Here is a 72,089-nt window from a genome sequence, read left to right on the forward strand (position 1 = left end):
ATGTGACTTCAGCTTACTTTGACCTTTTTCATTCAAACTTAAACAACAAATTAAAAATGCTGATGAAGCAGCTGAGAACCAATAAAGTGAAAATCTCTGTTGTTAACTATGTGGTCGATCATAGTTTCACACGAAAGAGAAATACCCAGTTACTGAGTTGCTGACATAGATAAAACTATTCCAGCTGATTGCGTTATTCTTTAAAGATGTTCCGCTGAAAGTAGCTTTGAAGGCTCCTAAAATTATTACTGGAATTTTATTAGCATTAAGAATTGTGATTGATACTGGAAGTAAATCATTTTTCCTAAACCAGGATCTTGAAAGTCTTTTCATCCCCAACAGTTTGACCGTGCACCAGTATCAGCTAATACACTTACCACAATAAACTTATTTGTGCCTATTTAGAAATTTTAATTGATGCACGTGTATGGTCTAAGGATTTGGCTTTGAGCAATTACTTTCTTTTAAGTATAATGTTGTTCAACATTATCTGCTTATTAGGTGTAATTTCTTAGACATACATTTAAACCTCCTAACTGATGATTATTGCCCATATGTAAAGCCAAACGCAAAGACCATCTATATTGACAAGGATTCTAACCATCCTAGAACAATTAAGAAAAATATACCAAAAATGATCAAAAATAGAATTTCAAAACTAACAAAAAGCAAAGAATCATTTGATAACGCAAAACAAATCTACCAAAACGCTTTAAGCAAAAGCAACTTCCATCATAAGCTCGAATATAATCCAACAATTAATAACAACAAAGCAAAAAACAGAAAAAGAAAATGTATATTTTACAACCCACCTTTCTGTGAATCAGTGAAAACCAAATTCGGAAACCTCTTTTTAAAACTGCTTGACAAGCACTTCCCACAATCTACAGAATTACACAAAATCTTCAATAGAAATTCCACCAAAATATCATACTGTTGTTCCCCAAACATTAAAGCACTAATAAGTGGACATAATAAGAAACTCCTAGAAAAACCACAAATAGAACCGGAGCTATGCAACTGCAGAAACAGAGAGCAATGTCCAGTAATGAATAAATGTAAATTAGAAAATGTAATATACGAAGCAATCGTCTCATCTGAGAAAAATAAGAGAATGTCTTATATTGGATCCACCCGAAGAGCATTCAAAAATAGATTGTACGAACATAGAGTATCATTCCCAAAACCCAACAAGAAGAAACCCGCCAACTGCACACAACTCGCCAACTATATGTGGAAATTATATGAAAAAGGCGAGAAACCCACTATTGAATGGAAAATTCTCCGACAGACAAAAAGCAGATTTAAACCAAACTTCATGTGCTCGATATGTAACCTTGAAAGACTGTTTATAGCAAATGCTAACCAGAGAAAAATCCTTAATAAAAGAAATGAACTAGTCACCCAATGCCCTCATTACCCTAAGGAATACTTTTAGTTTATTTTTTATCGCATTAACTTAGTTTATTTAGTTTATTTCATCCTATTTAATTATATTGTTACATTGTATTTATGTTTGTATTGTGTAAAGATTTTGTTTTAAAGTTACAACATTCCCGTAAAAAGACCATTTCTGTTCTCTAAAAATCCCCTACAAATCTTAGTATTTACATTTTTTCAAAATCCTAATATATTAAATGCTTAGTAAATAAACTTTCAAAATATATAAAATCTATAGTTAATAAATTATTTAAACCAAACTTACCTATATTGCATTTTAATTTAACTTAGCTTTAAAATTTAACTTTTGTAAACTACATATTATTTAAAACTCATATTTCAAATGTAAATATTATTTTCATTTATGTGTGTATTTTTATTTTCCAATTCATCGCCCTGTATACTTTTGTTTTCAGCTTTTTTTAGCGTCTGATGAACTGCTCTGCAGGGAAACGGCGTAACGCAATAAAAGTTTAACAATAAGTTTATATATTAGGTGTAATGACATAATCTGGGATATCCTGTTGCACAAAAAAGGAATCCTTATCTTGCATTTGAACAGATTTTACTTTCCTTTGAAAGTTTGCGCCAACAAGACAAACAGTATCTGAAAGGTTTTACATTACGAGTTGCTTTTTCTTTAAAAGGATAAAACATCATTTTACAATGCTTGCAAGGGACATAATGGGGCTTATTTCCTACATTGAAACTTTTCTTTCTCTGAAGTTGAAAGGAATGATACAGTACTTAGAAAGTAGAGATTCTCCATTGCATTCCTACCCATTTCCTTGCTTTCAATAAAGGAAATTGTATTAAACAATGACCTAGATAAGATATCTTCAGTGCTTAGTACTTCTCTTATAATACATCGTCACCTATGCCTGCAAGAATCACGTCTTTCATTGCTTCTTCCGTATAGCTTGTCGTATTCTTCTTACCACATTTAAACTCACTGACTGTTGTGAAATTACAACTTTCTGCTTTGCTGAAAATGTTCTAAATGGTTCATTGTGCTCTTGATGCAAGCTCATTGGTTCTGCCTATTTGACTTCAATTACAACTTTTATGACTGCTACTGACTCTATCAGTTTACCATCATATTCTTCTGACTTAGCCATCAGCTTAGGGTCATTAGCCAATATAAGATTGCCAAGTTTGTCATAAGCGCGTTGAAAAAGCTGTATGCTCGCTATTTGGCTGCTTATGTTTGACTCAGTTTTTAACGCCTCCCACCTGCAAATGAAGGCAAACTATGTTGCTTGGCTGATCCCCTGGTCAACTCTTGGCCGAACCAGTTGAGGTGCATTTTGCACTGTAACAGCTTTTGATGACCCAGACTTCTTCTCATGTTCCACTTGATTTTATTATAGATATTATAGATTGTATAGATTGATTATTACAGTGAAAAATCTACAATAATAAATATGAATATAAACACGCACATATAATATTGAAACTGCTATATAGTAAAATGAGCTATTCAACTATTCACCAGTTTATACCTCTCTAATCTTTAAACTATTTTAGAAATATGTTTATGTGATTGAAATTCCTCATCTTTTTTTCATTTTGTTTGAACAATAGTATAAGTTTCCTTTGTTTTCAATAGTCCTTTCTTCTTATTTTACACAGAAGTTTCACAACGTTGAAGCTGTAGTTAAATTTTAAATCTACAAAAAATGCAAAACACAAAGGTTTTTATCAACAAGTTACAAATATCTACAAGCTACATAAACGTTTTTGCCATTGCTCTTCATATAGACCTCATTTAAAGTTGCATGGGCTAAAATTAAAACAAAATTTTTTATGATGTTTCAACCATATAGTTTTTTATTTAGTTGGAGACCCTTTAGGTACAATATTTCTATGGATCCTGTTACAGTTTTCTTTGCCAAATATTTTATTTTCTATAAGTGTGCTTTTAAATTATAAAAATCTTGTAATACTTGAAAAGACTTAGAAATTATAGTATGCAAATATAAAACCATGAAAAAGTTTGTCTTAAACCAAAGAAAAACGATTACTGGATACTGTTAAAATTGTAAGTAAACACAAAAACGAATTCCAACTAGTTAATCACAGTAAAACAATACATTAGTAATTGTTTTTCAATTGAAAATTATCAAAATTATCTATTTTTACTTTTTGCAGAGATAAATACTTGTATCACATGTAAGAACAACTATTTTTAAATTTGCTTACAAGTTGTTTTAACGTTTAAAGGGCCTCTTATCATATCAAAAATGTTTATTGGCAAAATTTTATAAATGTTTATTAAGATAGGTATTAATCTAATAAATTAGGTAAGTCTTTTATAAAAATACTTTTGTAAAACTAAAGTAATTTTTGTTTTGTAACTTTACATTTACAGAAGTGGCTACTTACCAAATGTAGTTAATATTTCATAATTTGTGTTATTGTAAAATTTTATAAAATTTTGTCAATAAAGCTTTATTTGCCTTGATAAGACGCCTATAAACGTAGTTTTTTAAACATAATATAAGTTAAACAAAGTATAGATCTATATGTTGTTGTTTTTTTTTGGAAATTAATCAAAACAAAGTTTGGTAGAAAATATTTAAAGAAAAAAATAAAAACAGTTTATAAACCTGACTTGGCGAAATCTCTGGTCTGCTACATTAATTTGCTTAATGATTTATATTTTATAATTTGTTTTCGATTAAATTAAACAATTTTGTTTATAAAATAATGTTTAAAATAAATTGTCAAGTTTTTGAATTTTTTTTTTAATCAATAAACTTTGTTTCAGTAAAAAGTAATTAAACACCTTTGCTCTAAATAGAGCGACATCCAATTACCAAGCAGATATCTTCAGCAAGTAAGACATTTTTCACCTCGAAAGAAATTGTTACAATTCAAGCAAAATCAGGATTATTTGTAGTAAATGTTTATTCTTGTGCTTATTAGTAACAGTAATGCTTATTTTATGGTCATTTACTACACTTTGCAGTTAAATTATTATATATACAATTTTTTGTACAATCAAATAATAGATACGACAATGACAAATTGTCTAAAAATAATTTACACTTAAGTATAATAGTGGCTTTGGACTTCTGTCATAAATAAAACCAAGCAAAATTACTTTTAAAAACAGCTTGAAAAAAGTACTTCGTTTCGTTTGCAACTAGTGCTAAAAACTAAAGTTTAGAATTTAAAAATTTGATATTGAAATATTTAAAAAAATTAGTTTAATTATTGTGGAAAATTGATGGTTTCACAAAGGTTTTGTTTATTATTTTTTAGTTTGAAAATTTTTTAAGTTGAAAAAAAGTTTTTTTGGTAATTAATTTGAAAAATTTAACGAATTTACAACAGTAAAAAAATTTGGCCGACTTTGAATAAACACAAAGTTTGCGAATCAACTTTGCTATTTATGCTCAAGTTGGTTTGATGTATTTGTGTTATATATATCTTTACGATTATATATATATTTCATGTGCTTAGAGTTCAATATCTAACTAATATCATACTAATCTAACTAAAATCTAGCTGATATTTTTTGGTTGAAAAGTTATTTTTTCGACTTAAGTAAAAAATTATTATAAAAGCTAAGTGAAAAAAATTAGCCAAGTTATTTAGAAAATATTAGAATTATTAAATAGTTGAACGGGATAAATGATTACTGAATAGCTGAATTTTAATATCTTATTTATTCATAAAAAATATGTTTAGTTTTTATTCATACACAAGGTAAAGTTAGAAAAGTTATTATATTAACGAACAGGTTATTAAGAAAAATAAAGTGAAATGACTGTACGGACTATACAATCTTATTTTATAAAATAAGCAATATGGTTAAAAGTATATTTTATAAAATAATTGTATTTATTGTTTTACATATAATAATTAATGTAAAAAAAAACTTGAAAAAAACATACAAGTAAGGAAATATTTTAGTGTTTATAGTTCAAAGTATTAACAGTTCTCATTTCAATATAGAAAAACAGAAAAGCTTTCATAAAATCCTTGGTTTTGAGAATTCAGTTGAATCGAATTGTCCCTGGTAAAACACTTTCTTGTTTCATGCGCTAAAAAAGCCATTTTGGTTGGGTCTATTGCGACACCTAGTGTCATCAAAAAACTGACTGACCACCATCCACAACCCTTGATCCCTCTATTTGCAAGGAGTCGATCTGTGGAAAACAACATGGTGGTCAGTTGGTGAGTCCGGTCTTACTGAATAAAATGATGGAATAATTGTAAACTAAAACCTCTTTATAGTTAATTAAATATTCTAATTTGCATTGTACCCTCAAAAGTAAATTAGGTTGTATTACTGTTAAAATCAACCCATAATTTCTATTTTGTCTAATAATGCTGGTTAAATGGTTAGTCTGGTCTTATTGAGTAAAATGATGGGTTAATTGTAAACTGGAACTTATTTACAAGTAAATAAATGTAGATTTTAATTTTGTTCTATCTTAAGTATGTTTAATCCTATTTTGTTCAAAAACACCTGTAAATTATTTTTGTCATGAAATGCTTGTCATGTAGTTTGTTTGGTCCAATTTATTATAATGAGAGGTTAATTGTTGACTGAAACCTCATTTAATTTATAAATTTATTTGTTTTTATTGTACCCTTTTAGATACATTTTAATCTTAGTGTAATTAAATTATACCTTTATATAATTATTTTAGTATAAAGCTAATTTTTATGTCCTTTCCCTATGTTAGGGTTGCCAAAAAACCTGGGTTTTGGGAAATTAAAAAAAAAACCTGAAGTTGAGAAGTTTTGAAAAAAAAAACCTAAATTTTGAAGAAAAATCACTAAAAAACCTAAAATTTTAAACAAAATCACCTTAAAACCTGAAAAGACCTGGAATTTTAACAGATTTTTAAGTCTGTTGTAAAATTTTAACTTCACATGAAAAATCTACCATATAAAAGATTTTCTTTAAAAAAGCACATTTAAAGTAGCTTTACATTATCTTTTCAATTTTGTTTATACTACTTAGCAAAGTTTTTAACCTTAAACTTAAATTTAAACTAAAAATAAACCTAAAAACGCGTACTTTAAAAACCTGGAAGAAATTAAGAAAACCTGATAGAAGTTTCTCAAAAAAACTTGGCAACTCTGCTATGTATACAAGTTAGTTTCACAATATAATAGTGGTACAAATAGTTATTATCATCTATAAAGTTTTAGTGGTATTTTATAGCTAGCTAGTGAGTCGGGTTCTAATTATCAATTTGATGGGTTAATCTAACTGCAACCTACATATACACAATTAACTGAAATTTTGTTACTGTACCTTTTTAATAAATTTGAATTTTATTTAACAACTTAATAACTATAATTCATTTTTGTCAAGGCATACTGGTCAGCTGGTTAGTCTGTTCCTAAAAATTTTAATGAGGGGATTGTTGACTGTGTCATTTGTTATAATGCATCCTAAAAAAATTATTATTTGAATTAAGTTTATTATATCTGTAATTTTTTTTTGTCAAATAATTGTCAAGTGGTGAGCCTGGTCTTGCTGAAAAAAATCCGGGGTAAATTGATATCTGAACTCTATGTAGTTAATCTGTAGTGTTATATTACTACACCTCCTCAAGTAAATAGGAATAAAATAAAATTGTATTTAGTTTACATTTTGTACACTGTCTGTAATATTTTGACCTATACACTTTTAAATTTATCTTCACCATAAAATAATGCAAATAGTCCATTTTCCTCTTTTGAAATTAAATTAATGTGTCAGATTTTTGGCTCTTTAAGGAGGGCTTAATTTTTAATTAAAATATGTTCAAAGTTAGTTAGCTACATTTTTTGAATTATTGCACCTACACTTTACATTAAATAGTGTATATGAGTTAATTTTTTAATAAAAAGTGGTATAAGTAATTGTTTTTTTGACTATAAAACTTCAGTGGTATTTTATGGTCAGTTAGTGAGTCAAGTCTTACAATTTAAATGAAGGGTTCTTTGTTAATTGAAACCTTTATGTAAGTGACAAAGTATAATCACCTTTTATTGCACTATCTTAAGTAAATTGTAATCTTAGTGTAATTAAATAAGTTTCATATTGTGTAGTTCTTGAAGCTTATTAAGCTTATTTTGTTGTTGTAAAGAATGTAGTATGTTTTAATTTAGCTCATAACTTTGAAGCTTCATAAAAAACCAGGCTTGTTGAAATTTCAGTAAAGTACCTGATTAAGTTGGCTGTGTAACTATTTATGATCTGAAAGAGCAATTTGAAAGTCATTTAATAGTTTAAAAAAATGTTAATTATTGTAATTTGATGCCAAATGTAATGATCAAAAATTGAAACCTCTCTTGTAAGCACTACATTTTGCCTCAATTAGACACTAAGAATTCAATAAGAATAGCTGATTTCAAAACTAAGAGCTTAATTTTCTGGAATTAAATTAAAAAGTCTACATTATAATTTATTTTAAATCATTAAATATTAAGTCATTGCTTAGTTGCTTAAGAGTATAAATATTTTCTAGCCAGTAATCCAGTCACTAATAACTGTTTTTAAGAGAACTACTTTTAATACACAAACTTATATTCACCACATTTCAGTTTTTTAAATATTCTTCCTAGACACATCATAGAAATTTATAAGTTGTTGGTATAAATTGTGGGAAAAATAGCTATACTTTACTTTTAAGTAAAGTTGCAGTAACCACCTAATAATAAGACTATATAAGATTAAGCCATTTTAGTTGAAATTATACTGAATTCAAATATATACTAAGTAAGATGCACTTTTGCTAAGAATAATGTAAACAATAAGTAAAACCCTTAATTGTTTATAATGTTATAAGTTGCTGTAGTATACCTAAACATATGAATTCATTATATAATAAGTGTTTATGTTGACAAAATAATAGTATATTACTAACTACAATTAAGTTTTCACATCAGCTAGTTTAATAGTAAAATGTAAGTCTTTGCTTACTGTTAATTATTCATAAAAAAATAAAGTTATAAGGACTTGTATTTCATGCTATATTGTATTATTGAAATTTAATTACATTAAATAGTTTAACTTATTTATGGACACTTTAAGTAATTGACTAATGTATAAGTGTATCTTAGACTACTGAATTACTATTTAAAGTTTTTTTTATTTTGTATAACTTGCTGGTGTAAATACTTATTGGTATTTTTAAATAAATTATTTTTAAATATTTAACTATATGTACTACTGGTATTCTATTTTCTTTAAAAAATATAGTTTACTTTTGGATTTTGAAACAAAAGGTTATATATAAGTATTCTTGTTGGAAAAGTTGAAAAAAAATTGAATACCCCTTTTTTTGAAAAGTACTTGAATTATTCTTGGATTGCAAAACATGTTTTAAAATATAATAGGATAAGTTGTCCTAAAACCATTAAATGTTTGGAAAGTTTCATTTTTATAATGTAATAAAATATATATTTTCCTGAAAAATATAAGCAAAATAATATTTAAAATTCTTTACTTTCCAAAGTTTTACAGGGCTTTCACATTTTAATTTTTTCATATGGTTAGTTATAATAAAACTCAATTAAAAACTGGTATAAAATGAATTTTTACAGGTAAAATTTAAATCTCTACATAAGGTTGTAGTTTTAGGAACAAACAAAAGCAAATAAGTTCTCTTTTCAAAACACTTGAGTATAAATTAGTATTAAATTAAAAACAGTTTGGCAATTGGTATATTGTTTGCCTAATGTGTTTTGAATACTGTGTATCTCAGAATGTTTTCAGGGCCAGTTGAATATTATTTAATTTTATCTCAAATATATTGGAAAACATAACAAAAACGCTTTACTAAAGACGGAATAAAACAATATTTTATAGTTGTTATATTTAGGAAAATTCTTTGAAATGTGTTAAAATCCAGGTAACATGCTAGTAGTTTTAAAAACTGAAAATTTGTGTAACTTTGAGTTAACAATATATAATTTATCACATTATTTAAATAATTAGTTTTAAGGTATGAATTATTGCCCTACACTTATACTGTATATACTTTAAGAATTTTAGATTTTCTTAAGGTAAAAAAATTAGTTTTCAACTAATCAAATATCCTTGTTGGGAAAATTAGGAAAAGTCCTTTTTGAATATTTAGAATTTTTTGTAAAAAACTCAAATTATTTACATATAAAAAATTTAGAAAGTTAAAAAAATAAATATTTGTCAATGTTTAGTTTTCATTACAATTTTTTAAACTCATAAATATAAAGATTTTCTTTTACTTTGTGTAAACTTTTAGTTTATATTTTTATATAATTATATTTTTACAAATTGAATATTAGTGCTGTTTCTGAAAGGCACATAAAAAACAAAAGTCTTAACTAAAGCTCTATAATTTCAATATAGTTTTAATTCATTATACATTTTTATTCCTATGCTTAGTTTTAATAAAAAAAGTTAGTGAGAACAAACAAAATAAATCAGTCTAGAAGTTCTTTCAAAATCCTTGAGTAAGTGTAAAAGCCCTGGTAATTAAAAGCAAAATACTCTGTAAATTGTTTTATTTTCTTTTATTTCTTGATTACCCATGCATTAAAAAAAATTGTAATTTATTTTGATATGCTGGTTGATAAATAAAATAAATATACTTATTAAATTTCCTAACTTTTTTTTTTGTAAAGTTGCTTTAACAATTTTTGATCCAAAGAATTAGTTCATTTAGTTAAACTTCATGCCCTTGCTATAAGTAAATTACTACTTCAATATCCTAGTTTTAGTACAAAAAATCTTTTTTTTTTAATTAATAAAAATTACAAATGAAAAATCTTCAATGATTTTTAGATAAATTCAAGTTTAATTCATTTTATGTTCAATTTATTGAATATAAACATTTTAAAATACAGTTGCAAATTTCCAAAGACCAACAAATAAAAACTTCACTAAAATGTTGAACTGAATATTTTTTGAAGTTCCTTTTTTTCAAAGGTTTAAACATTTTCTACATATTATTTAAGTAATTTAGAAAAATTACTCATAATAAACATTTATCTTAAGATAAACATGTTTTTGTAGGTTCCAGTTCTTTTAATTTTAAGTATAATTAGAAAAAGCAGAACAAAGTTTAAATAAGTATTCATATTTTTGTATTTCTTAACAAAATGTGAGTTGAAGCCGATTATTGTTTACCTAAAATGTTTATACAGAATTGTTATTCAGAATTGACTCTGAATTTTTAAGATCCACCCGCAATTCTGCTTATAACTAATGTCATTTTAAAATATTTTTAAACAATTTTTTTTGGGAATTTTCTAAGTTCATTGTTGTAGTTAAACAAAGAATAAAAGTATATAACAAACTAATTTTTGACAGAACACAAAAAAATTGTTCTCACTGATATAGATATCTCTTACTTAATGAAAATAAATCAGTTTCAGGCAAGTAACTTCAAAAATACAAATTGAGAGTCTAAAGTTTTTAATATGTTATGAGAATACCAAATAATTATACATATAATATAACTCAGGTAAAAAGTGGGTAGTTGAAAAAGCATAAAATTGTGTGTTTTTTTAAAGTTATTTGTATAAAATTTCAATTTGTATCTGAAAAAAAGTAAAACTAAGGTAAAAACTATTAATATTGACATTATTTTAAATTTTTGAATATACTTGCTGGAAAAAAAATTCTTAGTTATCTATAATATCCTTAATAATAAATTCTTCATTATCTTTATCTTAAGTAAAATATTGAATAGTCATAAAAAAAGTTTGAACTTGTAAAACGCAAATCATTGAAAAACTTATATTATCAATTTAAATATTTTTAATGACAATTTATTTGATTGTTAGTGTTAAGACCTTTTATTCTTTTTTAAAGTTCTATTTGTAAGCTAAATATTACGTTTATTGAAAATATGCATATTAAGATTTCATATTTATTATTCCTATTTATTTATCATAAAGTTTATTTAAACCTTATTTGTAGCTGTTTAGTTAATTCATTTAAGAAAAATAATCATGGTTAATTCAATTGAATTGATAAATGTTAAGTGAATTAGTTTTATGAATAATGACTAGGTTGTAATAAATTTTTTATGCAAATAAATATTAAAATTTTAAATAAAAGTTATCCACATTAAGTCACTTGCAGTAACTTTTAGCACAAAGACAAGTTTCTTGGTTACAAGAAAAAATTGCTTTGTTTATGTAAATCAAAAGATTTTCTTATACTATTGTTTAAATATATAAGGAATAGAAAATAATACTGAATAATATTTTGAATTTATTTAATATTGTTTTGTCTTTTGAATAATAAAAAATAAAAGAATTTTTTAGTTTAAATTTTTTCTCATTGTATGAACTTTTAGCTAACTCTGTAGCAGTAACTTGTTTTAAAAATGTAGTCCAACTAGTCTATCAGCAAAAGTGTTTACACAAAATTTTTATGAATTTATTTTTAAGAAATGTCCATAGCTAGAAGAAAGAATCCAAAAATTTACACGCTATAAAGTAAATAAAACCATTTCAATACCTACCTAAAACTTATTTGTGATAAATTGAAAATGCTTAACATGAAATTTCTGATTAAAGAAATTTTTTAATATTATTTTTATACTAATTTTAAAAGTAGATTAAAAACTAAATCTCACAAAAGCGCTTTTTTATTTTACAAAGCCTTGTAACTTGTTTTTTTAGTTGATGTTTTTAATCACTCACCAACAAATGAATAACACTTTTTGTTAGGCTTAGTTTTTTTATTATTAAGAAAAAATAAATTAGTTTCTGAATACTTTAATAAGATGAGAATGTTCTAGTATTTTACCTTGGTTCATTTCAAAATTTAATGAAATTTATTATTAATGCTATATTTGGTCCAATTCCTGATAGTTTTATAACCGATTTTTGGAATTATTAAGCAATTGGATTTTTTACGTATTCAGTTTTACCACAAAGCAAACAACTTACTAGTTTTTTTGTGTGACATTTTCATTAATTTAGTTTATAATCTAACTAGTAGTTGTTTTTGAATAAAGCAATTATTTGCATTTTTTTTACATGTTTTGCCTTTTTTAAGAAGTTTTCAGGTAGTGCAAAAAATACAAAATGAAAATAGCTCGAACTTTAAACACACGTTTTTACCTGATACAATATATTTTGTTTAAATTTAGCATACAACTAAGTTTTTAATCAATGTTTTGCTGTAAGTTATAGTTATTAATTATTTTATTCAATATTTACCACCTAGACTAACTATGGCTAAATCAAAAAAGCTCAGGCTTACTCAGAAAAAATTCAACTTATTTTACCTTACTGAAATACTTTAATCACACTTTAGCACAGTTATGAAAATCCTTTAAGTATTTTTAGTAGAGTTTTCTAGGTTTAGTTCACTTTACAGTATTAAAGTTTTGACTTAATCTTAGTACTCCAAAAGTTGGGTGCACAACAACTCACAAATTCTTGTAAATATCTACAAACTAGTTTAATCTTATTGGAAATTTTTAAATATATTTTTAGAAATGGCAAAAACCAAATTAAGATAAACTTATTATTATTATATTTCAAATATCAATTTATTTTGAAAAATGTTTATTTAAGCACTGAAAATCTTTGACCAAAACTTAATTTGTAAAATATAGTCTTGAAAGAATAAATTCATATTTTTAATATCTCAAAAAAAAAATTTAAAATTTTACAAAAAAAAAGACTTTTACAAGACCTTCTAATTTAATTTATATATATATATTTTCAAACATATACTCCTTATTGAGTAGTGGTTCCTTTGAATCTTTTTAAGAATTTGAATTGTCTTGTAACCCAAAAAATTATTTATCTAGTATTTTTAGCCGTAAACCAAAAAGACCCAAATAGATTTGTATAATTCTGTAGTTACCCAGACCAGTTTTTTGATTGTTATGTTGTTTTTTATCCATCAAAAATCTTCTGTTAATTAATGTTTTAGTAAGGTAAGGAAGCGGTTTAGATATAACAATTAGGAAAATTAACCCACAAAAGTATGTATTAGTATTAGCTATCAGGTTTATTACATTTATAAAATTTTATAAGTATTTTTGACATACAAATGTTCAAAATGATAAATTTTTCAATATGAGGGACCTTGAAATTTACGCTTCAAAATAATTTACGCTTCATATTCTTTTAATAAATTAAAAGATATGGGTTTTAGTAAAACAGTATTTGAGATAATAAAAGTTTGACCAAAAAGCCATTTTTGTCTAAAAAAAAAAAATTAGAAATAATAACAATTTTTAAAAGAAAAACTAAAACTTTAAAAAATCTATTTTCTCATATGTATTTTTAAGTTTTTAATCTTAGTGCTGTTGAATTTGGATAATTGTTGTACTTAGTTAAAAAGTATAAATTGAATATCCTCAACAAGAAACTAACAGAAGGTCCTGATAAAATACAAAAAGCTTACTTAAATACTTGTTTTTAAACTTTTTTATCCAATAAGTAAAATATTCTACCACCAAAAAAATTTTTATAAAATTATTTAAGCAAAATAAGTTAACACAACAAAATAACATAAAAAAGATTAAACTTGAATTACACTTGAACATATTACACCTGAACACAGTTAATTACAGTTTTTGGTTTTATTAAGTTAAATAGATTGCCACACTTATATTATGGTTAACTCAGGCTAGTTTTAAATTTGAATAAAAATATGTCTAGGTTTTTTTTGTTTAATTTGTTTCTTATATTCTTGTCTGGCCTAGGCTAGTTTGATTTTTTTTTCTCAACAATTAATTTCAAAGTATTAAAATAAAATACAGTAGTCTTTTTTTTTGTGATATCTTACTGAGACAAATTACTTACAAAATTACAAATTACTTAAACTAATTTTATTACTTAAGTAGCTTTTTATAATTAGTTCAAAATAAATTTGAAAATTTAAATAGAAGCCCAGTCTTAAATACATAATTTTATTACAAATAAACATTGTTTAGTTTATTACGCACAATACTATTTACGGTATGCACAAAGTTTTAAACTTGAAACAGTAAAAGTTTTTTTATGTAATATACATACATTTTCAAATATAGTTAACCAATTTAAACATTTGTTACAGCTTTTTTATATTTTTATTTTTTTGCACTCTATATTATGGACGAATTCAATCTTTACAACGGCAACAATTCGTCCAACAACCTTTTCATCAATGGTGAGTCTGAAAATATTTTATAAATTTGATATATAATGATGTAATATGCCAAATAATCATTTAAAGTTTAATTATATTTGGTATGTAATAAGTTTTTGATAAGCATGGATTTCTTAGAACTACCTACTAATAGTTTTTGTGTGTTTGAATCAAAGTCCACAAACTAAAACCAATTTGCTTTGTATCTGTTTTCGTAGGAACTTTGAATAAGTATTTTCACATGAAATTGATGTGTTTTAAATTGTTTTCACAGGGTATTAGGTAGCTTATAATTACTTTCACAGGAACTTAAAGTTGTTTGAAAGTATTTACACTCAAACTTTATGTTCAGATATTTTCACAGGAACAGTAAGTGTTTAAAAATTGTTATACTGGAACTTTTTACTAGCAAATTTGTATTAGCTTTTAATTTTTAAATTCAAAACAAATTGGTTGGGGGTAAATGTTGAAATATTATTTTAGTAGATTGGTTTAATTTAATTTTCAATTTTACTTTTCTGATAGTAGTAAAACCTTATCTTTGATAAATTTTTCCTCAGAAGTTCCCTTGAAAATAATAAGTATACTCATAAAAGTTCCTTTGAAAATAATAACAGGACACATTAAAGTTCCTATGAAAATAAATATGGTTTCATATCAGTTTGTATGCATCTTTTGTAAAAACACCATTACTTTTATTCTAAATCAAACTAAAAAACATATTCAAATTCATTATAATATGTTATACCAGAAGATTCAGTATGTTTTTATTTTAAAATATGCCTGAAGATATTTAAAATCTTATTACTCAAGCAATGCTTACCTATCATGTTGCCACCTTCATTTCAAAATTTAGAGAATGTAGCTTAAAATCAAAAATTCATATAAAAATCATAAATTAATAATAAAAAAAAATCATCAAGTTTGTACTGTTTTAGGCTAAACTATTAGAAAATTTATACACATGTAAAACAACTATACCCCTAAATTTCAATTTTATTTCTAAGATTTAAATAAAACAGAGAATAAAAACTTAGCTATATCCTGTCCATAAGGTGGAAACACATTTTACTTTCTTTTTATCTACAATTTGAAGCATTCTTACATCAAAATGTTTCTTCAAACATTACTCTAAACACCTGAAATAATTGATAATATTTGTGAGGGATTTTATTTACTCTATACCTCCTTCTGTGGTCAGTTATAATAATTGCCATTTGTGGTGGGTTATAATAAGTTTATATAAAGCAAATTTGTGTTCAGTTTTAATGTAAAATGTTTGTTTACAATATTGTCAAAAAATGTATAAACTCATACTAAGTAAAAATTACAAGTATATAAAAGTTTCAGGTCCATGTTGTAAAATCTATTAAATGAGCAATTTATAGTAACAATAAATAGACAAACCTGGTTGATAAGTGCTGAACACTGTTTAAAAAAAAGAGATTTTGTAAAAACAGTTTTTCAAAATTAAAAAAAACCTATTATTATTTTTTAAGCCATATTATTTGATTTAAAAGCAGATTCTTATTGGTTTTGACGCGCATTAATATTCTATTGACCTAAACATTTCGTCATGCATCAGTAGTTTTTGCAAACAACACAATTTCACATTCACATGATGCTTTGTTGCTAATGTTCACAAGTACTTTAGAATATTTGTAAAAAATAAAAGCAATGTTTAGTAAGTGATTAGTCTAATGCTGTACAAAATACAGTTAAGTTAAGGAACAAAAACAAAAAAAAAAAAATTTCTGTGAAACAGTTTTCCCAATTTTGATAATGGTGAATAAAAAAGGTTAGAATTTTACAAGTTTTTAGAAAGTTTTTATTTTTTGAGTTCAAAAAGTCCATGTTTAAATATAATTATTTTAACATAACTACAAGGAAATAAGTTAAATGTAAATAATGAGTTTAAATTACTATTTTAAATTAAAATTAGAACACACTTAGCAAATGACTCAAATATATTTAGCTAGCTTAACATAATGAAATGCTGTTTGTTGTAACTAATCTCATAATAAATTATAAATGATTAAATGAGTTGTATAAAAAAAAGTTTTCAAAGTTTGTTATTTGCCTTCAATGAAAAAGTAAAAAATAATAATTAGCTTTATATTCTTCAAAGCTTTTATAAATTCTGGTCTTGGTAAATTTATTTTTCTAAAACTTTCCATAATCTTGTAAAGTTTTAACTAAACTACAAGTTGCTTTTTACAATATATTTAACATTTAAACTAATTTATGAGATGTAGCCACTTAAAGCCATTTTCTTAAAGTACTTTGATAGGTTCGTATTGGAAAATAAATCATAACATTTTTATAAATTTAAACAAATAAAAATATTTCTCCTCCACAAAATTTTGAAATAAGTACTTCAAACTTTCAAAAAATCTTCCTTGCAATGTTTTTAAAGATCGGTCAAAATATTCTCAAAAAAAAAAAAAAAAAACAAAAAAAAGTTCCTGTGACATAGAAGTACAAACTTTTGTCTGCCTTTTCATAAAATTTTTTAAAAATTAACAGCAGTAGATTTACATAATGATATTTACTTTATTCTTTTCCACAGGAGTATACATAATGGTGTTATAATACAACCTTATTTATTTTATTATTACTTATTATATTGTAGTTTATAATTATTATATTTTATATTTATTATCATTTTATTCCGCAGGAGTGAACAGCAGTGCAGAGGTTGCCAATTCATCTCACCAGGTTTCGTTCAACTCTCAGGACAGCAACGTGTCAGGGTTGGAAATCAGCATGGATGACGTCATAATGAGCGGTGATAGCATGCAAGACGTCAGTGACGTCAACGGTGATGACGTCATAATGGTCGATGAGGTTTCCGTCTCAGGTATGTTTAAGATGAAATATGTTTTCTTTTTTTATTTAGTTTGTTTTAAATACCTTATATCTTAAAATTAAATTTGAAAGTGGTTAAAATTTTTTGATAGCTGTAATTAAACTCAGCGATATACAGGGATGCCAAAAAACCTGAAATCCTGGAAAAACCTGAAATTTGACAAGTTAGGCTAAAACACCTGGAAAAACCTAGAGATTGAGAAACTTTGAAAAAAAACCTGGAATTTAAAACAATTTTTACATGTAAAGTATTTAAATTTCGATTTGAAACAAAAATCTATCTTATAGATAAAATTTTTTTGTCATTATCAAAAAATTTTTTTATTAAAAAACGCATTTAAAGTAGTTTTATAGTATCTTATCAATGTTTTTATACTGTTTTAAAACGTTTTTTACCTTAATTTTACTTTAAACTAAAAATATACCCAAATATATGTACTTTTAAAAACCTGGAGAAAATTTGCCAAAAACTTTTGGCTACCCTGTGTGATAAAACTCAAAAGAATAAGATCAGTTCGTAAAAAAATAAAGACAGACCCATCTTGATTAAATTGTTTAGCTCATTTAGCCCATATGTCGATAATACAATTTGGATTCGAAGGTTCGAGTGCCGAAGAAGATTCTCAGGAGGAAGAATCGGAAGAATCCGAAGAAGACTTGGAGGGTGACGTAGGAGAAAGGCTGGTGAGGAGAATTTCCGATGACGACGATGAACCGTTCATCGGTCCGCTGAACGAGCTGGACCAGAAGGTCAAGGAGCTGATGGGTTGGTTTTATATTTTATTAATTTATTTTAGTTTTTTTAGTATATTTGTTTGCAACATTAATTGATCAAAATTTTTTTTATTTAAACTCAGTTTCACCCTTTAAGGGATCTTCGGTTACAATTTAAATCTGAAAAATAAAAATAAAACTAAACATGGAAGATGCTAAAAAGTAAAACAAACACAAGTAAATTAGAATTTGTAACTTATGATGTTTAGAAAGTCGATTATTTGTTTTAAAAATTTTCATTTGGCCACTCAATGAACTGGTAACAAAAAAATCAAACACCTTATGGGTTTTTTTGTTTCTGTTATTAGATTGTCAGAATAAAATGTTTGAATCTGCAACTTTTAGTTTTTGCAAAAACATAAACTTTATTTTTTCTCAACATCATCTCAAAAGCACGCTATAAAGATTTACTTTCACTAACTCATGGTTGTTAAAATTTCTGCCACGTAATAACTACTTTCTGCCACGCACAAACTTTTTAATCTGGTGAGGCATGTATTGAGAATTTAATTTCACAACTGTTTTGCAGACAACGTCTTCCAGGACAGTTACGGCAACGCGGAAATCGGGATTGGCAAAGATTTTCAAGCTGACATCCCAGACATGGTCGGACCCACAGGTAATTATTTGTACGCGAATTTTATGTAAGTGTTTTAAAAAAAATATACATACTAACATGAAAATTGGTGATGTTCTTGTGAAAATGTATTTCAACGTAGATACTGTTTTGTGTCACAAGCTAAAATTTTGAGCATAAAAAACATTACCAAAAATTACAATTTGGTAATAAATTATTAAAAAAAAAGAATATTTAATGAAAAAAAGTAAAAGTGTTTAAATAGAAAAAAGTTGAAAAATAAACAGTTATTTATGTGAGAATGTATAACTGTAGTGTTTTGTGTGCAAAACTGAAAAATTAAGGATTTTTAATATTAAATTGCAATCTTGAACCAATTAAAAGTAAAACAACTAAATAAAATGTGAATGCATATTTACAAAAACATTAAAAAGTATTTTAAAATCAAACAATATAGAGTTTTTTTAGACTTGGTTTTTAGTTAAAAACTATATCAATTTAATTAGTGAATAAAAGTTTGACGTTTAACAGGGTTTCCACTTTACCTGGAAAAACCTGGAATTTGAGAAATTTTGAAAAAAAAAAAACAGAAATTTTGAAGAAAATAATAAAAAAAACCTGAAATTTTAATAATTTCCACATGTTCAGTAGTAAATTTCGATTTGCCTCAAAATTCTATCATATAAATAAAAAAATTTTGTCATAATCAAAATTTTTTTTATTAAAAAACTTAAATGATTAAAATAAATTTATTATTTTACTAATTTTATTTTTATTTTTTCAACGTTTTTATACTATTTAACACATTTTGTTACCTTAGACTTAACTTTAATCTAAAAATAGACCTAAAAATGTGCACTTTTTAAAACCTAATGAAATTTGGAAAACCTGGAAAAATTTTTGGAAAAAACAAGTGGCAACCCTGGTTTAAGCAAAATAATAAAATTTAAATAATGAAATTAAATTCACAGGAATATCTTGAAACAAACAGTATAGAGTTTTTTAGATTTAATTTTTAGTTGAAAACTTAATTAATTTGTTAACAGCAAAAAGTTCGACATGTAAGCAAAGTAATAGAATTAAAATAATGAAATTAAATTCACAGGACCACCAGCATCAGCGGTTCCCGACAGAGACCGGTTGATCTGGAAAGCGCCCAACGATCCAAAACTGAAGAACGATGAAAACTACTGGAAGCAGAGTTAGTTGTTAAAATAAGATAGAATTATTAAAATTAATGAATATAAAATCAGTTAATAAAATTTGATGAGAACTACTGGAAGCAGAATTATTTATTATTTAAAAAAGATTAAAGTATTGTCATGTTTGAATTGCATAATAACGTAATAAAAAATATTATTTCACCTCTAGAAGTTGAAATCTTTTTATTTGTTTTCAAAAAATCAAAACATATAGTAATAAAATATTGAATTAATTATAAATTGAATTTTATTTGTATATGAACCATCATAGGTGTCTACTGATATTTGTAGTAAATTCAAAGAAAGTAATTCTTTTCAAGTAATAAACCTTGAGTTGATTTATTTTAAGTGGTCTAAAACTTTTTCATAGTGAAGGCAAAATTGGAAAAATATATTTTATCCCCACAGTCAGACAATTCAGTTTTGAGTAGATTTTTTTAATGGCCTAATTTTTTTTCAAAATAACTATAACTTGAACAAATTATTCATCAAACCTTATTCTGATAGTCAGACAGTTCTGCTTGGACTCCAAGATGGATCACCAGTTTGACCCGTTTAACTCTTAAATAACAGTTTGAGTTGATTTAGTTTTTGTTTACTTTTTTTTAATGGTCTAAAACGTTTAAAAAGTAATAGAAAAATCAAGCCTAATTACTAAATCTTACTCTCACAGTCAGACAGTTCTGCTTGGACTCGAAGAGAGATCACAATTTCGACCCGATGAGCTGCTTGGGGATGGTCTCCGCCAACGACTACAACATTGAGAAGGCAAAGGAGGACGTAGAAAAGTGGTCCACTCCTTATTACCGTTGGTTGATTTGTATGTATAACTATATAAAACTACTTATTATATAGTTACATGATATTTATTTGTGATTTTTTTATAAAACTACTTGTTATTGTGAAGTTGTTTGTGGAAAAGTGGTCCACTCCTTACTACCGTTGGTTGATTTGTGTGTTTTAACTGTATGTAATATATAAAACTACTATCATATAGTTACATGATATTTATTTGTGATTTTTTTATAAAACTACTTGTTATTGTGAAGTTGTTTGTGGAAAAGTGGTCCACTCCTTATTACCGTTGGTTACATTATATTTATTAAATGTACAATATTAATAAATAATAAAATATGCTCGTAAAATTATAATTTGTTTGAAGTTCACCACTACATAATACAGTTACTTACATGATGTTTGATTTTGTCATCAAAACTACTTATTATTTAGTTCAAGATATATTTTTGTGATTTTGTCATCAAAACTACTTATTATTTAGTTCAAGATATTAGTTTGTGATTTTGTCTACAAAACTACTTATTATTTAGTTACACAATATTGGTTTGTGATTTCGTTTGGATAAATTTATGATTAAAACTACCTTTTTTTGAGTTGATTGTTTGTCCTGAGTATTAATATTTATTTTTCATTAAAGACTTGTTTTTTGTACAAAATTTCAAATTGATAAGTTTGAATTGCAAGCTTGGTTTGTTTGCACTGAACAATAATTTTTCTCAAAAATTAAAATGAGTTACTTCAATTGCAGAATCCAACGCTCATGGAAAAACAAATTTATTTTATTATTTATACTAATTTTATTTTATTTCAACAGCAAACTTCAGTGATCATGAGAAAGCCATGTTTGAAAACGGATTGGAATTCCACCAGAAGAACTTCAGGGAAATCAGAAAATCCATGGTAAGTTGAAATATATAGATTATAAATTTTTTGTTTAACTGCTGAAATAACTAAAGTCTTAAATTGGTTGATAGTAAGTAGTTTGGCGAATGCTGTTCATAAACATTATATCCAAGATCAGTGTAAAAATATTTTACTCTGATTTATTGTCCTAAGTCCACTTTGAGCTGAAACTGTTTAATAAAAAAATGCTGACCACAAACAATAATTACAAAACAGCACAATAAAAATAACATTTTATTTCAGCAAATTATTAACTGCAAATCAAAGGTTTTTAAACAGCAAGTGGTTATTATGATGTAAATCATGAAAACTTAAGGTATTTGTCCCAGAGCAATAAAACAACTCTTGAATGAATTGTGTATTATTTTTAATGTTATATGTTTTATTGACTCCTTTCTTTAAATCCCTGGTAATTTCAAACTTGTTAGGATGGAATAATAAATATAAATAAATAATAAATATAATAAGAATTTTGTACATGAGATGTGTTAAAATATTTACTATTAAATAGCTAATATTCTTTTTCAATTTGTTTATTTTACATTTACTTTGTACTACATAAATGAATACTTCAATATTTCACCATTTTATGATAACTTTTATTTAATTTTAAAGAATTGGTATGTTTTGTTAATAGCAATTATATAGTTTTTAAAGCTTTGAACAATTGTTAATAAGTTTGAAAGTTTATTAAGGTATAATTTTTACTTAATGTATTTGAAGAAAATTACATGTAAATATTATTAACTTAAAGTTAATATAAGTGTAATTGGTTTAATTATAATTGAAAAGTTATTATTGACCTTAATAGGGCATAAACAGCTATAAAATACTGTTAATTTAAAAGCAATCATGTAAAAATAATTTAATTTCAAAAATATGCACAAACCAGTTGCTAAATTACCAGCAGTTGAAAATGAGAGAACACCGAAACTTGTTTTCAAGCATGACGTCACAAAACGAGAGAGTTGTTCAATTTGAATTTTCTCTACGCATCAACGACCATAATTTTTGCCTTGCTTTTCATACATTTAAACTAAAGTTTTGTAAATGGCTGAAACTTTTTTTTTTTGTTAACTTTAATCAAACAAAACGAGTGATATAAATGAATTGGTACTTAAATTAATTTTTTCACCGCACCTTTAAACTTACTTTCTTACTAAAGAATTCGAAACAACTCAATTTCAACCTTAAGCTTCATTATATCTTCTGCAATAGAATAAAAATTTCATAGTCTTGAAAGGAGAGATGTAGGTTGTTGTGGTCATTGGCACAGAGTTTTAATTTAATTTAATTGTTTAAGTTTCTCAACAGTTACTGATGCGGCTATTAGGGTAACGTTCTCTTTTATTGTGGTAACTTGATAAGTATTGAACATTTATAACTAGTTCAATACCAGTGGCGACACTTAATGAAGTCATAGGGGTGCAAAGCAAAACAAACTACCTTGTGTACAGTTGTCCCTCATACTTAATGAAGGTGTTGATTTAAGCTTTTTATGCAGTGTTAACACAACTGCAAATATTAACACAAACCACAATAAAATTTAAATTAAAATTGTATTTTTAATTTTTCCTCAACCCCTATGACGTCATCACGTGTTGACCCTGGTCAATGACGCACAATTGACGTTAAACTTCAAACAAAGTTTATATCAAATTTAATACTCTCTCAACAGTTACCTGGTAAGAAATATACAAATAACTTTAACTGTGTTTAAATCATATCAAGCCCATTAAAAAATTTTCTGTCAACAGTTACCATTGATGCTTCTTAATGGTATTGTTTCTAAAATCAATAGATATTTGAAGAGCTCTATAATAAGTATATTTTTTAAAAGCTGTTAAATATGTACAAATAAGTCAAGTAGTAATTAAAATATATCAAGTTAAATAACTGTGATACCAAATCACGCTTAATAAAACTTTTCTGTCAGCAGTTTCCCTGTTAAAAATTCACAAATAACAAACTCAAATAATTATCAAACTAAACATTTTTTCCCAACAGCTGCCATCGCGCCCGCTCAGTGACATCATCGCGCACTACTACGCCACCAAGACGCAGAAGCAGCTGAGGTCCCTGATGGACGTGCACGCCGCAAGACTGCAGGAAGCCGCCCCCGACAGGTTAAAGTTGTACCGCGTTTACAAGAGCGCGCCGAAAAATTACAACTCGGCCGACATCATGCACAGCTCGTGTTTCAAGTGTCGCGGCAGCAAGAAAAAGGAGAAAATGTGGCTGTGCGGCGTTAAAAAAAAACAGGCCGAAAAAAAGGTTTCGGATCAGGAGGGGAGCTCAGGTGAGGCTGAGAAAGCGGGTGGGGAGGGTAAGGTGTGTGGGGCCGCGGGTGTTAGCAACGCTCAGGTGGGTGGTAACGTTAGCAACGGTGCCAGGGTCACGAGGGCAGCAGTAAAGTTAAATAAAATTAACGAGGTGAATAATATGGCGTTGCGGAGTAATCAGGTAGCTAAGGAGGGTGAACTTGAGAGGGATGATAAAACACAGGTGAATGTTGTCACTAGGGGGAGTAAGAGCAGAGGTGCTAAGACACAGGTAGGTGGGAAGGTGTTGAGGAGTAATACCATCAATCAGGTTACTAGGGAGGTCAATGGGGCGGCAAAAACTCAGGTAGAGGTGCTCAGGAGCAGAGTGAACGAGGGAGCCAGCAGCAGTAAAGTTGTTGGTGGCGGTAAACCGAGGAAGGCCGCGGAAAAGTCCGCAGCAGAAAATGTGATCAAAGCTCAAAACGAGTCAGCCGCCAAAAAGATCAACGGTCTAATACAGAAAAGCTCAAAAGAATTGAAGGCGGTTGCTAAAAGCGCTCCAAACAAGAAAATTGACATCGAGAAAGCAACGGGTGGAGGAGAGTCCAGCGTAGAGTACATAAGGATGGTACCGTGCGAAAGCACGTTCGTCAAAGAAAACAAAACGGCTCAGTGCTTTTCAACTATTGTTGCGATGGAGCCTTTGAAGGACTTGAAGGAGGAAGCCAGCGAAGGCCAGAAGCTCGCTGATTTGAAGCTCGAAGACTTGAAAACTCCGATCTTGGTGAACGGAACCAAAGTGGAGGCGGTGCGCGCAAAAAACGTTGAAAGCAACGGATGGAAGAAAAGCGAGATGAACCTCAAAAGTTTCCTCAGTTCAGTGGAGTATCCCGCGGCCCCCATCCTAATGTACCCCGGGATGCACCTCGGCTCTTTTGATAACAACTCAATAAACAGCGCGGTTTTGCCACCAGATGAGATAGAAAGGAATGCAAAAGAGATGGAGCAGGTCGTCGAGGCGATTTTGGCGGGCAACAGTTTGAGCGGAACAACTGAAAAATCTGACCTCGTTGCAACCTCAAAAGTTAACTCGATTGACAAGACAAAAGCCAATTCAGAAAGAAGGCCAGTGAAAAAAGTGTCCACCCCCAAATTGTTGATGAACAACAAAATGAACGCAACAACTAACGGTGGTATGAATAACATCGTTGCAACTCCTAAATCAACTAACAGCTTTGTTGTCAAGAAAACGCCAATGAAAAAAGTGTTCACCCCAAAAGCTTTGGTCAAATCGAACTCGAAGACTAACGGCAGTTTGAATAAATCTCCTTATTCAAATCCAAAGTCAACTAACAGCTTTGTTGGCAAGAAAACGCCAATGAAAAAAGTGTTCACCCCTAAAGCTTTGGTCAAATCGAACTCGAAGACTAACGGCAGTTTGACAAAATCTGCCGGTTCAACTAAGAGCTTTTTTGGCAAGAAAACGCCTCCGAACAAAGTGTTCACCCTTAAACCTTTGGTCAAATCGAACTCGAAGACTAACGGTAGTTGGAGTAAATCTGCCGGTGGAACTCCAAAAGCGACTAAGAACTTTGTAGGGAAGCAAAAGCCACTGAAAAAATTGTTCACCCCCAAGCAAAAAGCAAATGGTCTCGCAAACAAATCTTTTACGCTGACGAACGGCGCAGTGTGCAGGTTTGTGACGCCTCCGAGTGCAAGTTTGAACCGCAAGAGGAAATCAGATGCTGGATATGAGGTCAAGAGCTCAAAGAAAGCAAATTTTAATGGGAAAATGAACAAAAGTAAAAGTGCTGCAACTCCGAACCGCAAGAGGAAATCAGATGTTGGATATGAGGTCAAGAGCTCAAAGAAAGCAAATTTTAATGGGAAAAAGAACAAAAATAAAAGTGCTGAAATTTTGAACCGCAAGAGGAAATCAGATGCTGGAAATGAGGCCAAGAACAAGCTGGCGACTCCAAAGAAAATGAAAACAGGTGGGAAAAAGAACAAAAATGTTCGAATGTCAAACAGTGCCACAACAAGCAAGGCTGAACCGGTTGCCAAAAGCTCGGTGCCGAAGAAAAATGCTGAAGGTGTTTCGTTGCAAGCAAAGAAGGCAAAGAGTCAAGCAGTAGGGAAGAAAAACGGTTCGAGTAAACCGAGTGGCACTTCTGTGAAGAAGGCTTCTGGCAATCAAAAACTATTCAAGGTTGGAAAAGGCCAGAGTAAGGCTAAAGTTGCCAACAACTCAAACAACATTAAAAAGAAACAGAAGAAGGTGGTGAACAAAAAGTTTGCAAAAATGGAATTTTCTGTGAGTCATTGGCTGTAGGGGATTTAGGTTAACTGGGAAATTATTATTTGTACTTGACTTGAAAGATGGTTTTGGTCACTGTTAGGGTTAAAAATTATATTTGAGAGCTATTCGCTTGACAGAAAAAAACATAGTATTGTTTTTGATAAATGATACTTAATTAATAATAAGTGTAAATCAACTAGTATTCAATTTTGTTCATAATATAAAAAAATTAATAGGTTAGTCTGTTTGTTTAAAAAAAAAAAAATAATTCAATTTAAAAATTCAACTAAATATCCAATGTTTTAGTTTTAATAACAATATATTTATCCATTATTTTATTAGCAATAAGAAAAAGTTTTTATCCAAACTTATATGATTTTATCCTAATTTGTTCCCTCACAATATACAACAGAGGTACTTAACTGTGTAGTAAAAGTGACAAATATTTATTTTTTTAACATCGTGGGTGCAAGTTTTAATTTTTCAGGTGATAACAGGGTAAAATTAATTTCAACAATTAAATCTAAGAAAATATTATTGCACGGTTTTAGTAGCAATTGAGCAAAACTCAGGGTAAATATTAGATAATATGAAATTGCAATAAGTTATGTGTTAAGACAGGATAAGTTTACAGAAATTTGCCAAATGGCAGTTAGGTACTAATACAGGTAAACTTCAAAATAGTTTAGAATTTACTTTTTTTTGTGTGCAAAATTCGTGAAAATTTTTGAATGTTATCTTGTGAGCTAATTACGACTGCCGCGATTCCTATATACGAGCTACTTTTATACAAAATTTAATTGATTGTTAATTTATAAGCTTTTTTTTTATTTAATTTAGTCTTGATAATCTATCTATATATTTTAGAGGTTTTCCTATGCATAGGTAATTACTTTGATATTTTAAGGTGTTTAAAAATATCTTAAATTTTTTATATTTTGTGCACATAGTAAACTCCAAAAATGTGGTTTTATTTAAATGCATATAAATACCTTAATAGATCCAAATTTTTCATAAAATTTTCAAGTAGAAATTAAGAGAAAAAATTATTTTAAGATTTTTTTTACTACTTCTATTTAATCCGAATTTTTAAAAGACTTTTATATTATTCTAGCTGCTTAATACTTCCATTAGTTTTAAGATTTTTAATTTTTAATTAGAGTTGTGTTTAATTCTATATATAAATGTATCTGTTTTATACAAAATTGCTCTTAAAGCTTTCTGTAAAATGTATAGCATTTGAAGTTTTAAAAGTATTTTTAAAATAAAGTAGTACTAATTTTGTTTTAAATGAATTTTACGTTTTTATTGTTTTAATTTTAATTGTTGATATTTATTATTGGTACTAATTTAAATAATTTTTTATTTGTTATTCGAAAAATATAGCTTTATATTCACCTTTCTTACAATTTATTATAAAATACTAAACTTCTTAACATATTTTATGCTTCAACTATATAAAATATAATATATTAAAAAACAAAAATACTATTTTGCTAGTTTCGCTCTTTTTACCTTTCTAATATTATATTTTGAGTTAAAAAATAGTTAATAAGTTCCAAAATAATTATAAAATATAAAAGCTTCTATAAATTTAAATTGTACGATTGCATTTTTTACCTTTCTACTTGTTTTTTAATTGTTTTTATTATTATTTTCGCATTGTTTTTTTTTAATGTGATTAAAACATTGATCTCAATTGCAAAATTGAAACGAGTGTGGATTTTATTTATTTTGAAATAATATTAAATTATTTATTCATTTACTATTTAAATGGTGGAGTTTTTGCTGATATTTTTTCATAAATATATAATTTATTTTTTTATTTTTTTATATAAATAATTAACCCACTCTCGTTCCAATTTTAAATTTTGAGAGAGATGGGCTTAAAAACGGAGCTAACATTTTTTTTTCAAAATCGTGTAAAACTCTGATTTTTTGAATTAAAAAAATTAATTCTGTTTTTAAGATTTTTAATTGTGTTAAATTAAAATTTTGCGGTAATTTTTTTTGGCTGCTGGTTTAGAAAAATTGATGCTTTTAAAGAATTAATCAAAAAAAAACCTCATTTCAGCATTTATTTCCACCATTTAATCTTTTACCTAAATTAGTTGTAATAGAATTCAGTTTAAGATAAATAAAAATAGAATTTCGTTGATAAAACTTATTGAAATATTTCAAGTCCCAAAAGCAGACCAATCATTTATCAAAGTTGTATTTATTTGGAAAATTATAAATATGTAAAAAAGGGATCATCTAAATTGATTTGTTAACTCATGTACACAAGCACGTAGTAACTGACGTGTAATGTACTTTTTGGCAACGTGTAATAAGCAGCAATAGTTATTTTAATTATATAGACATTGTAGTCACTTTTAAAAGAAGGTTTTAAATTTTGTATCATTAGAAATTAGTCTTCAAAATAAAATAAAACTAAGCTAAACATCAAGACTCAGCAGTTGTTTTACCAAGAAGGTGTTTTGATCTTGCTTCTACCACTGAAGGTTTCAAGTACAGTATACATTTAGCCAAATAAGCTTACAATCGTTCATCCGTGGAAATTTATCAACTGGAGCTGGAATTGTTAGCCTTGCTGATGCGTGATGACGTCATAGGGGGATGTGGAGTTAAATGTTGTGACGTTTAAAATGTTAAGTTTATGTCAAAACTGCTAAAGTTACAAAAATAAATTAATAAAACTGTTGCTCCACACCCTTTATGACGTCATCCCTCGTCCCCTTATATCACCTTACGACGTCATCAATCGTCGCCCGTAGTTGACAGTGTTGCTGATGTAGTTAGATTAAACCGTGACCTTTTGCTTCAGTGCCAAAACAACCCCAAGTTACCAAATATAAATTTTCAGTTTTGCTCCGTAAACAATCATGTTTCGAGGCTTGTTATAATAAAAGCAGAAATTGTAAACCGGAAAGTTCTGGTACAACCATGAAAGTAGCTTAGAAATTATATTCCTGCTTATATGCTTAACGCTTGATGTAAGAACTATAATCAACTATTATGTTATTAATTTTTTTTTTTGTTCTTTTGGTATACTTAAGACATTCATCCCATAAAGAGTTCTTATAGATGCAAGAGAAAAAATTCTAGTTAATTTCACACAAAGCATTTTCTGATAAGGGTGTAACATCTTTGTAACTTATTTGCTTCACACACAGCTTGATACAACTAATTGCAACACATAACTAGTTATTACAACACTCACTGTTTTAATCGGATTATGTTTTTATCATCACACACCTTGCAAGGTAATGACTGCCTCAAGCGAGCATGCTGGTACAAAAACTTTTGTTAATCTGGTTAAGATAATATGTGTTGCAGTTGGTAATATAGTTGAAATGAAGCAAGTTAGTTGCAAAGATTTTACATCCTTATATTATTTGAAAAAAAAAGTGCTTAACTGGATTTTTTTAATCTAAAGTCTAAACAGAGCTCTTTAACTTTACTTGATGAATGTATTAAGTATGCTATTAAAAAAAAGCTTTAGAATGAATCTTGTTCTTTTAGAAGTTGTTGAACAAAAGTTATGAAAACTAAAAAAAGCCATTGAAACTGAAAATACTGGTTTTTACTTCTTATTTATCAAATTTCTAAAATACCTGATACAATTTTACAAAGAATTAATTTAGCTAGGTTAAAATAGTTTGTTAATCTGAAAAATGTAATTTTTTAATTTGTTTGCACACTTAGTTTTTGCTTTCAGCTCAATGTCTACCAAATCTCTTAAGTTATTAGTTTCATAGGGTTAGTTTAAAAATAATTTCCTTTTAAATGGCCTAAAACTTTGTGTATGCAGTTATAGATTTTAAACCTACTCATAGTTGTAGCCTATCCGTGAGTAGTTAGATCTGGTGTGTTTATGGATTTTGGTTTAAAAATTTCTATTTATACATTCCAAAATAAGTCACGTTACAATTTGGTAACATACTTTTTGAGTAAAACCAGCCTATAAACAGGTGTGATGATTTTTTCTTTTTCTAAATTGTTTGTAATAAGAAACATTTGCTGCCCTAAAAGAAAGATGGTAAAATTTGATTTTATCAGCAAAAGTTGAAAATGTTTGATAAACATATGACCAAACACTTTAAATTTTGTTTGAATAAGTCTCTAACTCAGTGCATAAACCTCATTAAGTATGTTTGTTGTGGTATTTTTTTGGCTGAAAAGACAATTAGTTGTAGTCAGTTTTACAGACGTTATTTTTAAACTTAAATGAGGTAGTAAATATTTTCTTTTAGTGTGAAATGTCTGTACAAAACTTTATTTTTATTTCTTTAAAAGTATTTGAATATTTAAAAAAAATCTGATATTGCTACTGAATTTGTTGAAAACTATTATCATGCTCTTTTTTATGACATCAAATTTACAATACTTGTTTACTTTCTAAAATCTATATTCCTTAATACAAATTAAAATTTACTTTGCACTTAACATTAAAGTATGTCACCCATGCCTATTTACATGAAAAGTTTAATTTTCTTAAAAATATAAAATTATTATAATATTTTAATTATAACATTAAATTAAAAAAATTCTGTTCAATAAGTGTAGATAAATAGAGGGTTAAGTATCTTCAACAACAGTTAAAAATAGCTACTAAATATTTGAAAGGATTCAGTAAGAAGAAGAAACTATAATGAAAATACTGTAAATTTTCCATGTATTTCTACTCATAAATTTCCAACTCGGGTACCATCTCAAAATTGGCATTTTTAATTTTACAATAAAACTTGTAACTTTACTCTAAAAAAGCATCAATTTTTCCAATCAGTAACCAAAATTATTATTTGTATGTTGTTGTGTACTTTATATCTGAGGTTGTTGGTTAATTGTGTTGTAAACTTTTTACTTTTTTTTTATTTCTTATTTAAGTAGTATAGAATAAGTCTTAGAATATAAGTCATAGAGCGATTGAAAGTTTTAAAAACAAAAGTGTGTGAAACATTTAAAAAAAAAACATAGTTTTTTGCAATGAACATTTGTGTATGTTTTAGGATTTTTTTTGGTAGGCTATTAATATCAACTCAGGTATCAACTAAAAAGTTATTTCATAGCTACTATTTCATTAAAAAAAATTACTTACATATTTGATTTATAAATCTCTAATATTATATATGCATAAAACTTAATTTTCAATTTCATTCTTATATGTTTCTAAATTCTTTGATTGTTTATTGTTTCCTGTAAAAGTAGCCAACTAAAATATAAAAACAAGAAATTTTAGTAAACTTAAAATTTTAGAAAAAGGTAGATTAAATTAGATTTGTATTTATGGAAATTAAACTGTATAATATAAAAATTTTAAATTATACTTCACAGGCTTAACTTATAATTTGAACTACTTTTTTGGAACAGAATATCTAGTTCTAACACTTTTTTGTCTAAGAAATATGGTTGAGTAGTTGTATTGTTAATGAAATAAACAATACTTAAAGTTTGCAATAATAATCTTAAAAATTTATACAAAAATACTAATGTAGCATAGAAAGTTTCATATTTCAACCATATATTTGACAATTAAGTTAACATATATTTTAATAAAATAAAAATGTTGTTTTCAAAGTATGTTTGTGTGTAGCTTGTAGTATAAACTTATGCATAATTTTTCATATAATCCGCATACTTTCTATAAATGAGTTGGCCAAGTTTTTTATTCAATTTAAAGTGTAAATATATATTTAAATAAAATATTTTAAGTAAATGTCTTTTAACTGTTTTGCAAAAACCAGGCTTATTGGATTTTTTTAATTTATTGCAGTTTGGATATTTTTCTGAATCTCAGGCTAGTTTTTTTAAATTTAAACTATTTTCCATTAAAGTTATGTATTATCAAATTTAAGTTTTGTTATTATAGTGGCATTCTTAAATACTTAAGCAAAATAAGAACTTCAAAATATACTTGTTAACCAGAAAATTTATATTTTATATCAAGTGTCTGTTGAAATTTATTATAAGAAAGAATTTACTTTCAGGAAAATTTAATTTCAACATGATAAAAAAAATGTTGATTTTTTCTTTTATTTATTCAAATAGTATAAAAGTATCTTACTTATTATATCTTAACTTAATAACTTATTATATCTTAACCCATTAAAAGGTACGGCATTAAAGTTTAGTTTGTTTCCAAAAGCATTACAAACAATTTTTTTATACAAAATCTATTTCGAATTGGTGTTAAAAATTCCACATACTAATTATAATGTATTAATATTAATATTGTGTTTTTAATTTTAACAATTTGTGCATGAATTGAATTGTTGAAATATTGTTCTATAAATTAAAAATAAAGCTTTTACAATGTTTTGGTAAGTATTATTTTTATATACAAAAAGCAATTAAAATTATTAATTTGTATTGAAAATGAAAATGACAAGTATTGTGAAACTTAAACGTCTTATTCAAGTTTTTCTGGCAAAAAATCCAATAAAAAAAAAATCTAATGATATAAGTTTAAAACAGAATAGATATAAAGTTTTAAACAAGTAAAACCTTTTGATTTTAATTTAGTATTAGTAGTGTGTCTTTTATAAAAGTATTATAAAATTTGTTAGCATAAAGTAATTCAATACCACAATTTGAAAGTTGTTGGTATTAATTTAGATTTTTACACGCAATGAAAATATTTTTAAAGCCATCGAAAATTTGTAAATAACATTTCTTTGATACCTTATATGCAAAATATTCAAAAAGTTTTAAAATAACATCATATTAAGTTGACTTGAAACTTTTTGATAATGAACGTACCTTAAGTTGTCTATTTAAATTAATAAGTTTAAAAAGACTAAATAGGAACCCATCTGAAGGTAAGTATTTAAATTAAAATATATTCATAGGAACAAGAAAATTACTCATCAATTATAAAATATGGAAGTCTTATATAAAATCTTATATTATAAAAACAATTGAATAAATAAATTGAAAATTTTACAGCACCAATGAAAATGACTCAACCATTATGAAATATGGAAGTCTTATATCAAATGTTATATTATAAAAATATTTGAATAAATAAGTTGAAAATTTTACAGCACCAATGAAAATGACTCAACCATTATGAAATATGGAAGTCTTATATCAAATCTTATATTATAAAAATATTTGAATAAATAAGTTGAAAATTTTACAGCACCAATGAAAATGACTCAACCATTATGAAATATGGAAGTCTTGTATCAAATCTTATGTTATAAAAATATTTGAATAAATAAGTTGAAAATTTTACAGCACCAATGAAAATGACTCTACCATTATGAAATACGGAGGAGAGTTGGCCATGATGGACATTTTAGAGGAACAAGGACTGTTAGATTGGGAAAATCCGCCCATGTTGAATCCCAATACTTGGAAAGTCTGTTTAGTTAAAACTTTTTGATAAAAAAATGTGTAAAAACTTATCTAATTTTATTCAATTGGAAAAATCCACACATGTTAAGTCCAATTTGGTAAAAAAGTTTGGAGTATTTATTTAACTTTTTGTTTTTTTTAAACTTGTTTAGGAAAATCCACCTATGCTAAACCCCAATACATGGAAAATATTAGTTTGTGGAAATATTTATTAATTGAAATTTTAATTTTTATGTTTTCGTTAAATATTTTTTATTAAATCTGCTTATGTAAAATCCTAATACCTGCAAAGGTTTGTATATGTTTATAATTGTATTGTAGACATGTTTATTTGCTTTTTATTATTTAACCAATGTATAAACTTTATGATGTGAAAAGTATGTGCAGAAGTTGCTTTGTTTGTTTTTTCAGTTTTGTGAATGATAATAATTAGGAAAACAATGTATTGTAAAAATTTTATATTTATTTTTGTTTGAGTTTTGATATTTTTGTTAAGTCTGCGAAATATTTAGTACAGCTTAGTAGAAATGCTGCAGTTCAATTTTAGTTCAAGTTTTTTAAGTGCTGTTTAAACAATAGTCACTTTAAAATAATTTAAGTTGCCTTGAAGATGGCAAAATTCAAAGTTTGTTTTCATAATTTTCAAAACATTCTGTAAAATGCTTTTGGTATAAAAGTTTCTTGTTCAAGTTTTTAACTGTATAAAGATGATAACTAGTATAAGAGTTTTGTTTTTTGTGCTTGGACAAAATGCTTGACTTAAATAAATATTTATCTTCATAAAACAGTCAAAATATTCCATTAAAAAAAAACTAATGCATTTGAATTTTCATAAAACAAACAGCAATTTTTTGAGTCGTATAAAATGCTGTAAATATATAACTGTTGGTTTTTTGTTTGTTTAAATGGGAGTTGTTATTTATAGAAAAAGTATTTTGTAGGCAAAGTATTTCTCATAACTATTTAGAAATATTTATTGTAGGCTGTTTGTTTAAACTTTGTTAAGGTTAATATTTTTTAGGTCAATTATAATGTTTTTTTTATAGTGAGTAAGTTTTCAAAAGTAAAACAATAAGTTTGCATGGTTTACCATCAATGACAAAAAGTTTTGTTCAGTTTGTAAAACCATTCCAATTACAGTATAGTCAAAATTAATGAAGAAAAACATAAGGGTATGATTCACTTCAAAAATATTTCAGAAATCTTTTACTTTGTAAAAAGTCAAATTTAAAATTTTTAATGCCAAACTGTTTTCGTATGTTGTTCTTTATTTATATTGAGTACAAGTTTTGTGTAATTTATGTATATATTAGTGAAATTAAACATTTGTTTTTCAACTTAATACTTTTTTTCTTACTTTATTTAAGTTTTGTTGTCGTATTTAAACTTATGAACTAAGTTTGAAAATGTTTCTTTTTTTTTCTTTAAGTTTGAGATGTCAAGGTAAAAATGTTGGTGTTTACCCTTATCTTAATATTCATTAAAATATTTGTTTGTTTAACAATTATTATTTTGAATACACAACATCAAACTAAAAACTGCAACTTCTTAAGCAACTTTTAAAATACCTAAATGAAACTATAAACGGAATTTTTCAAAAGTAATTTATCTTAATGGCCAGCGAACTGAAAAATCAATAATCATTAATAATTTATTTGAGCCAAAAAACTTCACCGCACAGTTTTTCATTAGTGAAAAAAAAAACAAGTTTTAGCTGATACTTTTTCAATACTCAGTCAAAAAGTAAATTTTACAAATAATTAACTAAAATAAAATTACCTTGAATGATAAACTTCAAATATATTTTTACATGCTAGTTTTGATAAGTTTGTCAAATAACAACTATAAACGATGATTAGTGTTTTAATGAAGTTTTTTATTTTATAACGGGTCAGATACTTTCATTAAAGAAAACAGAATAAACTTTTAAATTATTTTTTTACTTTCAGCAAAACTACCTTATCCCACCAAAGACAGAGAGAAATAAAAGTTAGTTTCAATTTATTGTTTGTTTATATTAATGTAATAGTTTTAATTTATCTCAATATAAATGATAATATATACATTTTTTTTAGTTATTTATAGTACTATGTTATTCTATAGTACTTTTCAAATTTTATATCAAAATGAATTTGTTATAAAATGACATTAACAAATGGATAAAAATGAGTTAAATTTATAATTTTATTTTTTCTCAACTTTTACTCTATTTGTTAAAATTTTTTTTCTAAAGTATTTGTGACGTCACAAACACAAAAACACTGGCTCGTATACAACAAGTTTTATTTATATTGAACTGTTTATTTACATTGGTACTCTGCAAATAGTTTGCCTTTGAATAAACAAACGTTTAGCTTTTGAATACACAAGTATTTTACTTTAAATATAAAACTTTACTCAAAAGTGTCACATAAAAGTGTTATGTATCTATATTCATATTATTGTAATTTTGAAGATTTCGCAGTAAAGTATCATTATAATCAAATTATAAAAATTTTCTATACAATTTCGTATCATCATACAACTTGTTGTCTTAATTAATATAAATATTTTTATTACAGCTCATTTTAGCATAAATTTTTAGTGAGCATCAAAACTTGTTGAAAGTTATAATAAATATATAATTTTATTAGTTAAAATACAACTTTTTTTCCATACATTTCTAATGATATCTTTAATGTCAAAGTATAAAATAACTAATTGTAGTATAGCAAATCTCTTAGTTTTCAGTTTAGTATCTAAGTTTTCTTTTTTACACACTGTTTTTTTTTTTTGTAAAATAGCTTTAATTTTAAATGTTTTTAGTTTACAGAAGAAATTGTTTTTATAATACAAAGTCCACTTTCCATAAATATTTTATGTAGCTTTTTAACAGTTTATTCCTGATTAATTATTTCGATTGTGTTTTAACTTTTAACTGTTTAACAAGCTTATTTTATACATATTCAGCAAAAAAACAAAAATATTAAATGAAATTATTTACACAAACATTAAATTGCCTTTGTAAGCCATTGTTTACATGGTAAAAACAAGAAACTCATCACTATAACAATAAAAAAAACACTTTTTTAATAGTTTACTATTTTCAAATACACTTTAAAATTATTAAAGCAAATTAAGTTGATACTTTTTTTAAATTTTTTTATGCACTGTTAAGTTTAAATATAATGTAAATATGATTAAATTATATCTAAATATTTTATTAAGTCATAACTCAAAATGTTCATTTTTATGAACAGACAAGTATCAAGTCTATGTATTAGTTTGTCAAGTTTAACAAATCTTCTATTAATCAACCATACCAAAATGACTTTATGACATCACAGAGTGTATTAAAAGCATAATGACGTAATAACTAACGACATTACTGAGTCACGACTCAAAATAATTACTTTTTGACAACACAAGTATTAAGTCTGTTTCAAAATTTTCAAGTATTACAAAACTTGAAATAACCATATTAAGTCACACCGTATATTTTATGCATTAATGTGAAAATGACTCTATGAATTCACGGTGTTTATTAATTACATTATGACGTGACAACTAACCGTATTATGACGTCACAGAACCCACTTCTGCCGAGCTGGACACGGCGAGAGTGTTGTACCACCGCGAGCAAAACATGAAGCCACAAAACAACAACAAGCATGAAGATAGCGAAATTGTCAGCATGACCAAAAAACAAGTTTGCTTTTGATACATTTATTTTTAGAAAGTACCAAATTTGAATTTGATTAAACAAAATTGATTATTAAAATTTATATTTTTTTTTGATAGGTGCCTTTTTTTTACCAGGTTAAAAAATCTTCAGGCTTCCATAAGGAAAAGGATTTGAATAAAACAATAAAAACATTTTTCCTTATGTTTAGTAATTTAAATTCTTCTGAATTCTTAGAGTAGAGTTTTTCTTACAACTTTTATTTGTTTGGTAGCTGCAACAACAAAATAAATACCAAATTAATTTCTTCCAAGTTCAGGAACTGTGTTAAGTATTATTTTTTGAATTTTGAAAATTTCCTTTAACAAAAGCCTTTAAATTTACACCGTTTTTGTCTTCAGTCTGAAAATTTAAATCATTCTAGTTTCTTAGGAAAAACTGTTGTAACTTAAAGCTTCAAAATAGTTTGGTAGCTGCAACAACAAAAACCAAATCAATTTCTTCCACAGTTCCAGGAACTGAGGTACTTCTGTTAACATTACCATTTTCCTAAACGATTTTAAAAATTTGGCATTAAGCGCATTTATTGTCATAAAATGTTAGTTTGAGAAATACTAAAACTGATTTCTTACAACTAGGAACTAAGGCATTTGAAAAAAAGATTTTTTTTAACTACTCAAACAACAATTACAAATACCTCTTTCACAGGTCCAGGAACTTCGGTACTTCTGTTCCTACCAGGAATCCTACATTCAGGACGGGGATCCGAGCATCCACGAGGTGCAGGTGCCGAGGCCTCCCACTCACATACAGGGGGATCTCACCGATTTCCTGAAGGACATGGTGATGGAGTTTCCGCAACTGATGCCGGACGATGACGTGAAAGATGAGAAGATGGAGGCGGTGTGAGTTTGAATTATATGCAAAAAATGTTTTTATTAGTAAGGGATAGTAAAAAGTATAAAGATTGAGTTTTTTTATTATAATTATTATTTTTTTTTTATTATTGTTATAAAGATTAAAAACCAGTATTTTAAGTTAATGGCATGTATATAATATAAAATAACAGTTAAATTTGGCATTGTGAGTATAATTGTAAATATGTTTAAGTTTTCAACCGGATCCATAATTATTTGCTTGTAATGTAATTTACGTAAACTTACTTAACAAAATATGGTTGTGGTTTAATTTTAATTTGTTTTGTAAGTGTTAGCTTTTTAATCTGCCCAATTCTTGTTCAATAGCTTAATTTTCAAATTCCTTTATTGATTCTTTAGTTTTTTGAGACACATTTTAGCCAACAGACCAATGTTCCTTATGTAAATATTTATTTTATTTGATTTGTGAATACATTTTAGATATAGATAACGTACACTTGTATACTTGGATTTAAATATTGAATTATTAAATTTTTTCAGCCAAGACGACTTTGTTGGTGTTGACGATCTACTGAAAGTCGATGATGACGTCACAACAAACTTCCATGATGACGTCATAGTGAAAGATGACGTCATTATAAGCAAGGACGAAGTGTTGAATGGAGTGCTGGAAATGGAAGTTGAAATAAAAAGACCAAGATTGGTTGGTTTTCAATATTTTCTGTTTAACTTATTAGTATTTTATATAAATTTTTTTTAGGAATGTTTTTAAAAATAAAAACACGCATTGCTGGGTTTTGGTTTGATTTTTACAGGGGTGCCAAAAAACCTGGAATGCTGGAAAGACCTAGAATTTGAAAATTTTTGAAAATACTTTGAATTTGAAACAAAGTTCACTAAAAAATCTAAAACTTAAAACAACATTTACATGTGAAGTAGAAGAGTTTCGGTTTGACACGAAAAAATTATCCTTAAGATTAAAAAAATTGTCATCATAAAAGAAAAATATTAGAAAAACTTTTAAAGCTTTAAGATATCTTTTTAATGTCATTATACTGATAATACCGTTTTTTACCTTAAATTTAATTTTAAACCAAAAAAGACCCTAAAACGTGAAAGTTAAAAACGTGGAAGAAATTTTGAAAACCTGGAGAAAATTTTCCAAAAACAATTGGCAACCCTGTTTTTTAAGAGTGAAGTGTTTTTGACTATGAATCTTAATTAAAAGTAAGTTATCTAAAAAGTAATAATTTAATGAATCAAGTCTGAATTTTTATAGTAGAAAATATCTTTAGTTTTTTTATTTTTATATTTAATCACCTCTGCTTAAATGTAATTTCAAAAACAACAACACTTGATTACTTTATTAATGAACAATCAAATAAAACACCGATCCTAAGTCTGGACTTTTTTATGCCATTAGAAAAGCTCAAATTAACAAGGTTTGATCAAACCAGTTTGATCTTCAGAGCACAAACCTTCAGATTATCGAATCGGTGTGACTAAAACTTTTACAAACTTTTTTAAAACTTGAACAAATAAATTGTAAAACTAGAACTGTTTACGATAAAATTTATTTTCAGAGTTGAAAATGAGCTGAAGTGTTACGTCATAACGAAGCTGCGATGACGTAACTGAGGAAAAAGGGAAAAAAATTGTTTGGTGCTACTAATTTTTATATAGTTAAATTTAAATCTTTCTGAGTAAATAGTATGGTACATTAAACAGTTATAAGATTCGGCTTTTAAAGTTGCGCAACATTTTTACACGGCTAAATATTGTATTTCTTCATGAAAAATGACAGAGCTTTTTAAAATTTTGACTTAAAACAGTTTTACTTCAAGTTTAATAATTTACTTCGAGCTTTGTGTTTTTAATGAACTGTTGCTTTTTTTACTAATTGTTTTGAAGTTTTGATTTTTACCTGAAAAATGTTTAAAAGTTTTTATGTTTGAATCGAATCATGTTCCTTTGTTTTAATTGCGGGGTCTTTATAAATATTTTTTTAATTTTTAGTTTTCTATTTTAACGCTTTGTCATTTTAGACTAATGTTTTTCATAGAAATTTCTCAGAATTACACTTTTTCTTTTGTATGAATAAAAACCACTTCTCCATCGAAAATGTTTGCCATATACTTTTTTTTTAAATTACTTTCTATCATTTAAGTCCGAATTGTTTGTATTTTTGATTACTTTTTTTGCTATTAAGCCATTTTGATACTATTAAAAATATTTACCGTCCTGACTTATACGTAGTATTAAAAAAAATTAAAATTCTGAACTTGGTGCTAAAATTTGTACTAATATAAGATTAACTTGTAAATTTACTTTTAAATGAAAACTTCATATTTTGTTCTTACTAATTTTTTTGTATATATGGGTACTAAAGACTAAAAAAATTGTTGCATGTTTTTTTTCTTACAACTTGAACTTAGTGTTTCCTAGTTTGAATTTCTGGTTATTAATTTTGTTTTGACAATAAAATAAACATGACTCCAAATAAAAATGTGTAATCAATTTAACTAAATAGTTTACATTAGTTTAATTAGTTGTTAGATAATTTAACTTTTAGTTAAATATTTTGATAATGATTGAAAATATTGTTTAAAATGTGACAGAAAGAGGTATTTAGTTGGTGAAAATATTATTTTAAATTAATCAAAATATATTAGATAAGATTTAAAAATCTAAGAGAAAAAAGTTTAATTTCTATAGTTGAGTAATTTGTTGAATGCATTTTAGCTAATTAAAATGTTATTCAATGTTATCTTATTAAATACAGCTTAACTAGTCTTACTGTATTTAAACATTGTCTAAAACTACTCAAAAAATTAGTAGTTAGATATGTCTACCATATTCTATAATTTTTAAACTTGGTGAAACTGTTTCTGTTGTTTACTTTAAAATTTAGCTTGTAAATCTTGAGAAATAAAAACGGTCAAGCAAGGATATTAGTATTTAAAGTTAATTAAATGATATGTTAATCAAATCACGGCATACAAGAGAAAAGTTAGTAGTTTGAAGTATATTGACTTTGATTTTTTTTCTGTATATTAGTCTCATAAAATAAATTTCAGTGTAGTAGTCTAACATTTAGAAATTGAAAATTGGTTGGGTATTTTACAACATTTAAAAAGAATTGACATACAGCTTAAATTGAAACAACACCATTTTGATTACTAACACAACACAAAGGAGTTTTAGTATTTATTGTTTTTCTAAAATTTTTACAACTTAGCAATCAATCAATATTAAATTTAATACTAAATTTCTTGCTTAAGTTGATCAGACGAATATACTAGTGGGGAATTCAGTTTTATTCCTATCGGTGATTGAAAGCTTTTTTTTTTTTAAATTTACGTCATACTGTTCTTATAAATTAGATAAAATATCACCAGTAAGTTTTTATTTGCCCTAAAAAGTTCGTTTTTTTTTATAAATACTGCGGTTTGCCTATCAAATCTTGCGTGTCTATTTAAAATCTCTCGTATGCAACGCATTTTAACCTAAAAAACAGCAGAAATTTGTGTAGTTATTATAATATAAGTTTGTAAGTATGTATTTAAAGCATTTTAAAGCACACAGTAGTATTTGATAAATGATTATTACGAATTCATTCTTAAATTGAGTATAAATATCCCGCGATACACTTTAGTAGTAAGTCCTGCTTCTTATTTTAAAATTGCTGCTGATATCTGGGTTTAATAAGTATAAACTATTAGTTTTACTCTTTCAAGAAGAAAACTTTAAAAATAAATAAAAAAGTATTTTTTGCTAGTTGAAAAACAATTTTAAATGAGATCTTTACGTTTCCTACAAATTTTTTAAGTTTCTAAAACAAGCTAGACTAAGTTTTAAACTTTTTTATTGTTTAAAGAGCTTACAATAGATTTAAAAAAACCTTACAATGACTTGCACAAATTAATTTTTGAAGCAATACACTTTGTAGTTGAAAATTATTTTAAAGTACTAATGCAAGAATAATATTATAATTTACAAGCATGATAAGTAAGCAAGCTAGATCTTGTGTAAATATTAATGCAATAAATATGTAATAATGTTTTAAATTTTACATGCCAATTTAACTAGTAATTAAACAACAAATGTTTTATTTTATCGTATCTATGATGCTATTTTAGTTTAACTTTTTCTTTAGTGCTTACAAATGTATCCTACTTATAAATATAGAAATAGTTATAACGTACCAGGTTATAACCGTATATATCTTTTTTGCAGTTTATTAGTTATACAAATAAGGTAGCTTAAAGAGTTGTTTTTCTAAAATCAATTTTTAAGCTATTATTTAAGTTAAATATATAGTTTTAAGAAATTTATTGATTTTACAACTAAGCTTGTACTTAGTTGTCACAAAAATGAATAAAAAAGCTGTTTAAAAAGTTTTTGGTAATTATACTTATTTTGTTTTCTTAATGCAATAAGCTTGTATAAAACTTCCTTTTCAGACTAAGCCTTTTTATTTTTTGCCTCTTGCGAATGTAAAAACTTTAAAAAACTTGCTCAAACAACTTTTCGAAGCTTTGGCTCGCACAACTCACTTTATCGAAGAGCAAAAGTAAGCGAACACTAAATAGTGAACTGCCCTCATTTTAATTCTCCTTCGTTCTCAATACTGACGTGCGTATCAGCCAATATTATGACGTCACAAAAGCTTGATTTTAAAATTTGCTCAGTGAAAGTTTTTTTTCTACTTTAATTTGCACAGAATACTTTGACTTTTACTTTTAGTTTGATAATAAAACTTAGGACGTAAAAATACTGATTTTTTTTCATGCTTAAAAAATATACATTAAGGAAATGATAAATAAAAGTAAATTAGGTTTATAAAAAAACTCATCAAACCAAAATAGACTTGAACAGTTTGCAATAGTTTTTTATACATAGGTATTCTTGTAATCTTTTTTTATACATATCATTTTTAGTAATATCTAAAGTAAAAAAAACTTCTTTTATGTAGATAAAATATTCAGTACTAAAAATAGTTTTTGCAACACTTAGTGTTATAACTATAATATATTTGTTTAATTGTTAACGTATTTTATGGTTCTTTTTTAGCTTTGAACTCTGTATAAAGTGATTTTTTATATGCAGAATCTTTGAATGACTGAAAAAAAGTTCAATAATTAAAAAAAACATTCTGTCAAACATAAAAGTATCACACCCAAGACTATATTGTTTAGAATAAAACTAAAAATAATTTTAAAAATTAAAAAACTTCAAATTTATTATTGCTAAGTCAATACTTTTTTACTTATTAATACTTGCTTTATATGTAATAAACAACTGTTAAATTTTCAAATAGCTCATACGAGCAATTTAGAACAAAATATTTTGATGTGTTTTCATACCATAACCTAAAACGAACGACCATCGACTAATGTTCACTCAACAGACTTCTATCATTTTACGGACTCTTAAGACTAACAATCTACATAGTTGCTGTACGACTGATATAATAGAAATTCGTGAAACTTTTTTAGTTTTTAATATCTCCAAATATGTTTTAAAGTACAGTTCTGTTCAGTGGACAATTAATACAAATAATTTTTAACAAAAAGGTCTGGTGATTTTTTATGTTAGCTTAACCGTACGGACACCAATGAAAGTTACCACAAAAGACTTCATTCGTTCTACATACTCTTAAGACTAAAATAACACAGAGATACTAAAACTGATGCAATAGCACATTATGAGATTACCTACCTAACTGTTTTCGAATAAAAAGGAGTATTAGTGTATTATTCAGCGTCGATAGATTAAAACATTTTCCGAAATTGGTCATAAATATAAGCACGTAAAAAATTTAAAGATATGGGCTGCAAAAAATTTGTATTAAGTTAACTGTTCTTTGATAAAACATTGTATTACTTTACTGAAATTTATCAGTGTTATAACATAGAGATAGTCAATTTTATCTTTTGAAATGTCGTATACTTTGCTAATCTAGTTTTAATCAGTAGTCGAAAGTATTTACATATCTAAAAAACTATTACAATGTTGTACTTAATAAATAAAATTACAAAAACTTAAATGTATACGTGTTTTAGACATCTAAATCTTGAGTTTAGCTTTGAAAACTTCATAGATTTATACGTTTTTCAGTTTAACTTGACGAGAACACTTAAAATGTAAATAAGATAACAATCAATTTTTATTGCAACGTTTAAATTTGATTGATATTGAACTTTGGTTTAATAACAGATGTAGAAATTCAATAAAAAAAAGTAGGCTTTATTTATACTGAAAATAATAAAATTTAAAAAATTTAACATCGTTATCTAAATCACTAAATCAGGACATAATAGTCAGAGTTTAGACATAAACATTTGAAATAATTGAAAGTAATACGTTATATTGTCGTTTAAAACCAAATTTTTTAAATAAAAAGTATAATTCAATACAATTTTTTACAAATAAAATTACAAAAAAAACTAAACGTGTACGTGTTTATGATATTGAGATCTAAAATTTAGCTTCGAAAAGTTGCTTTTAAAAGTTGTTCAGCTTAATTTGATGAGAACACTTCAAATGTAATATAGATAACGATCAGTTTCAATTGCAATGTTTTACTTATAATGATATTTTTTCCTTGGTAGAATAAAAATAGATTTAGACTGTTAATGTAAAAAAAAATATATATTTGAATTACACTGAAAACCATTACAATTTGATACCGTTTAACATCTTATTTAAGTTACTTAAACAGAACTAGTCAGAGTTTAGATAACATTTATTAAACTAAAAAAACGTTATAAAGTAAATAAAAACCAGGTAGCGTTGTGTAGAAAAAGTTATAAACATTTTACAATAAATAAAAAATAAGTACAGTACTTGTTTTTTATTTTACATCTTATGGTAAGACGTTTTTATACAAGGCATAAATAATACCTTTAAATACAAAGAGAGATATTTTTATGCTTGTTATAAAACTGATAAGAATAAAATAGCCAGATAAAAAAGATAAATACAAGCTTACTTATAGGTTTAATAACCTATGATCAGACTAAAAACAACAAGATCTAATTACAAGTAAGTAATTTTAATTTCAAATTTACTTAATTAACAGCATTGTAACAATTGGAAAATACATCGGTGCTACTATAAATTATTGTCAACTAACTACGGTAAACATAAGCATTTCGATAAAAATAATAAATATTATGATAGATTGAAAACAAAAACATAAAACGAAGAAACTTATACTTGATTACATGCCACAAAGCACCTTTTAAAGATTGTAAATAACACTCGTTAGACGTTATATACCTTTAATAGTAAAAATAAAATAAAACTATCTCGCAAAAACACCTAAAAAGCTATGAGATCAATGCGTATTTACCGTATTCGGCAGTTTTTAAGTATTTCCGTACAAGCTTATTTCTTTTATTGAATTAGCAGTAAAGTTAATATCGTAACAAGAACTGTACAACTACTTAGTTTATTAAGACTAAAATGTTGCTTTATGATAAGTTACGAACATAATTCGACGAATATTTTAAATTGTTGCTAGCATACTCAATACTTATTGCATATTTTTCTTAGTGCATACTGGCTTACAAAATCATTTTTGTTTTGTAACCATTTTTATATATTAGTTAAGGTCCTTGTTTACACTGTTTCATTACACTTTAACTTAATTTCGTATTATTTTATTACTTTAGTCGGGATAGTTTTTAATAGTAAATTATGTGCAAGTTTACATAGATGGTTCTATCTTGAATACTGATAACATTGTAGTTTTTATTACTAACTGATTTTACTGCTTTCAAGTTTACAGAACGTTTCAAAACTACAAAACCAAGCGTTAAAACAAAAGTATAAAACTGTTATTGCATTTCATCACATGTTATTTGTTAATTACACCAAATATCGACTACACAGTAGTCGCAGGTGCCAATTTCGGGAAACGAATAAAATAAAGTTAGATGTATTAATATATAATAGATCCTAAATTTTAATGCTACTTGTGAAATGAGTAGTACTTAGATTGTATTTTTATAAAGTTAATGCCAGTTGACAGCCGTATTTTTGTTGCAGAATTTTACAAATACTTTTGTAGATCACTGGTGCAGGACTTCGTAAATTTCGTTACGTGGTGTTATCAAACCACTCGGTCATATGAAGGTCATAATAGAGAGTTTCAAGGTAGTTTATCTAGAACTGATATTTTTTTTCAAATGAAAATTAACAGAATTTTATCCAGCTTTTGTTCTTCCAGTCAACTTTGATACAAATGTGTTTTATTGAAACAATTATTTAAGTTTAACAACAACGAAGTGAAAATTTAAGTTGTACGCTGAACTACTAATATTGTTTTAAATTCTGGCATGATATCAACTGCTACAATTCAGTTTAGATAATTAAAACTGTAAACACGTTAAACATCGTACTTAATAATATAGGTTACTGAACTCAGATCTTATAAGCTTATTAGTTTTTGAATTTTGTTATGCCGTGTTTTAAAATAAAGTATTAACTGTTGTAATAAAATAAGGTATAAAAGTTTTAATAAGTTATCGGGTCCACTGGGTTAATCAGACTTTTTACTTGAATTTTCTAGCATTTCTAAATAATAAAATTTTAGACTTATATTGAAATGTGGAACATAACCATATGATTTTGTTTCTTTTTTTATACAACACCTCTATATAATAAAAACAAACAAATAAATAAAGCGTAAGTTATAGTTTTAACTGTTGGTCACGAATGATAAATATTATAACAGAAACATTTTTTTGCTATAAAAAAAAAAGATAAAAGTAAACTTATTTTATAAATTACATTTTACACAAAGTTATTTTTTAAACTAATAGTATTCTGGTATTAAAGCCATTTATCTTAATATTTACTCTTATTGATTAAAAAAATTTTTTGAGAAGTTGTGATTTTTTTTTTTTAAACTTTAAATTTATATACATTACTTATCATGTAAATTTTGTTAAAGTTCATTGGAGCATTTACTTGCAACAAATTTTGTACGAAGCAGTTATAGCGCGGTAAAATTTTCAACATAAACTCGTTTTTACGCTCTTTTATTTTCTCGTTTTCACCGCGCTAAATTACGTCACAAATTTTAGCTAAATATTTGACGTTTGACTTATTGTTCAAGTTTTACAAATTTATTTGTTTTTGCTCTTTATAAAAACTATTCTTAATATTTTTATAATAAATATGACGACTGCAATTTACTACATACATGATAAGATAAACTTTAATAATATGTTAACTTTTGTACATTTTTTGTCTGACTCATAACTTTTAAACAAAACTTTAAATTAAATAAATATAAAATTTATTATGATCTTAATAATTAGTCACACTTTTAAGTTTGTTAAACGTTTACTTATTTTAATGAATAGTGCAATTTTGTAAAGTGGTAAAATGTTTCAATTATAAGTGAAGGCATAAACATAAAATCGTATTTTAACAGCTAGTGTCTTCGTTTCACATGAAGATGTCCAAATAATAGTGTCTTTTAAAAATAAGCTAAAAAACAAAAATGCTAATATCTTATTAGTTTTGGTATTAGCAACACCTAATAAAATAATAGTTTTAAAAATCGAATAAAAAAAGTGTTATTAAATTACAAAAACACAAGCATATAGAAGCTTTCAGGTGTTTTAAATACAAAGGACATTATAAAACTATTTAAGTAGATGTTTTGCTTAAAAACTATTGTTATGATTTATTTATCTAATACTGCAGTTAGTAATAATTCTAATATTGTTACTAATCTTTTACGGCTAAAACAAAGCAAGCCACATAATCAGTATTTCTGCGGTAGATATCTGTAAATTATGTACAGTAAGCATTATTGTATGTTCTCGTGACCAAAAATAATATTTTGCTGTATTCGTTTTATAGGTAGTTTTTATACTTTTATAGCTATAAAGTAACATCAAGCCCTTTAAACAGCGTGCTATACAATAAAAATTTAAAAACTAATAATCTTAGAATTATTGCTCAACTTAGCAAAAAAATTTTTTAAAGGTGTGTGTGCTTATCGTATTTTGAATTTTTTAATAAGTTTAATTATGCTTATTGATATAATATAAAACCAACATCCTGAATTGGGTATCATAACAAACATTAATGAAGCATGTTTATGAGAACTTAAATTACTTAGCTTTGATCACATCAATGTATAAAGACTATCTCACTTTCTATAGATTAATTTGGTTTGTGTTAAAAATCATGAGACAGTCGCAACCGAAGAGTCTTGTAATTACGATATGAAAAAATACATTATGTTTACTTTCATGGTGTTAGATTGTAAGTTCTGATTCCGTTTAATAACTGTGTTTTATAAACATATTTAGAAATTTACAAGATAGCTCGACTCTTGCTTTTTAGCGTGTTCAAAGCAATCTCTGGCTTAAATCTTCAGAGTTAAAGCTAGAACCAAATGAACGCAAAATTTACTAATTTTTGAGTATTTACTTTGGATTAAATCTCGTTTGTTTATAACATTTAGTTAGTTTTTTGACGTTTACTAATCCAAGCTTTGACACTGATGCATTGTTTCAAGTTATAATACCAACGTTTCTATACGTAAAATATGTAAGCAACTGTAGTTCAACGTAATTTCGTTGTTACTTAAAAGTAACTAAACTACTTATCAAATGAACAGTTATAAACTTAGTTTGTTTTATTTTTATAAAGCCTAACTAGACGCTAATACAAATAACTTGAAAGTATTCTTTATAGCTGTAAACATATCTATTTTACAAAAAGTCAACTGAGTTTTTTATCCAACCGATAATATAAAAAACAACTTTATTAACATAAATGGATTTTTATTGTCGTTGTTTATCAACTATTTTACAGTCAGTATACGCATACAGTTTCTTATATATAAAAATAAACTTTATCCTTTTAAAAAAGAGTAAATTAACCGTAGTTACTAGAAAAACATAAACAATTATAAGTCCCACGTAAACAACTTAAAATCATGTTAATATCTTTACTTTAATCAGTTTCAGTATATTAAATAGTTATTATTATTAATATGAGCACTTGTAAGCTTTTAATTTTATTATAAATATATAATGGTGACACTTCTCTCATTAATATAAAAACTTTTCAATTATTGCGCAGATTTACTTGTTAAACACATATTGTTACTATTTTATTAATTTTACAATGATTAAGAGTTTTTTTAGATTAAGATATTTGTTACAATACATAGTTTGATTTTATCATCTTATATTTATAAAGTAAGTAAAACATAGCAACTATTTAAGAAAATAAAGTGTTTGTCGATTTTATTATCTCCTAAATTATAGTTGTTTCAAGGCAGTCCATGTAAGTCAAATTTGTAGTCAAACAAATGGATTGGTAAATTATTTGTGTTATATACAATATGCTTCCATAAATACTATTTCACTAGTTAGGACGTAAAACAAGCTATTAAAACTTTGCTATAAAAAAACGGAATATACTTGTTAACTTTAAAAGTAGACGGAGCTTGAAAGTAGGACAAGTAGCTCAACAAAAATTGTATTTACGTAAAATTAAGTTTGTTATAAAATACAGATTTACAATAAAGTACAACAATACATTTTTGAACTATACTTATTGTAAGTTACTACAAACATGTTTGTTTTTTCGATACAGTTAACTCATTACAGTATCAATGATCTTTAGATAAATACTGTTTAAAGTATTAAAAAGCTCACTTAAGTTTTATGCAACATTATCACCTTTACACATATTTTGATAAAAATAACATTTATTTCAATAAAAGATTTATTTTTAATTTAACGTTTAAAGTGAATTTTATTTTTGTAAGTTAAGTTCAACATAGTTCAATGTAATGATTACTAGACTTATATAATTAAACTATTTTACTCAGCTTTAATGGATTCTAATAAACGCGAGCGAAAAATTTTCAAGCAAGCACAATTCAACTTGTTACGTCACAAAACAATTTTGCTTGAGGCTTTAACTCGTATACTCGCAAGCTTGATGGAAAGTTTTGAAAGTTTTTCAATTTCTTGCAAAATGTTGCATCAGAGTTTCTCAAATCTGTTTCACAGTAGTACCCGTTAAAAGGGGTGCTGCTACTTATTTTAAAATTAGTTTCACTTCCATGAATGATAAGTATCTGAATTAAAAATAAGTATTTTCTATCGAATCAAGTGTTATATCGTTATGTCACAAAGTAACAAAAACTTGTACTTGAAATAAATCTCGAGAGAACTCTTGAGAACTACAACATAAAGTAGTTTTTATTTATTTGTATAAGCTTTAGATGGCCAAACACCTAAGATTTTTCATATCTTATAACTTTTTGCAAGAGTGTAAGAAGCGATTAAATGAGTAAAAAAAAGATATATAAATTGCAGCGATTGTTTATAGAAGAGTATAATAAGTTATTTATATACTAATGCAAATTAAGGGTCTTGAAATAAAAGTTTTACTAAATAAAGCTTAGTTTAAAATTTTAAGTTTCATTGTAAAAAATACAGTATTGTAATAAGTAAGGTCTTGTGGATAAAATATGTTTTAGTGGTTTTTATGTTATAAGTTATATAGGTTTATACTTTTTTACAAAAATAGTAATTAAAGTAATTTATTCCAAATAAAATCTTATGTTATATGAACCTTTTGTAAAACTTGTATTTTGAGTCTTTTTAAAGTTATTACCAAAAGTGTTTTGTATATACAAATGTACTTTCTAATTTAAAAAAGCTTTCAAATATAAAACATTAATACACAAAATTAGAACAATGAAAAAAAAATTCTAAATTTTTATATTTGTATAAAAAAATTATGAATTTTTTATTGAAAAGTTTTTCTGACGCAATTTCAACTGAATAAAACGCGGGCACCTTAAAATCTGCTCTCTGTCACCTCAAGTGTTAACTTTTTGTAAGAACTTTCTAGATAAGTTACACGTTGCACAAAAACTAACCATGTTTTCATCTTTTATATACAATTTTTGATAAGTAACTAGTTTATTTTTGTTATAATATTTTTGCTTAATATACAAATCAAACCTAAGTATAGTTAGATACTACTAATGCTGTCATAACTTTTCGGTGAATACAAAAACAATACTTTTTATTTTTGTCCAATGACTGCTTAAAAAGTCTATGAATAATTTCAAATAAAGTAATTCTATCTTTTTTAAGATATTTAACACAATAATTCGATAGAGTTTTGGCGAAAAATCTAAAATCAAGAATTCGAAAACTTGTTTCCTTTTTGTCATATAAGTTCTATAAAGTTTATTAATGTGTTTTCATAGTGGTTGATATACAGCTAATACTTATTCTAATTTTTAAGGAAGTGTCTATTTTAAGTAGATAAATTTGGTAATAACAGATAAAATAAGTACTGTAAAATTTGTTTAGCTTCAAAAACAGTACTTAATGCACAAGTTTTTACATTCTAAAGGTTTTGATAGCATTGTTTCATCAACATTTTAAAAAAGTTTTCCATCTTGTATTGCATCAGATTTTTGCTTAGCTGTCATGCATGAATGATTTTCTAGAAAACACTTTTGCTACGTATGTACTACTTTTCAAATATTTTTGAAAACTGCTATCATTTTGATGTTTAAAAATACATTATAGAAAATAAATGTTATGTAGTTTTGTCTTCAAAGGTAAGAAATATTTTATGTAAAAACTTAAAACAATTTTTATACAAATGCTTTTAGACCTTTAGGGTGGTTTAAGACTACAAAATACTTTTTTGTCATTATGGTTCCATTTTTTCAGATGGTAAACACTCTTTTTTTGTAAATATATAAAATCCGAGTTGTGTTTTAACAAGATTGCAAAACTATAAGTAAAACGATAGTTACTCAAGTATTCATGGCTTATAAATATTAAAGTATACTAATATTTCAAGACATTTTCAAGTCTTTTAATATGAAAGAACCGGCTGTTTTTAAAACTTTAACATAGTTGTCCTAGGATGACATGTAATTTTTGCTCTGAAAAATGTTTTCCACAAACTACTAAAAGAATTGTCAAAAAAAAAACATGTGGTTTTATTATTTACTTAAGATTTTTTATAGCAAATTTGTGGACAAATTGCATTTACATACGAGACTTTCGTGCACAACTTGCAAGCGATTGCATGCAGTCAGCTCTTTGCAGCCTCAAGTGCTTAAATAGCTTAGAAAATTCTAGATCCTTCACTGTCTAATTAAGCTAGAGAATTGAATTCTATGGCTTAAATAAATTTTCAATACGTTACGGTGTTTCTGACTTTTTGTTATTGGGATTCATTTCAATGAACTGCTGAATAAAACACAACAGTATTGTAAAACTTCAAGTTTAAATATGTTAACTTTTAGATCAAAGTAAAACAAAATATTTTTTACTTTACATAAAATATACGTAAAAATCCTTAAAAAAAAAAAGTAAGTAAACTTAGTGGCTTGATTTTAGTACAATAACAATTACAAAAATTAACAAAAAAGACAGTTTTAAGTTGGAAATTTTGTTTAATAAGCTTTAATTGATTGATTCTAAATATCCAACTTGATGCTTTAATAAATTTGATTTTAAAAGTAGTCTTAGACTCTTGTGTAGTATTTGTGAAACAACTTTCCTAAATTAATGTTTGCATTACTACTATAATGATTAATATAACAACATTTTATAACACTTATAAAAAGGACTCCATGTAAAAATCAAAACTAGAACAAACTTTATAGCTATAAGTTTTGATAGTATTACGACATTTGTCTTTTATGGTTCATATAGCTACTCATTAAAATAACAGAAACTTGATACTTCTGCTAATGTTGTCGTAAAGTAAGGTTTATTCAAAAATTAAACAAATTTTAAGTTTTTAGTATTTTCACTTTATCTTTTTGCTCGTTAAATCTATATTTATTACATTTTAGTAAACTAATTTCTAAATAGAATTTTATTATATTTTTATTTAAAAACAAATTAAATAAACAACAGCATACAAACACTAGCATCATGTAATTTATCTTAATCGTTAGTGTTAATTTGTAAAGTATAGGAAAATATACACATCATGATTGAGGATATTATTAATAATTAGTTTTACTATACGAAAATACGTCACTTAATATCTTCAATACTTAAGTATAAATCTGTTAAATAATGTTTGATAATAGAAGAGTATGATTATTTTAAGTTAATTCAAAAAAAAGCTCATAAACACTTGCTAAAGTTATACTAATTAACAGTTTTGAACACTAATGTAATATTTGTTTAACTTAAAGTATCATGCTTGAGTAGTTATGAGGCAATTTTCACATAGAAATCCGAAAATTTTGATGTTTACCAAATAAGATAAACTGTTAATTTCTTTTAAAATCATAGCAATCTATGTGTTATCCAATATTAAACACATATATACATTAATTTCTACAATATATATTCAATTTTCATTCAAAAAATTATGTTTAATTTTTAATCAGAATAGATCGTCACATTAATATAAACAGCAGTTTTAAAATAATATCAAAAAAAAAAATTTTATTAATATTAACAAGCACGGAACTCTATACACTTTCATTTTTTCTTTGATATGTTTAGTTTATTTTTCTTTCTTCATTTGTTGTGGTTCTTTTGTACATTAGATCTTTGGACTAAACTTTTTGAGCACTTTTCTTTAATCTTTTATTAAAAAGCTTAAGTTAAATAAAATTGGAAATGTAATATAAGTATAATATCGAAGCTAACGTGATCTTAACATAAACTTTACATTTTTGGTTAATGGTAGTTTTTTCTATTTTAACACTTTAATATTTTTAAGGATAATTTATTTACCGTCATCCACTGTTTAAAAACTACACAATTACTAAAACTACATCGTGTTATAACTTCTTGAAAAGGAAAGTGTACATAAGGTTCAAAAAAAAAAAGTTTATAGTACTTTTTATTTTGTGATAATATTTCATTGCTGTTTAGTGTGTATGATACAAATGCATAAAAAACTTTCAAAATAAATTTGTAAGCGATCGGTAGCTCACTGTCGTCTCTAGTGATCAAAGTTTGCAAGAAAGTTCTAGATATTATGCTGTCTATTTAAGCGAGAGAATTGAATTCTCTGGCTTAAATAAATTCTTGACACGTAACCATTTACAAATCACTTTAGTTAAAATTTTATTTTAATACAGTGTTGCTTAAAACAATCATTTAAAATTTATAGTAGAAATAAAACAAAGTTTAAAAAAAAAAAAAGTATAAGTTAAATTTATTTTGCTCAACACGTATTAAAAGTCCTAAAACGTAAATAAAAAAATTTGTACATTTATTTTGTTTTAACACCAATATCAAGAAAAAGTAAAAAAAATATATAAAACAAAAAAATTTGTAAGCAAAAACTCTTAAAATATCATTTTATGATTAAGTAGCTTAAATTTTAAAAGTATTGCTTTTTTAACTATCAATTAAAAAGTTTTTAAAGCTATTATTTAAGTTTTAATGATTAGGTTGAAGTCAGAGATTTAAAAGTCAAAGAAAAACTGTTGAAATTTAGCACATATTATTTTAAATACTTGTTGTTTGAACTTTTGTTGTTTAAATGATTGCTAATTAACTTATGAACAACAAATTATTGCTTACGTAGAACACATGTGTTTGTTCATTAGAGCTTTTTTGCTTTTACTCATTGTACGTAACCTTTTTATTCATTAAATTTTTAGCTTTTTAAAGAAAGCTAATTTTTAAATCAAATTTTATAGCATTTCATTAGAAAAATTTATAAGTATGACACAAACATAGTGTTATGTACTAGTTTACTGTATAATAAAGCGAAAAAAAATCTTTATAAAGATTAAATGTTTTATAACTAATTACATTTACAACTCAAAAACCTAACTTAAGATGTTTGTTACCTTACTATGAAACTACAAAAAAAAAGGAACAGGTCTAAATTGCACGAAGACAAAATTGCACGAGGTTACTAAAATGCACGAGAACAAAATTGCACGAGTGCACCAATTTGCACAAAGACGATTTTGCACCAAGGGTCAATTTTACACAAGTTAAAATTTTGCACGAGAGTAAGAAAACACAAAAAAAAAATAACTTAAAAAAATTTAATTAAATAAAATAAGTACAAAAAAATTTACTGACTGAGAATAAGGGTTAGGGGTAACAGTGATAATAAAAAAAAAAGTAATTGAAAAATATTAAAAAACTAACCAACCGAGGGTAAGGGTTAGGGGTAAAAGTGATAATAAAAATTTAAAAAAAAAATAGAGATGAAAATAATAAATAAAAAAAAACTTAAAAAAAATAACAACTTACCGACCGAGGGTGAGGTTTAGGGGTAACAGTAATAGTAAAAAAAAAATTAAAGACAGAAATTAAAAAAAAAAAAAAATAACTCGTGCAACATTGTCTGCTCGGTGACTTTGAGTAAAAGTGACCCTTTGTGCAAAAGAATCTTCGTGTAATTTTGTACACTCGTGCAATTTTGTCCCCTTGTGCTATTTTCTACGCTCGTGCAAATTAGACAGCTATCCACAAAAACAGTTTAAGTAAGTATTAGGTGAGGTAGTCTTTGAGTTGCTAAAATAAAATTTACTGATAATTAAATATTGCAACTAAAATAAGCTCAATGGTTTTACGAAACTTGAAAAAATTAACAATTAGTTCTGAAAAATATGTTAAACTGCACCCTTGGTGTAACTGGGAACGCAACAAAATTGCACAAAATGTTAATTTTGCACCAAGGGTCAATTTTGCACGAGTTAAAATTTTGCACGGAAGGTCATTTTTGCACGAGATAAAAATAAACAGAAAAAAAAATTGAAGTACAAAAACAGAATTAAAAACTAAAATATAAATTAATAAAAAACTAAAAGAAAAAAAAATACTGACCGATGGTAAGGGTTAGGGGTAACAGTGATTATTAAAAAAAAAATTAATTTATAAAAATTAGTACTAATAAACAATAGAAATTAATACATAAAAATAAACTATTTGAAAACAAACAAAAGCTACCGACCAAGGGTTAGGGTTAGGGGTAACAGTAATAGTAAAAAAAACTTAATTCATATAAAAAGCATTTTTTAAATCAATAAAAAATAAAATAAAACAAGTAAAAATTCAACTGGTGCAAAAATTTTTCCGGGCACAATTGTCTGCTCGTGCAAAAGTGCCTTCTTGCAAAAGTATTTTTGTGCAATTTAGTCCCCTCGTGCGACTTTGTTAGCTCGTGCAAATTTGACACATACCTGGTGTAACTAGAGTTAACATTATTTAGTTTCCAGAAAATTCAAAAATAAATACAGAACTGACGTTTTTTGTTTTAACTTTAAAATGACACACTCGAGCAATTTTCTCGTTTAAATCTGGCAGCTATGCTATTGAAGCTTCATTGCTTAATATAAAAAAATTTAATTATAAGAATAAGTGTATTTATAGAAATAAAAAAAAAACAAAATTAAAACTGAGAAATAAGTATATAAATATTAGCAATAATTTTATCCCTTGTGTATTTTTATACTTAAGTAAATAACTTAATTCTAATAACATATTAGTTTTTATAGCATAAATGCTATAGTTCATTAAATAAACAGTTTTAAAACTGATTAAAAGTTTCTTTGTTTTATTTGAAATGTCATGCAAAAGTAAGTCTGTGGTGGTTTTATCATAAAAATCTGGCAAATATGATGTGTTGCAATTGATATAACTAACTAAGTGTTGTATAAACAACGCAGATCGATGTTTTATCTATATTTACAACTAGCAATGTAATTTTAAATTTCATTAAACACTTGTGTCGTATTTTTTACCAAAATACGTCACACTAGTAAAATAAAATAAATCAAAGTTCATTAACTAACTTTTCTAATTTTGTTATTATTACCAAACATAATAATCCTAAAGTTTTTATTAAACTTTATAAGTATTTAGACAATTCTGGTTTACAATTTGATTTAAAAGCCTTAGTTGACAAATATAATTATCCATGAATACTCCAATCTAATTTTAAAAACACTATCTATTGCCTCTTAATGTAAAAATTGAAAAAAGAATCGGCTGTTTAATTTTTAATGGCCTTGTACTACCTTTTGTACAACTACTTTAAAAAAATAAAGGCTTGTTAAATTACAAAAAAATGTTGAAGCGTACTTTTATACCAGTTTAATATTCTATTTTTTGAAATATGACCAAATTTTTTTTTTACTTATTCGATGGCTTCTTTAAAAACATTATGCTGAATCTAAATAAAGTTCAAGAAAATATTTATACTAAATTCGTATCTATGATACTAACCGATAACAATAAATAATATTGCAAAAAAATTACACTAAAAATCATCAAGTGCTAGTCCTACTGAAATCAAAATCGAAAAGCAAAACTTATTTAGTTTTAAATGCCAGAATAAAGCTAAGAGAATTAATATTTTTCTCGCGAAAAAACGCGATTTTGTTTAAATATCAGCTTGAAATGCTTTCTTTGTTTTTGTATGCATTAATACTTAGTTTAACACTAGTGATAAACAAATACAAATAATTTTACTTTGCTCGTTAATAATTTTAGTTATTTTAAAAATACGAACTGACTTCTACATAAATAGTAAAGGTAGTTTAAACTGCGCCCTATGACGCCATCAATTTTTTCCTTATGACGTCATCACCCGTCGGTGTTTTGTTTTTGCAGCTCCGTAACTTTTTTAAAGTTTTATTGCTCCCCTGGGATCATGTCTTGTAAATTCAAAACATTAAGGTAATACCAAAAATTAAATTGTTTTATAAAACTCGTTTTTAACTTTTTTTTGCAGTATCTTTGTTTGAAAGCTAAAATGTATATAGCTTGTATTACAAAGTTTGTTTTGTATAGTTATATTTTATAAATTTAAATGCTAAACTTGCTATTAGCTTAAGGGGTAGCTGTCAATACAAAATTGCACGAGGGCACAAAATTGCACGAAGGTACAAAATTGCGCAATAATACTTTAGTATGAAGATACTTTTGTACGAGAGGACAAAATTGCACGAAGACACTTCTGCACGAAGGATTACTTTTGAACGAAAACACTTTTGAACGAGCAGACAAATTTGTATGGAGAAATTTTTGCATGGTTAAATTTAACTGTTACTCCTAACCCTTACCCTCGATAGGTTGCTCATTTTTTTCTTTTTAACAAGTTAATTTTTTATTTGTTCATTTTTTCTTTTATTTATGATAATTTTTATTACTTATTTCTTTATTTTTACTATCACTGTTACCCCTACCAGCCCTTACCCTCGATCAGTGACTATAATTTATTTTTAGTTTTTTATTAATTAATTTTTTAGTTTTTTATATTTGCTTTTTAATTCAGTTTTTTTTTACTTTCAAGCAAAAATGACCCTCCGTGCGAAATTCACTCTTTGTGCAAAATTGTCTTTGTGCAATTTGTCTCCTCGTCAAAAGTAGCTTCATGCAATTTTGTAGCCTCGTGAAACTTTGTCTTCAAGCAACTTTGACCCGTTCTCTAACTTAGGAGTACAATAACCTCTCGCTTATTTACGCACATTGTGTTCACAGAAAAAGTGCGTAAAGATATTAGAGATCGTAAATAAACGAGAGGTACTAAATATACTCACTATAATGGCTACTATTTAATACTGCTTCTAGTTAAAAGCAGATTGGGCACTTTCCAACTTTTAACTATTTTTTTTTTTTTACTTTATTAATAAATATGAAAACAACAGATAAAACTATACATATATTAAAAAAAAAAGATTTAATTTCTATAAAATAATAATACGAGTAGAAATTATCTTTATCTTTATTTATATGTGACATTTATATTCTATTCTACTTAGCAAATTCAATTTATAATTAAGCAACATTTTATAATTATAAAATAGTGTTTATTAATATATAGGGCAAGACAGCTGTATTATTTCTTTGTGTTTTAAACTCATTGTTTCATTATACTTTCATTATTAAACAAAGTCATGTTTATTTCAGAACTTTGATTTAATCTCTTATTGTTAACAAAATTTCTGATATACTGAGTTATAACTAAATGTTTACCAATTAGTCAAGGAACATAATTTTACAAAGTCTAAAGATATAGAGAGGTGTGTTAGCATTCAAAAACATATTTTAATTTAAAAATATACATTAAAACTAATTTGTGCAATATTAAAATAAAAAAAAATTATATTCTGAAATTTATAGAATTCTGAAATGCGTAACTAAACGAGAGTGCGTAACGTCACAAGTGCGTAAAGATCCGAGAGGTTACTGTAATGTTTTTTAATAATAATTAAAAAAAGTTAGATAAGGAAAAAACCAGGTCGCAGAATTTCACGTTGATTGTTGTTGTGTGATTCAGTTTATTGGCAAAAAGCTAAATTGATATTTTTTTCTATTAAAGTTGAACGCATGTTAACTATATGAAACAACAACAAATTATACCAAGCTAATTTTAAGATAAATTGTTACGTAAGCGTTTAACATTAAAGTTCTAGAATGCTTTTTTATTTAAACAAAAACTACGGCATTTGTAAAACTATCTTATTACGTAGTACAAAGGTTTCAGAGAAAAATGTTTTGATAATTTCCAAGAACACCTGGCAACTTTTAATCTTAAATAAATATATTTTATCACAAAAATATTGCTAATAAAATCCATTGTACGTTACATGACTAAACTTTATATCATCACAAACTAACTTTAAAGCTCAAAATAATTTAAAACTTACATTTTACTGAATATTATTATATAAGTTTAATTTTACTTAAACTTTTTACTTTGTGAAATTTGTTTATACAGTTGGTAATCAATATTATTTAATTAGATATTCTAAGGAGAATTAATTCCTTCAGTCCTGGAAAAGACGTTAAAAGGTATCTGTGGTGTGCGACTCGATAACAGAAAGGTTTTTTCATGCACCAGGTCATAAGACCAAATTCTTTGGGCGCTTTTTTTTGTCGTTCAATAAACTAAGTTAAATACAAAAGCTATAAATTCAATTTTTAATTAAAAATTCTAAGACTTTATGAAACTATATACCAAGTAATGTTTCAAACCTTCTTGTATTTAAAAAACCTTTAAGTAAAAAACTTATAAAACGATTTAAAAACTGTACCGATTTCACAGTATATTTAAAACTTTCACAGTATGCATAAAACAACACTAAATCTTAAACTCTTGTATTAACATGTTTAAAAAATTTATTACTTGATGTGAAATAAAAACAAATATGTATTACAAAATTACAAAACTTAAAAAATATTCAGCAATTGTATCGATTAAAAGCTTTTTATAAATAGATAAAGGCAATCGTTGTTTTATTATTATCAAAAACTAACAACAACACAACACATGTGTTAAGTATTTAGTAAGAAAATACACATACTAACTAGATATACCATTATAATACACTTTGCCTGAGTAAATTGTTTAATCCAAATGACCTTAAGCTATAATATTATGAAAAATCATGAAGAACAGACATTGAGTACATGCTTTTGTTTACCAAAAACAAAACTAATCATTTTCTCAAAGTTGTTTTTAAATTTGATAACCTCATTACAATATGCGAGTTTCAAAGGCAAATAAAACTTTAGAGAAGTTAAAAAAAATTAGTCCAGGATATAAATGATTAAGTATCAAAATTAGCAATGTGTTTTAACATGTTATAGGTTAACTAACGTGAAAATATAAACTTTTTTTTGTCAAAAGCTTCAATCGGCTGTACAGCTAATATTTGTTGCAGAAAAACGTAGTAAAATTTAATAAAAACTAAAAACAAATACGTTTATTATGCAAATAAACTAATATCCACAAAAGCTGGTTACTCGATTAAACTATTTTAAAGAATTTTGTTAAAAAAAAAAATTCTACTGCGTATATATACTATCGAAGAAAAATTAAAACATTTATCGTAACTAAAACTATAATATTTTAAACTTCAAAATTATTTTCTTAAATTAATTTTATAAATAAGTTGTAAAAAAGTTGTTAAGCTCAAAAAATTAAAATCTATTAAAGTAAAATAAATGTATTGATTTTAAAGTATAACGTACTATTGCTTTAAAAAAACTTAATTTGTAGATCTTATAGTTGTTTTAAGTATCTATAAATTGAACAGTGTCAGTGATGAACAAAACTATTGGTGTAGTTTTTGTTTAAAAAATCTTGTGATATAGTTTAAAAACAAACTTTTAGAGAATTTAGTAAACATTTTTACAACAACATAGTACAAAAAGGATCTAAGCTTATTGTTAAATATATTTGTCTTTTATTTAGAATAAAATTAATAAAATTTATTACTTAAATGATAATATTTGTGTACAGTTATGTTTACTACTTGTCTTTAAAATAATTCAATTAACATTAACAACAGTAATATAACTACCATTAAAACAAGAAACAAACATTACTGTAGAATAGCGTTATAAAAGCAGAAGGAATTTAAAATGACTCTTAAAACAAGTCTTAAAATATCATAAGCTTAGTTTTTAATTTCAATTTTGCTAAAACAGAAGTTCTGACTACATTTAAATGAAAAAATTTAGCTCAGAAAACAGAAGTGCTTAGAAACGAATAAACTTTTTAGCTCTTTACCACTTTTAGTGTTAAAAGTTAGTAAGAAGCTTCTTAGTAAGAAGCTTCTTAGTAAGAAGCTTCTAGATTTAAGATCGTCTGATTATACGAGAAAGTAAAGAGTATATTCAGTACTTAGACATGTGTTTAAACTTGAACACTTGTCATAGTCAGAAATATACCTATACATTGAAAAATTACCAAATTTATTTTTTTAATAAACTCTAAAGCTATGCACGTTTGAGTTTTTTACACAATGTATACTAATAAAAATCTTAACATATAATTGTAATGATAAAAATCAATTACTAAAGTAAAAAAATATATGTAAAACCATTGTATCTAGAAATATGTAAGAAAAACGCTTGTTTTAATTTTTTAATTAAATAAAGTTTCAAAATTAATGTAAAAGTTGAAAAAAAAAACATTTAGCCTTAAGGCTTAAGTTTAGTAAGTAATAACAAACCATTTATTATTTTATATATTCTTGATGTTTTATTATGATAAGGACTCTAATTTAAAATTAGGGTTTGTATGTACAATTAGTAAAATTTTAGTATACTAAATGCGATAAAATATTTTTGATAGATTTCGCTTCTTTAAAATATCTTGTTGCTTGTTTTATTAAACATGACTAAAGTATAAAGTTAAAAAAAATAGACTATCTGTTTTGTTGCACTTAAAGTAAAAAAGATCTTGCCAAATTACTGCTAAAGTTATGAAATCACGTTTTAAAAATTGTACATTGAAGGTTTATTTTGTAAAATTGAAAAGCTTTCGAATATCTAACGCAGGGTTTCCCAAACTCATTTACTAAATCGTCCCCTTTTCAGAAATTTGAAAAATAATCGCCCCCCACGATTTTAAAAAGTAGTTTTTCTCTTGAGTACAAACTTTTGAGCCAAAAAATTGTGTTCGAAATGTAATTTAGTCTGGTATTTCTTATACACGCACTTTTCGGCTGTGTTCAACATAGTTTACAGGGCTTGAGAAAATAAGTTACTGCTGTTTTCTTATAATACCAGTAAAGTGTATAAAATTACTTAAATATTAAAAAGCCTTGTGTAATCAGTAATCAATCCTGTTTAAATATGAATTGTTTTAAAACTAATGAAACTTTTAGGGTAGTGGTGGACAACTTTTGTAGTCAGCAATTCATATTTACTAAAATTTTCATTTCTTGTTTCAACTCGTTTAAAAAATGTAATTACGGGCTGCATAATTTAAAAAAATAACATATAGAAAACTAAAAAACTCGAGCATAATTGTAATAAAATGATTTACTATTATTGTGATCTAGGAAATACTAAAGTAACTGATAACCAAATTGAAAGTGTATTTCAAAATCATAAACATCAAAAAACTAAATTTTATTATTTTGCACAATAGTTTCAAGTTACTTGGCGGGTGGAAATTTGATTGGATCTGGACCGTAAGTTACCCATATAAAATCTTAACTGAAACCTGACATTATAACTATCTCTCATTTAACGAATTTCGGACATATAGATTGAATGCTAAGTAACTTATTTAAGCCGCACAAAATACTTAATTTATTATATAAATAGGCATATCCTGAAATTAAATACCAGAGATTAAAAAACTATAAAAGAATGAACAGATTTTTTTAAACATAATGAGATAGATATTAAAACATTATTGCTGATCCAGTTTTAGGAAGTTTGACCGACTGGTTGATTATCTCACATGAAAAGTGGGTTTATCAATACCTTCTGTTAATGCAGTAAGATTATTAATTTCAATGCTACTATATATTATAAGCAAGTTTGTTGTAAAATTAAAAATTTAATTCTAAATTTTTTTAACTATATGTTTTGTAGTAGAATACCATTAAATAGTATTTGACTTAAAATAACTTTCAGGAAACTAAACCTTAATTTTAACATTTATTTTCTTCGTTTAAATTCAAAAAAAAATCAAATGTTTTACAATTAATTCTGTGAACAGAAAGTAATCAATCAAAAAATTCTTTTAATTGTGTTAAAACTTTCTTTTGTAGCTGTAGCAGTCTTTATGATTGCTTATTTAATACTGTTTAATTTTATTTTTTCTCTAGTTACTAGTCTATAATAATTACTAGAAGAAATAGTGAAAAACTAAAAGCTAGTGTTGAACTATTAAAATAAACAATATATTCTAATTGCTAATATATTAAAAAATAAGATAAAACAAAAAACAGTTGTATTAATAGTTTAAAATTATTTAATATATAGATTTTCTAACAGTAATAAATCAAGTTAGAAAATAAGTTTGACTTTAATAATCTTTCAAATGAAAAAGTTGAAGCATTTCAAATAGAGACATCAAATCTATACTCTTTTAAAACCAAAAATAAGTTTTGAAATAAAAACTTTAATGGTTATCAAGGTTTTTTTTATTTATACAGATTAAACAAGTAATAACAAAAATATGTCAAATAAATTTCTTTCAAACAAATACTTTAACACTATGCTATAAAAACTTTTAGTGTAATGTAAATCGACAAATATAAACTACAAAATTAACCAGGTCAAAACAAAGCTATTAACATATTTAAAACATAAACACTTTATAAATACAGTAGACTTCCTCTTCAATTCGCACTTTGAACAAAATAAAAAAAGTTTAAACTCAAAAATTATTACCATTTTTTTTTTACAAAATGATAAATTTAAATATGTTATATGCAATAACGTTATGAATAAATATGAAATCAACTAAAACATAAAACAAACATTCATAAAAAAAAGATCTATATAAGCTATTAAATATTGTGTATTTTTTGTTTTATTAATACTTAGTTAGTAAAAGACTTTATTTAAGCTAAATTTTAGAAAGTATAAGTTTGCACTTTTTTTGGGTAAAAAGTGCAAACTCAAGAGGAAGTCTACCGAAATTAATATTTATTATGCAAACCTGTTATAGAATAAATAACTTAAAAGAATTTTTAATGTAAAAAGACTACTTAAATACAATACAAACCAGGTTAAACAAGAAGTATTTTAAAAGATCAAATTAATAAAAAACTTTCATAAAATAATGTCTGCTACTGAATTCAAATATAATGCGAAGGATGAGGTTCATGAATTCTTGCAAGTTTTTCTAATCTGATTCTAAATCAGTCAAATAAAGCTTCAAGACACCTCCTTTACAAATATCTAGATTAGATATTTTGCTCAAGATGTTGATAACTAAACTTAAAGCTTTCTCAACAACATAGCTAGATGAAAAAACTATACACAACAATCTAAATTCCTCTCGAATGATTGGATACTTTTGACTTAGTTTTTGTTGAGTTCAAAAGCTTTCATTTCGTTCTTTGGAAAAAATTACTTTAAGTTCAAGGTCAGTTTGTAAGTCGGAGAAGGTTTCCTGTGAGTCGTTTACTTCAAAAAGATCTGCCACGAAGGGATCCATATTTTTATCTATATGATAGCTTTTTTGTGTCAAATCGAAATTTTACTACTTAATATGTTGAAATTGTTAAAAATTCCAGATTAAAAAAAAGATTGCCTAAATTGTCAAATTCCAGGTTTTTCTGGGTAAATTGACAACCCTGTATAGTTTTATTTCTTAATTTAACTTAATGACTTTTCAAAAAACAATTGGAAATATCATGAGGTCATAGTTAATATAGAAAACATAGATTTTTACAAACCATTTATGATCCTAAATAACATATATGTAAGGTTAAAAAATAGTAAAAACAATTCCGATCGTCTATGATCTATGTAAGTGATATATAATAAAATATATAATTGAAAATATGTAATTAACTTAAAAGTAGGAGTCATAAGTACTTGATTTTTTCTCTATATTTTACATAAACACAATAAACTTTAATTTTAAACTTGTTTAAATTTTACCACAGGGTCAAATATTTAAAAGCAAGCTAAAATTAGTAAAATAGCAAAATAAAAAGTAAAAATTTTATGACAACCCAAAATTTTAAAATCGCCCCCTTTTCGCCCCCTTAATAGTTATCGCCCACCCTTTCGCCCCCTTACTAATTATCGCCCCCCGAAATACTAAAATCGCCCCCAGGGGGGCGATATCGCCCACTTTGGGAAACCCTGGTCTAAGCTTTAATAAGTGGTCGTAGTAAAAATATTTTTACATGTACATTTTAAAAAACAAAAATAACTTTAATCGATTACAGGTTTTTTTGTTTTCAAAAATATTTAGTGTTTTAGACAACGTGTACTAATATTTTTAAACACAATTTCACAGTGAAAAGTAACTATATTTTTTATATGATAGAAAACCATAGTATTTAAAAATAAATAGCAAAAACGAAGTAACTTTTTAAATAAGTTTGATTTTAAAGTTATAGGTAAACATTATTAAAAACAGTTTGCCTTGAGGATTAAAATAGGTAAATAAAAGCCAATCAGTTTTTACTTTATATACACTTAATATGTTATTGTATTAGGGATTTTAATTAAAGTTCAGGGTTTATATATACAATTAGTAAACATTTCAGTATACTTAAAACTGCATGAAAGATTTTTGATAGATTTTGGGCATTTAATTACTTTATTGTTAGTTTATTAAACATGACTAAAGTTAAAACTGAAAGAGTTTTGCATATAAAAAAAAGTTTTGCTAATTTGTTGCTCATGTGTTCAATAATGGTTTACGAATCATGTTTTGAAAAATTGACTTTGTGAACTTGGAAAGCTGTCGAACATTAAACGAGTTGAAGCTTTGATTACAAAAAAAGTTAAGTAAACTAACAGTAATGCTTATTCATATTTTTGATAAACAAGATTAGTTCTATTTACTCTTTTATTGCAACTAAATTAGTTTAAATATTTACTAAACTTACTAAATTACTAGTAACATTTACTATTTATGTTTAGTTATTGGAGAAATAAAAATAAAGTTTATTAGAAGTTACTCGATAATTAAGTTTGTTTATTTTACTGTCATACGCATTTAAAACTAGTTTTTGTTCTTTTGAAAAAGTAGATAAAGGTTTAACTTTAAAAAACCGCTATTAACAAAACTTTAACCTTATCTCTATACATTAGAGTATTTAATATAGGTGATAATGTATTTTTTTATAGAATTAGAGTAAAAGACGGAGTTATTAAAATAACCATGCTTAAATGAAACATATTTAAACTTTTAAACTTTGCACTAGGTGCTCAGCAAAGCTAAAGTGTTTATTATGCTTAAAAATATAAGTCAAGTAACAGAAACTAAAATCTATGTTTAGTAAACATTATTTTTGATGTATATGTTTTTTTGATGTATGTTTCTTGTAGAGTAGGAAACTAAATACTCAATTATATACATAGTAAAGTTTTATAGTTGTTTATGTTGTTTTTTCCAGTGACAATATTTTTACCTTAAAATAACTAGTGTTTAATTTAATCAAGCAAATTTGTTAACTATCTAGTTTGAAGTATAAAAAATCTTTGAAGCAAAAAATTGTCAAGCATAAATAAGTATAAAACTTGCTTTAATTTAACTACTTAAGATGATGCATGTATTTTTTGAATGTTTTAGTTATTGTTCAATTTAAATAGTTTAAAATCCTAAAATATAAATAAAAATACTATCCAAACTTTATCTAGCTTGCCTGCTGAAAATAATACAAGTTTTTTCAATACGTGTTAATGTTATTTTATTTAAATTAGTTATTTCACTTCGTAGAAAAGTCAAAAAATTATTCTATTTCTAGTGTAAGTTTTAACTATGTAACTATGTCAATAAGTTTAGATTAATGAATCAGATATCCAAATGAAATAAGAAGTGTTAATCTTAGTTTATTAAAATTAATTATTTAAATTTGTAGAAAAAAACCAAAATATGATTTATAATTTAGCGATGTAACTATGTCAATAAGTTTAGATTAATTAAGTATAAAATCAAACGAATATGTGCTTTATTTAAACGATAAGTGTGCTCGAACAACCTATTAAATGAGTCAGTAGATTTAGATGCAACAAGTTATGACGTAATAGGGAAGAAAGAAATATTGAAAATATTAAAAAATAAAACTATAAGCTTTGTACTGTTTGCTTTAATAAAAAATGTAAAAAAAATAATTTTGCAACTTTAATAAAAGATTAACTATAGATTAAATTTTTTCATAATTAACCTTAGAGTTAAAAAATATCAAAATAAACATATTTTTTTTATTATATAATGAAGCCTATTTAAAATTAAAAGCTAAATTAAGTTTTCATTTGACAACCAAGAACATGAAACACTACTTAAATTCTAAAATAGTTTAGTTATGTACTAATACGTATATAGCTTATTTAGGATCAAGCTTGAAAATATTGAAAAAAAGAAATACAAAAAAGTAGAACTTTATATCAACATTAAAACCAATTTTGAAATTGTTTTAAACTACAAAATATTTTCACAACACAGCTTTTGAAATGGTCTAAATTTATTATACTATAATAGTTAAATTTAAAATAGTTTCATTTCAGGGGAAATTCTGAAACATACAAACCCATGAACTCAGTTACTTTAAACTGTCCTACAGACAGCTCACATTTGCTCACACTAACTTGTTAAGTTACCTCACCGCACTGTAAAATTAACCTCATAAAATTTGCAAAGTTGTTGTTTAAATAAAACACGATTCCGCTTCACATCCAACAACAACCAGCCTGCTTATGATGGCAGCTGGACCTTTTTCTAAGCGAACGCGGTTTTTTAGCCTACATGGCTGATTTAAGAAATTAGTTAAAAATATTTTAAAACTTGTTACATTTTATCTTGACGTGAGAGCTTTTGCTTTTTGGCGTAAGAATTTTTTAAAAGCCATTCTTTATTAAAAATTAGTTGTTACTAGTTTCTTAAATAAATTTAATAGTGAACTTCTTTTGACAAACTAAAAAAAATAATTGGTTTGAAAATTTAATTTAAAAATAAAATTACAAAAAAAACATTTCAAGCTAAGTTAAGGCTAGTAAACGTTTACACAAGAACCAATCTAACAGGAATATGTATGAAAAGTATGAAAAAACATAACATTTAACTATTTAGAAAATAAATAAAATTTAATCAAAAAATTTTAAATTGAAATACTTAAAATAACACAAGAAAAATATATAAACTTCTTTTCTTAAATATCATGTTTACTGCAGCAGGCTGTGGCTAGAATCTCCCCACTGCTTTCTGTGGCTGGTTTGTACAGCAATTACATAAACTTTACTCAACATTGCACCTTATTTGAACTTGCATCAGTATAAAACTTGACCTTGCGAGCTTTCTCTTAAACGCTTGGATGAACATGGGTTTTAGCTCAAAATGTTCCATTAAACTTAAACAGATATCAAGTGCAATTTGATATCTTGTCACACACTCCTTTCTATCTTATTCGCAGCAGCTACTCTCTTAGTTATGAAAATAAAGGCAAATGTAGTTTAGTTAAATAAAGACTCATGATGTCTCAGAAAAAGTCTAAATATAATATTTTTGTGAAACTTTGTTTGATGAACTGAAGTGTTGATAAGTTACAATACTATGTTATCTATAATTAGTCAATTTGTGTTTTATCTAATAACTTTTGTAATTTTACAAGTGTTAATTTCACTAATGGGTAAGGTGTGTTGGTCTCAACTTTGTTTAATATAACTATTTAATTATAGTTAGTTTAAATCTATTACCATGGCACAATTGAGCTCTTTTTTTTTAACTTAAGTAAAAAATAAAGTGGGAACACTTTTTAGTATAATTTTTACAAATATAATTGTTAGCTACATGCCTGTTCTTACTATTTAACATACTCTTATTGCTATTTAGTTTTTAAATTTCGTCTTTATCAGTTTAGGTGTAGCCCAATATAATTTTTTTCCCTAAACATTAAATTGTATTAAAAAATTGTTTCGATAAAGCTTGTAGATAGAAACCTTCATTGTGCTTTTTTTTGTGTCTAGAGTATAAGTTACAACATTTTTTTTGTTTTTTTTTGCAGCAAATGTATTTGTTTATATCAAATGTGTTATATATCCAGCAGAAATTTAATGGGAATTAACTTATTGGTTCTATGAAAATTATAACCATAAAAAAGAAAAGTTAAGTATGTAATATGGCAAATTACTAAGTCATGTAATATATAGGTTTGTTACAACCAACCTACTTAAGCCAGCTCAGGCCTTATAAAGTTTTTTGTTTTAAACTTGAATTAATTTGATATGTTTTATTAAATATCAGGCTATTTTTTTACTCTAAAATAATGTTCTTTTATATTCTTTAAATATATCACCTAATTCAACTAATTAGTATATTTTTAGTAATCCAAGATTATTTAGTATAATTTTTATTAGTAATTTGGTCCTAGTACTTTTTTTTCATTTTAACATATATCTAAGCTGGTTAGACTAAACTTTAAGTAGTTTTTGGATGACTTCTTTTTTTCTTAAAAAGTGACAACTCTGAATACATTTATCTTTCTATTAAAGTATTTCTTAATGATCATAATTTATAGGGTAGGGGTGTGAAAAACCTTGAATCCTATAAAAAGCTAGAATTTGACAAAAAGGCAAAAAAAAAAACTGGAATTTTCAATTGTTTTTACATGAAAAGTAATAAAATTTCAGTGAGTTACAAAAAATCTATCAGAAGGTTTTTTTGTACTGAAAATCACATTAAAGTAGATTTACAATATTTTTTAATGTTACGATACGATTTAAGACAGTTTTTTTTTTTATCTTTAGTTTGATTTTATACTAAAAATAGACCAAAATAATTGTTTCTAAAACACCTGGAGAAAATTTTGAAAACTTTTGGCAACCCTGATACTGTCATTATTTTTCTATAATTTTGATAATTAAACTAAAAAAGATGGATTTAGTATTTTATCATTTTTTTACTATTTTTCAATGATAGTTTTAAAAGAAGTTTTTTACTAGTTTATTAATTAAGATAGAGTGTAAGTAGTTTTATTTTTAAATTAAGTTATTTATCCTGCTTATTCTTAAATTTAAGTTTTTCTGCTTAGTTTTCTTTTAATAACTCAAATTAAGTTTTTGTATACTGCGTTGATATAATTTTTTCAGACAATTTCTAGTTTTATTTATGTTGAACTCTCTTTAGATATAGCAAATGTATTTAAATTTTTATATTTTAAATTTAAGGTATAAAAGTATGTATTTACACTTCTGCTGACAACTGGTTAAAAATAAGTACAAAGTATATAGGCAAACATCAGTGGTTCCCAAAATGTTAAAAGCTATATGATCAGTAAATATTTTAGTTAAATCTTTCTTATTAGTAGAGTTTAGTTTTTTAAAGTTTATTTGTTTTTATAGATGCAATTTATAAAAAAAAAAAACTCGTCATTAACTATGATAAATAGAAAAATGTCAATTTATGATGTTTTAAACATGATTATTTACCTGAAATAACTTTCAGCACACTTAAATATATGTTGTACAAATTGATTGAAAAACAATGGTAAAATTAAATACTAACTTCCCAATGTTAGGTGAATATATTTTTCTTAAAAGCATCATTGTACCTTCTTGATCACTTTTTATATTACACTGAGTTTATTTTAATTCAACCGTACAAAACTAAAAAATCACATTTAAACAACTTTTATTATAACAGAAGAAGACATTCAATCAAAAATATTTAAATGAGCAAAAGAATGGATCCACAACCTAGTTCAAGCACCAGTTATAGTGCATACAACCAGCAGCAAAATGAGTGTTCTCCAATGGCAGGCCAGCAAAATGGGTACCAACCAATGGCAGGTCAGCAAAATGGGAATCATCCAATGGCAGGTCAGCAAAATGGGTTCCAACCAATGGCAGGTCAGCAAAATGGGTATCAACCAATGGCAGGCCAGCAAAATGGGTATCAGCCAATGAAAAGCCAGCAACAAGGGTTCCAACCAATGAATAACCAGCAACTGCAAGGTTTTCCACAGCAACAAGGAATGGGACCAGTGCCCCCTCCGGTCAATCAAATGAGAAACATGAACCTCGGTAGTCCCCAACAGCCAATGGTAAGGCAGCAAACTGGTAGTCCACCAATGGGAGCACAAGTGCAGCAACCTCAAATGCAGAGTAAGACTGCTGGATCACCAAATACACCATTTGCTGGACAAAGACCGATGCAAGGCATGCCACCGATGCCACCAGGACCAAACAAAATGCCACAAATGTCATCAGGAACGAACAAAATGTCACCAGGAACAATCAAAATGCCACCAATGTCAACAGGACCAAACAAAATGCCACCAATGTCATCAGGAACGAACAAAATGTCACCAGGAACAAACAAAATGTCACCAGGAACAATCAAAATGCCACCAATGTCAACAGGACCAAACAAAATGCCACCAATGTCATCAGGAACGAACAAAATGTCACCAGGAACAAACAAAATGTCACCAGGTACAAACAAAATGCCACCGATGCAACCAGGACCAAACAAAATGCCACCAATATCATCAGGACCAAACCAAATT

General features: G+C 25.9%; 1 protein-coding gene across 1 annotated transcript; it reads left to right on the forward strand.

Annotated features, from left to right (window-relative positions):
- Positions 1-14,471: 14,471 nt before the first annotated feature.
- LOC145834529 (uncharacterized) lies at positions 14,472-40,349 on the forward strand. Its single transcript, XM_082941975.1, has 14 exons — positions 14,472-14,560; positions 17,217-17,399; positions 18,009-18,173; positions 18,711-18,800; positions 19,864-19,959; positions 20,634-20,768; positions 21,573-21,658; positions 23,669-23,787; positions 33,467-33,590; positions 35,536-35,575; positions 37,156-37,274; positions 37,956-38,152; positions 38,666-38,828; positions 39,709-40,349. Exons 1-14 carry the CDS (start codon positions 14,503-14,505, stop codon positions 39,712-39,714), a joined length of 1,581 nt encoding a protein of 526 aa, XP_082798101.1. The 5' UTR covers positions 14,472-14,502; the 3' UTR covers positions 39,715-40,349.
- The last annotated feature ends 31,740 nt before the right edge of the window (positions 40,350-72,089 follow it).

Source organism: Thalia democratica, chromosome 4 (assembly GCF_965202585.1).
Source record: "Thalia democratica chromosome 4, ktThaDemo2.hap1.1, whole genome shotgun sequence".
NCBI lineage: Eukaryota > Metazoa > Chordata > Thaliacea > Salpida > Salpidae > Thalia > Thalia democratica.

Bases quoted from the DNA above. Each gene is read 5' to 3' on its own strand.
- LOC145834529 (XM_082941975.1), top strand. From the start codon at position 14,503: ATGGACGAATTCAATCTTTACAACGGCAACAATTCGTCCAACAACCTT. The intron at 14,561-17,216 runs GTGAGTCTGAAA...TTTATTCCGCAG, and splicing joins CAACAACCTTTTCATCAATG to GAGTGAACAGCAGTGCAGAG. The intron at 17,400-18,008 runs GTATGTTTAAGA...TTGGATTCGAAG, and splicing joins CGATGAGGTTTCCGTCTCAG to GTTCGAGTGCCGAAGAAGAT.